Here is a 62,940-nt window from a genome sequence, read left to right as displayed (position 1 = left end):
TTCAGGTGACACCCTGGACAGGGGGAACCCGTCACAACCCCTTAACCTTCTCTTTGTTAGGCTAAAACTATTGAGCGCCTTGAGTTTATGACTATAAGACAGGTTTTCTCATCCTCTAATCATTGTCATGGCTCTTCTCTGAAATCTTCCCAACTTACCAACATCCTCCTTGAACTACGGACACCAGAAGTGGACACAATATTCCAGCAGTGCTCTCCTGAGAGCCAAATACAAAGGTCATATAACTCTCTCCCCCTACTCAAGATCCCCCTGGTTTTGCATCCAAGCTTCACAGTGGCCCTCTTGGCCACAGCATTACATTGGGAGCTCATGTTCAGCTGATTATCCACCATGTCCCTCAAATCTTTTTAAGACTCACCTCTTCCCAAGATAGGATCCCCCACCCTGTAAGTACGACCGACATTCTTTGTTCCTAGATGTCTGCATTCACATGTGACGCAATTAAAACACATGTTATTTGCTTGTGCCCAGGGCTTTGTCAAGCCTGACCTTAAAAGCCTCTAAAGAAGGAGATTCCACCACCTCCCTAGGTAACCCATTCCAGTGCTTCACCACCCTCCTAGTGAAATAGTGTTTCCTAATATCCAATCTAACCCTCCCCCACTGCAACTTGAGACCATTGCTCCTTGTTCTGTCATCTGGTACCACTCCATCCTCTTTGCAACCACCTTTCAGGTAGTTGAAAGCAGCTATGAAATCCCCACCTCAGTCTTCTCTTCTGTAGACTAAATAATCCCAGTTCCCTCAGCCACTCCTCATAAATCATGTGCTCCAGCCCCCAATTCATTTTTGTTGTCCTCCGCTGGACTCTTTCCAATTTTTCCACATCCTTCTTGTAGTGTGGGGCCCAAAACTGGAAACAGTACTCCAGATGAGGCCTCACCAACACTGAATAGAGGGGAATGATCACGTCCCTCAATCTGATGGCAATGCCCCTACTTACAGCCCAAAATGCCGTTAGCCTTCTTGGCCACAATGACACACTGTTGACTCATATCCACCTTCTCATCCACTGTAACCCCTAGGTCCTTTTCTGCAGAACTGCTGCCTAGCCAGTCAGTCCCTAGCCTGTAGCAGTGCATGGGATTCTTCCATCCGATTGAACTGGTACTTAGGCCTGCATGAGTAGGACATAAAGGGGGGGCCTAGATCTTGTGCTGGGTCACTGCCTGTGGGGGCGGGGGGGAATTTCCCCATACTGAGGTACATAGAGAGTGCCTTTTCAAGAGCCATCATTTTAGTAGTGGTGCCATTGAAATACTGCATTCAGAGAAGGAATACTGCATTCCAATTCCAAATACTACATTCCAATTCCCCCACCCCCATTCCCCATTCCCATTCCCCCCCTTTACTTCCTGATTGACTGCAGACTATATAGTATTGAGTTCTGCTTAGCTATACCTTAACCAATCATTTTACTGAAATGTAACTAACCAATCCTAACATATTGTAACATGATTATTTAACCAATTATATCCCACCACCTTAATTGGTTTACATCCAACAAAATTAATTAAACAGCAGACAGAAACAATCACAGAGCCAGACAGGTTTCGGAGTACTTGTGGCACCATAGAGACTAACACATTTATTAGAGCATAAGCTTTTGTGGACTACAGCCCACTTCTTCGGATGCATATCCAAAGCAGACAGAGATTATACCAGGTGTAGACAACCTATGGCACGCGCGCCAAAGGCGGCACACGAGCTGATTTTCAGTGGCACTCACACTGACCGGGTCCTGGCTACCGGTCCGGGGGGCTCTGCATTTTAATTTAATTTTAAATGAAGCTTCTTAAACATTTTAAAAACTTTATTTACTTCATATATAACAATAGTTTAGTTATATATGATAGACTTACAGAAAGAGGCCTTCTAAAAACATTAAAATGTATGACTGGCACGCGAAACCTTAAATCAGAGTGAATAAATGAAGACTCGGCACACCACTTCTGAAAGGCTGCCGAGCCCTGGATTATACAGACAAACAATAGGGATGTGGAGACTACAGTGACAGAACAATACAGAAATGAGGATTTCACATCCCAGCTATTGATAAGTGAGTTCTTGCCAGGCAGGATGCTATCAAACTCAGTTTCCTCTTACATCTTCTAGGCTCTTCCCTTTCTCTGGAACTGATAGATTGATCACCTTCCGAACAGCCCCAGATCGCCTGATTTCAATGTGACTGGTTTGGGATGTGAGGATGTGACCATTCACTTCCCAGCTTACGGCTGCCCCGGGGCTTAGCCCAAGGCCTTAGCCTAAGAACAGGGCCTCAGACTGTCACAGTGAGAAAAGGCCTTACACCGGCAGACAGTGATTTAGATTCTTTCTTTTATACCTCTATAACTAGCTACGTGATAAGAATACACCTAAATTCATAAAGTCTAGGCCTTTGCAGACAGGCCTGAATATCTATATCCTAACAGAGACTATTGCAGGGGCTTGATTTTTCTTGCCTTCAGCTAACTCTCCTGGTAGGGGATCCCGTAGTGCTGCAGCCACTGTCTGCAGAAACTGACCCCTCCCTGTTCTATCATCCTGCTAACCAAGAGATTCTCTAGTGTTCTTCGTTTCAAGTTTTTTCACCTGTATCGTGTCCCAGATTTGTCCCAAAGCAGTTGGAGAGGAAATATGTTACAATGTCACACACGGCGTCACCACCTGTCCTTTGTTGGGGGCCCAGTGTTCCACATTACACATCAAATCAATAAATATTGTCTTGTAAACTCCAGTAATCATGCAAAGGATTGGACACTGTAATACAATCGGTTCTTTGTATATGAGTGTGGGTCACAAATCAAACATCGGGGGGTGCCCTTAAAAATAGACTTTCTCCAATAATTTCCAAGTTGTCCTTTATTTGAAATCTAAAGGGTCTGTATATGGTCGTGAGGGAGATTACCAGAGCCAGGGCCTAGTTGTTCTGGTGCAGGAACATCAGAGCTAGGGAAGTTATGCGTTCCCTTTTGCCAGGCCCTTTTGTGCTGCCCATGGTGTTGGCACCATCTGTCATCGGTTTCTCCCCCACTCTGGACTTTAGAGTACAGAAATGGGGACCTGCATGTGAACCTCTGAACTGAATTACCAACTTAGATCTGGTTTTGCTGCCACCACTCCCAAGTTTTAACTCCTTTCCCTGGGTAGCCTTGAGAGACTTCTTCACCAATTTCCTGGTGAACACCAATCCAAACCCTTGGATCTTAACACAAGGAGAATGTAACCATCCCCCCTCCTTTCCCCCACCAATTCCTGGTGAGCCCAGATCCAACCCCCTTGGATCTTAAAACAAGGAAAAATCAATCAGGTTCTTAAAAAGAAGGCTCTTAACTAAAGAAAAGAAAGGTAAAAGAAAACCCTCTGGGAGAGATTAGCATACCAGCTACTCTCACAGACAACAGATTCCAAACACAGAGGATGTCCCCCTGGGCAAAAACTTAGTTACACAAAACATACCCAATATGATTATTCCCTAATGTCCAAGACAAGTTAGAAAGAAAATAAACATAAACCTATTTATTTCCTTCACTAATACTCACTACTTGATAAGAGGCTGAATTCTGGAGCTTTCCCACTCCGGTCAAAACTTGAAACTGAAACTAAACAAAGGGAACTTCCTTCCTTCCTTTTGAACCACCTTGTCCCCCGCCCCCTTGGTTCCTCTGGTCAGGTGTCAGCTAGGCTAGGTGAACTTCTTAACCTTTTACAGGTAAAAGAGGCATTAACCCTTAACTATCTGTTTATGAGACCATCAGACCCACTTAGTTTTTGCAGACTCTGGGCGGAACCCGCCAATGCGAAGTGCCAGGCTTTGCGCACAGCGATGCCTGGCTGCTGGCAGGCTCCTAATGTGCCCCGCTGACTCGGTGGGTTGCAGTGGCCATGTCAGTGGCAGAGGCCAGACCAACCCCAGTGCATTGCCCCCAGATGCACTGACAGAGACACGCCCCAAAACACACTAGCGGACATGCATCTCCTGCAGGGAGGGACTGGCCTGCACAGCCACCTAGGGGAGCAGCTGCTGTGTGCCACTTGCTGGCAGGGATGTGGGTGTGGGTCTACACAGCATTTAAAGCTGGCTGCCCCCTGTGGCTGACTGGGGCTCGCTGTGGGGCTCTGTCTGGGCTAGCTGAACCCCAAGCTCCGAGACCCCTGGGGGGGAAGGGACTCACAGAGGCCAAACGTCTACAAAGCCCCAGTCGGCTGAGCAACTGCAGGAAGGGGCCTGGGCCTGGCAGAGCTAATCCCCAGACATGACCAGAAGGAGGCGCCCCTAGGGGCAAGCAGAGCACCCTGTGACACGCTCTCAGAGAGGAAGAATGGGCTTGTGATTACGGCTCTGGGGTGGGACTTGGGAGGCCTGGATTCAATTCCTGGTTCTGCCAGAGACTTCCTGTGTGGCCTTGGGTGAGTCACTTAGCGTCCCTGGAGCTCCGTTCCCCACCTACAAACTGGGGGCAATGTGACTTCTTTGCTCCCACCCTTTGTTTAGGTTGAGAGCTCTCTGGGGCAGGAGCTGCTCTCTCCGTATGTGTCCAGCCCAGTGCAGCAGCGCCCTGATCCCCGTTAGGGCTTGTACGTGCTCCCCTGCTCCCCGTGAGAAATAACAGCCAGAGCCTGGGCGTTTGGGCTGGCGATGGGGAAAGCCGTCAGGAATATCGTTCAGACAAACACTGGGAAATCCCCTGTTTAAAGATCGCACCTGCATGAGGCTGATGCGGAAACTGGTGAGACCCGGGGGCTCCCTGGTGGCTCAGAGCCCCGCTGGGATTCCCAGGGAGGCAGTATAAATATCCCTGTGTCTCAGCCCGGGTCAGTGCGGTTCACGCTGCCTGGAGCTCTGCACCCGGATCACAGGCAGAGATTCCTCAGCCCCGGCTGGAGCAGGAGCGTGGTGAGTCGTTTGGGATCGGGGCAGGCCTCCATTACTGTGCATCCCTCTCTTTAGAAAGTCGCCCGTTGCGTATCATCAGTGGGAACATTAGCACGCCAAGGACCCAGGCCAAGGGCACCTTCAGCATCCACTGGTTTCAATGGGAGCTGAGGGCACATAGGATCTTGCAGGATCGAGTGCACAGTCAAAGAAAAGACAGTGAGAATATAGACTCGAATGCAGAGTGTGTTTCATGGCTGCAAGGAGCTGCAGTATTCTCATTGGGTATTGCTGCTGGGGCGCAGCAGGCCCAGGAACGGAAAATAGGCATTCCCAGTTCTTGTCCCATCACCTGGCCTCTCCCTGGCCCGGATCCTGCAAAGACATTCCACAGGAGGGGTCCCCGTAAGATCAACACCTTTGTTCATTTTTCCAGTGTGCAGGAGGAGATAATTCCTGCTGCACGTCTCCCCGTGGGGCTGATGCTGCTAAGATCTGCTAAGCGCTGTTATTACAGATCATTCGTGTCCCATTCAGGGAGGGGAGGGGTGTCTTGATTTCCCTTCCCATCCCAATAGCTCAGACAGGAGCAGGCCAGAATCATTAGCATTTCGTTATACGAAGCTTCCAAATGATTCAGCTATAAAATAATAATGAACTTCAGGGCTTTAGATACTGAGGTGACCGTGCCTTGAAACACCAAAGATGGTGGGTGGAGGGACAGAAAGACAGGGAGATAGAAACGATTTTTTTATTTTCTATTTTCAGGGAATGTGCAATTCTAACAGAGCAGCTGAATTCTCCACTCTGCAAATCACGCGTGCAAGGCTGAAGTGTGCTTTGTCTTCCCCGTGGATCATATGGAAAAACTGTGTGTAACTACTGCAAAGGGATATTACATGGGGCTGCCTTCGTGCAACATCCCAGTTCCCCTGGGTCACAAGCGGACCCTTGACAGTCTCCCAAAGTTGGCTGCAACAACACCAGTTTTTACCTAAGTCTGTAAGCCTCAGATAACAAAGGGCCTGCTCATCAACCGGTGTCACCTGACGTAGCTCCATTGCCTTTGATAGGGCCGTGCGGATTCCACCAGCTGGGGATCTGGCCCCGTGTGACAGCTGGACACATTTCTGAAGCAGCCCTTTGTCATTTAAGCAGTGTGATGGAATAGGGTGAGAGGCAGGGCATCGGCAGCCAGGAGAAAATGCCCCCAAGAGATGCAGCTTCCAGGCTCACAGACAGGGAGAGGCCAGTCGCCCAGGCAGGGTTTATAATGTCATGTCTCTGCCTGGGCCACATGGCCATTTCCTGACCCGGCCGACATTCTAACGGGCCCAGGGAAGGGTGTGGGGTGTCATTGGTACCCGAGTCTCCTGCTCCCCTGTTACCCTGGAGAGTCTTCTGGGCATCTCCGAGCTGGGCTTCAACTGTGACTCCAGAACGCTTTCACTGACAAACAATCTGCTATTATGGGCCGGACTAATTAAAAGCACCAAAGAACAAACTTCAGCTACTACAAAGGTAGGAACAGAGGCATTGCCAGACTGGGTCAGACCAGGGTCTGTATCGTCCAGCGTCCCCCTCCAACAGTGAGCTGCACCAGGTGCTGCAGGGAAGCGGCAAAAAACTTCAGAACTGGCAGATGTGGGGTAACACGACACTTCTTCAGGGATCATCCTGACCGGTAATAGTTGGCAACTGATTTAAATGTGAAGCGTGAGGTTTAATCTCTTTCAATAATCGGTTATTTAGCACTAACTCTTAGAACTAGTGACTGATTGATTAAAGATGAGAATTAGAACTTTCCTGCAGACTCCCTATACCAGGCGATGGCAAATTCGTTCTGTGGAGAGGGTTGAATTTCAATGTTAACTCTGGTCCATTGGCTGGGGTGTAGAGATAGACCAATGGATCTGCCATTGATATCAAAGGGAGCGCTGCATGGAGAACACGGGTAGAGGGATCTGAAAAGGACTTGGGGGTCATGGTGGATAATCAGCTGAACATGAGCTCCCAGTGCGGTGCTGGGGTCAAATGGGGCTAATGTGATTCTTGGACGTATGAACAGGGGACTCTCAAGTATGAGTAGGGAGATTATATGACTTTTGTATTTGGCACTGGGGTGACCCTTGCTGGAATCCTGTGCCCAGTTCTGGTGTCCTCAATTCAAGAAGGATGTTGATAAACTGGAGAGGGGTCAGAGAATAGCCATGGGAATGATTAAATGATTGGAAGAGCTGCCTTGTAGTGATAGACTCAAGGAGCTCAGTCTGCTTAGTTTAACGAAGAGAAGGCGAAGGGGTGACACGATCACAGTTTATGAGTACTGAGATGGGGACCAGAAATGTGAGAACAGGGGGCTCTTCAGTCCACAAATGTCTAACACGATTCAGTGCCTGGAAGTTGAAGGTAAACAAATTCAGACTGGAAATAAGGCACAAATTCTCAGCAGTGAGGGTGATTAGCTCTTGGAACAAGTGACCACAAGTTGCGGTGGATTCTCCATCCCTGACAATCTTGAAATAGAGAGTGGAGGCGTTTAGAAAGATCTGCTCTTCGTCAAACAGGAATTGATTCAGGGCAGTTCATTGGGCTGTGTTATACAGGAGATCAGATGTGATGATCACGGTGGTCCCCTGTGGCTGTAGAATCTATGAATCCATTAGTAATCCCTTCTGCAGTGACTAACCTTTGAGTTGCCGTTGTATTTATTTGTTCAGTAGTTGACTGTTGCATTCAGCATCAATCAATGGGAAAATATAAAGTAGGAACCGAGCTGGGTGAATAATTCCTAACAAAGCTGAACTTCACCTTTTTGGTTTCTGTTTGTGCATCGTCCTAGAGCTGACTGAGATTTTCATTCATGCATAAGTTATCTGAAATTATTCGCCCAATAATGCTTCTGCTGTGGCTTCTTTACAGTGGGTTTGCAGGTGTTCCGTTTCTGTTCTTTACAGGTCTGAATGTAGCTCTCATGCTCAGGTTTGTATTGCATTCAAAGAAAGCACATTTCAAGTTCACGTTATGTGAATCTTGGCACTATTTCCTGAAAAGAACCTCTTTCTGGAGGCCGAGAGGGACCTGGCCCATGTGCAAGCTCTCGGCAGGGGGTGAATTTCGCTCTAGAATGTTAGTGAGAAGTGAGCGTGAAAGAGGCACTATCCCACAAGTACTGACCTTGTCTTTCTTTCCAGCTTTGCCTAGCAGAGCCCACACCTCATCATGTCTGCTGTCAACAGCACAAAATTCAGTCATCTCACGTTCATCCTCCTCGGCATCCCGGGCCTGGAGGACTGGCACACCTGGATCGCCATCCCCTTCTGTTTGATGTACACTGTTGCTCTTTTAGGGAACTGTGTTCTAATATTCCTTATTGCAACAGAGCGCAGCCTCCAGGAGCCCATGTACCTTTTCCTCTCCATGTTGGCAGTCAGCGATTTAATATTATCTACTTCTACAGTGCCGAAAATGCTGGCCATCTTCTGGTTTAGGGCCAGGGAAATTGCTTTGGAGTCCTGCTTCACCCAGATGTTCTTTGTTAACTTTGGGTTTGTTGCCGAGTCGGCAATCCTGCTGGCCATGGCCTTTGATCGGTACGTAGCCATCTGCGACCCCCTGAGATACACAACTATCCTCACCAATGCGAAGATTGGGAAAATTGCCACGGCCATAGTGATGAGAAGCTTTTGTATAATTGTCCCCGTTTACTTTCTGCTCCAACAACTGCCCTTCTGTGGAAGCAACGTCCTACCGCAGTCATACTGCGAGCACATAGGGGTGGCCAGTCTGGCCTGTGCAGACATAACCATCAATATCTTGTATGGCTTTGCACTGATGATTGTAACCGTTATACTAGACGTTGTATTTATTGGGGTGTCTTACGTGCTGATCCTCAAGGCTGTCTTCAGGCTCCCCACCAAAGATGCCCGGCTCAAGGCTTTTAGCACCTGTGGCTCCCATGTCTGTATCATCATCTTGTTTTATACCCCAGCATTTTTCAGTCTCCTAACCCACCGCTTTGGCCATCACGTCCCCCGTAACATTCACATCCTGCTGGCCGATCTCTATGTGCTCATCCTCCCCATGCTAAACCCCATTGTTTACGGGATGAAAACCAAGCAGATTCGGAAACAAGTGGGCTGCATGTTCTCGCAGAAGTGGAAATGGTGCTGAGTGCTCCCGCTGGGCTGCTAGCTGAGCAAGGAAACTTACTAGTTTGTCTTCTTCCGCACTGCAAGGAGAGGGTCCCTTGGCACCCGGAAATGGAAGTTAACATTTTAACTCCCTGTAGCAAAATAGACATCATCAGCTCCCGGGATGTTTCATTGCACACCCAGGTCCATGGCACTATGTGGGCTCGAGATCTATTCATTGGTAGCCTTCTGATCAGTTTTAATGACACCCCCGGAACAGGGAGGGTTTCACTAGTCTGAGGGGAAGCCAAATGGGAGGTTAGTTCTTGTGCTGCCCACTCTATGCCAGACGGAGAGGCACAAGGAAGCTGACAAGTGTGTTACGCTCACCTTGACGGGCACCGAAAATGTCTGCAGCTCCATGGAGTGCTGCTGCCACTTCACATATGATGGAGGTGAAAAACCCTCCAGTTAAGGGATGATTTTGGCCAGTTAGACAAAGAACCACTTTTGCCGTCAGTACAGTAGATATCTATGGACATGGGGACTGCCGGGCTGGACCAGAGCCGAGGTCCATCTCGTCAGTATCCTGTCTCTAGTAGCTGGTCCTGGCTGCTTCAGAGGAAACCCCGCAGGGCTATGCACAGTTATCCTCTGCATGGGAAAGTTTCTTCCTAAACCCCATCACTTAGTGGTTGACTTATGCCTTGAAACTGGAAGGATTTAGTCCATGCTAAATATACATTTAACCCTCATTACTGTAAATTTGCTAGTCTCATCTATATTAATGTCCAAGTCTCTTTTGAACCCTGCTCAGTTCTTGGCCTTAATGGTATCTTGTGGCAGTGAGTTCCAAAGGCTAATTGTGTTTTGTACAAACAACAAACCCTCCCTCCACCATTTTGAATTTGCTGACTATTGGGTTTCATTGAATTTCCTTCCACAACCATGACCCAACAATGTGGTTTTTCTCTCAAGATTCGGCCCTAATTTTCCCCCATGTAAATCTCTGCCTCTATTAGTTTTCTAATTGTTCTAAATGATTAATTTTAATGATTAGTGCTGTGATTATTTTGATGTCCTGTGAAAGTGTCAGTAAAAAAACATAGAATCATAGAAGATTAGGGTTGGAAGAGACCTCAGGAGGTCATCTAGCCTGACCCCCTGCTCAAAGCAGGACTAACTCCAATAAATGATCCCAGCCAGGGCTTTGTCAAGCCGGGCCTTAAAAACATCTAAGGAAGGAGATTCCACCACCTCCCTGGGTAACACATTCCAATCCTTCACCACCCTCCTAGTGAAATAGTGTTTCCTAATATCCAACCTAGACCTCCCCCACTGCAACTTGAGACCATTGCTTCTTGTTCTGTCAAAACATAACTGCATTTTTCCATGCGATGATGATCCATTTTTTATTTTTGCTTTGGCATTCAAATGCAGCTATTTCTGCCACTGCGGGATTCACTCTGAATCACTCTGCATGACTGATTTGCACAGAAACCAAAGAAAGCTCTCACTGGGAGGTGGGCTGGAAGCTCAGGTTGTAAGTTGCCATCATTGTCCACCTACAGTTTATGGTCCAAGGACTGGTAGTTGATTCTTTGCACTATGTTTAACATTTTATCCAGCCTGATGCTAATTTTGCCCTCTTTCCCAGTGTTGATATTGTACATATAAAATATCTCCTCCTGCTTAGTGTGGACAGATCTAGTGGCATAAAGAACCCCACATATAAAGAAAGCATTGGAAATAGAAGACTTGTATGACCTGCTATACCAGATATTTTGCACTTGCAGGGAGCCTTCGCTGAGTTTGCTAATCACAGTGTAACCTGTATTTGCGTCTCTTGAATTAATTACCCACAACCCACTTTCACACACAGCAAAGTCAATGTCCTGCCATGATGCACCAGTGTAGGAGACGCGGTTGTTGTACATGGAATCTGGGATGTATTTTAGACTGAACTAGTTGGTTTGTATTTAAGTTGAGCTTATACATATTGGCAGTGTTGTAGAGTTACAGTACATGAAATTGCTATCCATGGTAATATCCCCACCTTGTCCACACTGAATTCTGTTCTCTTGATCATTTCTCTACACCAGCAAATCATCATATGACTGGTAAAAACGGTAATATGTCAGTGATCTCCCATCTGTGTTCAAAGGTGTCACCCAGTAAAGTTCCTTCTCTGGGTTAGCAGGAGAGTGGGATAGGAATAGGCAAGGCCCCTCCAGTTCAGCTGTGTCAAGACGGGTTTGCTGATGCCCATAAGCCCACCATGGTCACAGCTCCCTGGAATCAAAAGGAAAATACATGGTTATAAAATTGGGATACAAACGAGGTTCAGGACTCAGTAGCGTAGCTAGTGGGGTGCAGGGGAAGCAGCCGCTTCCCCCGCCTTTCCAAAAGCGGCCGGAGGAGCGAGGGAGGGCACAGGCTGGTGACCCGCAGTGCGGCCGGCTGCCATGGGGGGGCAGCGGGCGCGGCCAGAGGAGCGGGGGGGGTGCAAGCTGGCGGCCCGCAGCGTGGCCGGCAGCCATGGCCGGGGGCGGGGGGTCACGGCAGGGCCGGAGGAGCCATAGGTTGGGAGGGGCAGCCGGAGAAGGAGCCAAGGTGGGCTGTGGAGCGGCTGGAGGAGGAGCCAAGGGGGGCATGGCCAGAGGAGGAGCCAACACGCAGACCTTGTGAGAGAGAGAGAACCCCACGGCCCAGCGGTCTGGGTGCTCACGTTGGGCGTGGACACCTAGGGTCAAACCCTGCTCCAAATCTCACACAGCTTGGACTTAAAACTAAGTCTTCCACAGCCATGTGAACACTCTGCCATGGGTAATTCAGGCTTGGGGAGCGCTCGCTCACCAGCCGTTCCATCCTGAGGAAGCTGCCTGGTGAAGGTTTCATGGAAACCAACACGTTCGTGTGAAAAGGTTTGTTTTGGAGACACTGGCATCTCCCACCAACAAATGTGTCCTCAAAAAATGCCCGACCGGCTCAAGTTTAGATTGGAATGGGCTACTCCACCGTCCCGGCTTCATATCCCCTCAGCGCTGGATTGACGTCAGCTGTTCCAACTGCACCTCCATGGCAATGCAAACGACTCCCCAGGCTCCTGCCCCGGCCGGGGAGGAGGAATCTCTGCCTGTGACCAGGGTGGGGAGCGCCAGCTGGTGGGGAATCTGCACTGACCTGGGCTGAGACACAGGGATATTTATACTGCTGCCCTGGGAATCCCAGCAGGGGGCTCAGAGCTACCAGGGAACATAAGAACAGCCCTACTGGGTCAGAGCAATGGTCCATCTACCCTAGTAGTCTGTCTCTGACACTGGCCAATACCAGGTGCTTCAGAGGGAATGAACAGAACAGGGCAATTTATCGAGTCATCCATCCCATCGTCAAGTCCCAGTTTCTGGCAGTCAGAGGTTTAGGGACACCGAGAGCATGGCGTTGTATCCCTGACCATCTTGTCCTCCAAGGCTTATTTAATTCTTTTTTTAACATTGTTATAATTTTCGCCTTCACAATATCCCCTGGCAAAGAGTTCCACAGGTTGACTGTGCACTGTGTGAAGAAATACTTCCTTTTGTTTCTTTTAAACTTGCTGCCAATTCATTTCATTGGGTGATCCCTGTGTGACATTATTGACATAAACTGTGACCCTATAGATCATTATTGCAACCACTGTTGTATATTTGCAGCAAATATTGTACAGAGGTTGTTGTTTGAGGTGTCTATGAAAAGGTTATGATTTGCTGCTTATAATTATACTATCTGTATGTGTGTATCGTTTTGTAGTTGAAGTTATGAATATTGGCTCTGTACTTGTATCTCAATGTGTTTTGATTCTAAGTAGCCTCAGTGAAGCATTTGGTCAGCTCCTTGAGGAAGGACTATTCTGGGTAAGTGCCCAATCAAGGAACACTTAACTGAGAATGAACTTTGGGAGATGCCAATCTACATCTACGCTTTCCTGGGAACGTTCAAACTAACATGTAAATAATGGCATCGGCCTGAAAACTGAGTCATGCATGGACATGTGACTTGTCCATGTGACTCCAAACGCCATCTTGCTGCTGTGGTTTTCCACAGTAAGAACAAAGAGGTCCTTCCACAGGGCAGAGAATATAAAAGGCCCTGGAAACCCCTCCATTTTGTCTTCAATCCTGCTTCTTACTTCTGGAGGAACCTTGCTGCAAACTGAAGCTCTGAACAAAGGACTGAATGACCCATCCCAGCTGTGGACGTGCTCCAGAGATTTGATTTGAACCTGCAGTTTATTTCATCACTGCTACAAGCCTAAACCAAGAACTTTGCCATTACTGTATGGAATTCATTCCATTTAACCAATTCTAGCTCTCATCTATATTACTTTCTTTTTATAAATAAGCCTTTAGATTTTAGATTCTAAAGGATTGGCAACAGCGTGATTTGTGGATAAGATCTGACTTGTATATTGACCTGGATCTGGGGCTTGGTCCTTTGGATTGAGAGAACTTTTTTTCTTTTACTGGGTTATTGGTTTTCATAACCATTTATGCCATAACGTGTGGCACTGTTGGTGATACTGGGAAATTGGAATGTCAAGGAAATTGCCCGTATGACTTATGGTTAGCCGGTGACGTAAGAATGAAGTCCTCTCTGTTTGGCTGGTTTGATGTGCCTTAATAATAAAGGAACCCCAGCCAACCTTGGACTGTAACTGCCCTGCTCTAAGCAATTTGTCCTGAATTGATACTCTCAGTTGGGTCCCACCACAGCCAGCATCGTTACACCCTGTGCTTGTATTATGGGAAGGAGTAAATAACACTTCCTTATTCTTTTTCTCCACACCATTTATGCTTTTATAGCTCTCTATCATATCCCCCCTTACCCATATCTTGCCAGTATTTATTCTCCTTTCTAGTTTTTCTCATTAGGATTTGCTTTCCAATTGTTAAAAGATGCCTTTTTGCTTTGAACCACGTTTTCTGAGCAGAACCACGCTTCAAACCATTTTATAGGAGGGAACGGCCTCGCACTATTTAAGTCACATTTCCAATGGTATTTTGATTTGCATGTGTGTTGCCTATAGTTTTTTTTCTTCCCCATATGAGAATTGTTTAAATAAAAATATAGAATCCAGGCTGGAATAGGTGCCGAGAAGGGCTCCTAGGGTGGTCAGGGCAATGGAGGGCCTGGCTTTGGAGGGGAGGCTAAAGGAGCTTGGCTTCGTTAGCCCTGCGAAAGTCAGGCTGGGCGGGGATCGGACTGCTCTATAAATACATCTCGAGGTAAACACCCGGGAGGGAGAAGAGCTATTGATGCTAAAGGACAGTGTTGGCACAAGAACAAATGGGGATAAACTGGCCAGGAGTTAACTGAGGCTGGGAATGAGAAGATGGCTTCTAGTCATTGGAGGAGGGAGGTTCTGGATGGAGCTTCATAAATGTATCCACGGGATGATATGACAGGACTGCCTGTGATAGCAAGAGATTGGACTCGACTCATGAGATCCATTCCAGTGTTATGACCCTTTGTATTAATTATTAGCAATGTTTATTATTTACATTCTTATTTATTCTTTACAAGGAGACAGTGTTAAAGGCACAACAGTAAACCATTCCAATGCAGAGGAAATATAGAAAGAAAAGCAAGGGGCCAATATGGCTCAATCAGGAGCTCTTCAATGACCTGACAATCAAAAAGCTTTCCTACAAAAAGTGGGAACATGGACAAATTGAGAACGAGGAGTACAAAGGAATGGCACAACTATGTAGAGACAAAATCATAGAATCATAGAATATCAGGGTTGGAAGAGACCTCAGGAAGTCATCTAGTCCAACCCCCTGCCCAAAGCAGAACCAATTCAGAAAGGCTAAGGCACAAAATGAGTTACCTCTGGCAAGGAACAAAAAAGGCAATAAGAAGAGCTTCTTTAAAAACATCAGTAGCAAGAAAGAGACGAAGGGAAGGGTAGGTCCTCTACTTAGCGTGGAAGGAGAGCTGAAAACTAATGACAACAAGAAAGCTTTGGTGCTTAACGCCTATTTTGCTTCAGTCTTTCTTTAAAACGTTTATGATGAGCAGGTACTCAACACAATTAATATTAACAACTAGGAGGAAGTGATGCAAGCAAAATAGGGAAAGAACAGGCTAAAGAATATTTAGATGCTTTAGATGTACTCAAGTCAACAGGGTCTGATGAAATTCATCTTAAGCAACTAGCAGAAGCAATTTGGGGGCCATTAGCAATTATCTTTGACAATTCCTGGAGGACAGGACAGGTCCTAGAAGACTAGAGAAGGGCAAACATAGCACCTATCATTAAGAAGTGGAATAAGGAGGCCCCAGGGAATTATACACCAATCTTCCTGACTTCAGGACCTGGAAAGATACTGGACTGAATTATTAAACAATCGATTTGTAAGCCCCTGAAGGATAACAGGGTTATAAAGGATAGGCAGCATGGACTTATCAAAAACAAAACAAGCCAAAACAACTTAATTTCCTACTTTAATAGGGCTGCTGACCTGGTGAAAAGGGGGGGAATCAAGAGATAGCATATAATTTTGGTAAGGCTTTGACACAGTTCCTCACAACATTCTCTTAAGCAACCTAGGAAAATATGGTCCAGATGAAATTAGGATAAGGTGACTGCACAACTGGTTGAAAGATCTTACTCAAAGAGTAATTATGAATGGCCTAGGGTCCCCTAGGGGTCAGTCCTGATTCCAGTATTTCCATTAATTACTTGGATAATGGAGTGGAGAGTAGGCTTATAAAATTTGCGGATGACACCAAGCTGGGAGGAATTCCAAGCACTTTGGAAGCTAGGTTTAAAATTCAAAATGACCTTGACAAATTGGAGAATTGGTGTGAATTCAACAAAATTAAATTAAATAAAGACAAGTGCAAAGTACTACACTTGAGAAGGAAATATCAAATCCACAACCGCAGACTGGGGAATAACTGTGTAGATGGTCATAGGGCTGAAAAGGATCTGGGGGCTATAGCTGATCACAAACTGAATAGGAATCAACAATGTGAAGCATGTAGTACGTAGGACACAGGAGGTAACTGTCCTGCTTTATTCAGCATTGGTGAGGCCCCAGCTGGAGTACGGCATCCAGTTCTGGGCACCACAATTCAGGAAGGATGTGCACAAATTGGAGAGTGCAGAGGAGAGCAACAAAAATGATCACAGGTTTAGAAAAGCTGATTTCTGAGGAAAGGTTACAAAACTGGGCATGTTTAGTCTTGGGAAAAGAAGACTGAGGGGAGAGACCTGAGAACAGTCTTCAAATATGTTACTGGCTGTGATAAAGAGGATGGGAAGAAATTGTTCTACAGGGCCACTGAAGGTAGGAGAAGAAGTAATGGTCTTAATCTGTAGCAAGGGAGAGTCGGATTACATATTAGGAAAATCTTTCTAACTTTAGGGACAATTAAGCTCTGGCATAGGCTTCCAAGAGAGGTTGTGGAGTCCCCATCATTGGAAGTTTTTAAACACAAGTTGGACAAACCCCTGTCAAGGATGGTCTAGCTGTACTCGGACCTTCCAGAGTGCAAGGGGCAGGATTGATGACTTCTCAAGGTCCCCTCCAGCTCTCTATGTCTCTGATTCTAAGATTCTATGATTAATCATTGTGCCTGGTGCTGCACAAACACCTTATAAATGACAATCTGATTCTCCTTCTGGGGAAGCTTGTTGGTGAGTTTAGTTGCTCAGTTACTGGGCTGGCATTAGCCCTCAGAAGCATTTGCCCGTCTTGCTGAGCTCATGAATCACTCGTTCCCGAATCTGTCTGGTTCTCACCCTGTACACGATGGGATTTAACATGGGAGGAACGATTACAAAGACATTGGCCAGCAGGACGTGAATATAGTGAGGGATGTTAGCTCCACCAAAGCGATATGTGAAGATTGAGAAAAAGGCAGGAATGTAAAACATCAATATGACACAGATGTGGGAGCTGCAGGTGCCTAGAGCCTTGAGCCGGGCATCTTTGGACAGGAGATGGAAGACGGCCTGGAGGATCAGAATGTAGGATACAGCAATAAGCACAATATCTAGCCCCATGGTTACAAGAGCCACTGTTAAACCATACCAGATATTGAGCGTTATATCAGCACAAGCCAGCCATGCTATGCCCATGTGCTCGCAGAACGTGTAATAAATGACATTGGATCCGCAGTACGGTAACCTTTTAAGAAAGTAGGTAAGGGAGCCCACCAGGCAAACACCTCTGATGACAGCTGCCGCCGCGATTTTCCCTATCTTTGAGTGCGTTAGTATGGTGGTGTATCTCAGGAGGCGGCAGATGGCGACGTATCGATCGAACGCCATGGCCAGCAGGATGGCCGACTCCGCAACGAAAATAAAATGGATAATGAACATCTGGGTGAAGCAGGCACTGAAAGCGATTTCCCGGGCGTTGAACCAGGATATGCTGAGCGTTTTGGGCATTGTGGCGGTAGACAGCAGAACATCAGCTACTGCCAGCCTGGCCAGGAACAGGTCCATGGGCTCGTGCAGACTTTGCTCTTCGATGATAATGAAGAGCAGGAGCCATTCCCCAGCAGGGCGGTCGTGTACATGGAGCAGAAGGGGATGGAGATCCAGCTGTGAGAGGCCTCCATGCCTGGGATGCCGAACAAGGCGCAGCTTACCAGAGTGAATCTGGTGTGATTGAGAGTGGCCATGATGGGGCGGGGCGCTGTTCCAGTTCACACATGTTTCCTGTAGACAAAACAAGTGGCAACTTGTTTCAATTGTTAATCACGCTCATTGTTAAAAATGTGAGGCCTTATTACCCATCTAGCCATTGGATAGTGTTATACCTTTATCTCGTAGACTGAAGAGCAATTTTCTTTCCCCATGAAGGTACTTATCACCTTTGATCAAGTTACCCCTGTGGCATTACGTCCCATATTCTTCATAGAGATATTGTTATGATATGAATATGGCATAACTAAGATGTGTCTTATGCAAGATGGGTCATGTGAGGTATCATTGGAAAAGTTATGATTTACTGAATATGATTATCCTATTTGTATACATGTATCATTTCTGTATCTGAAATTAGGAATATTGACTATTTAACAATTACAACTGTGTTTATACCTGGGGAACGCCCTCCAGACAATATGCAATCAGCCTGGATGGGCCATTAGGAAAGACAATGGGTCTTTAAAGATGCTGATCTCCCGTCTTCCTGGAGGTCCTTCCTGTTGACGTCGCAAATAAACCTTGTTTCATCGTTGCTTTGGCACTGCAGGGTCATGTGATCATGTCACCTGGTACTGGATACCATCTTGGACTGCTGGTACTTTTCCACTGAAGGGGGATGGGGATCAAACTGGGAAACAAAGAATTCCCGCAATATGTAAATCCTATTTAAGCCCGGGGAGTGAGTTAATCAAGGTCGCTGGCTGTTCACTGAATCCCCGCCCAGAATGACTTCTGAAAACACCTAAAACTGATCTGGGGAAGAAGGACTGGGACCCAGGCTGAGAAAGGGGTCTGGCCTGTGAAAAGCTGGAACTTTTTCTGGAAGCAAGAGTGGTTTGTCTTCAAGAAACTCTGCAACCTGCTTAAAACAACACTTAGGGTGAGAAATTACTACTTGGAACCCGTTTCTTTAGTTCATTAGGCTTAGTTTGCATGTTTGTTTATTTTGCTCAGTAATCTGCTTTGATCGGTTTGCTATTCCTCATAACCACTTTAAATCTACCCCTTGTACTTAATAAACTTGTTTTGTTTATTCTAAACCCAGTTTGTGTTATTCATAACGGTGGCAGGGGGAGCTGTGCATCTCTTCCTCCACATTGAGGGAGGGAGCGAATTTCATGAATTTACGCTGTACAGGTTTCTGTGCAGCGCAAGACAATACAATTTGGGGGTTGCACTGCAACGGAGGGTGCTCTTGAGTCCTGGGCAATCTCCTACCTGAGCTCTCGACACAGAGCTGATCTCAGAGTCTGTGCTTCTTTCTGCAGCTGGGTGTGTCCCTACCAGTGTGTGTGCGCGAGCCCGGCACAGCAGGATGGTGTCAGGGAGTCCAGTCTGGGGGGAACAGGTTAACTCAGTGGGACCACAGTACGTCAGGTTAAGGGGTTAAGGGGTTGTGAAACCCGTCACAACCCCTTAACCTTCTCTTTGTTAGGCTAAAACGATTGAGCACCTTGAGTCTATCACTATAAGACAGGTTGTCTCATCCTTTAATCATTGTCATGGCTCTTCTCTGAAACCTTCCCAATTTACCAACATCCTCCTTGAACTACGGACACCAGAACTGGACACAATATTCCAGCAGTGCTCGCCTGGGAGCCAAATACAAAGGTCATATAACCTCTCTCCCCCTACTCAAGATCCCCCCGTTTTTGCATCCAAGGCTCACAGTGGCCCTCTTGGCCACAGCATTACATTGGGAGCTCATGTTCAGCTGATTATCCACCATGTCCCTCAAATCTTTTTAAAACTCACCTCTTCCCAAGATAGGATCCCCCACCCTGTAAGTACGGCCGACATTCTTTGTTCCTAGATGTCTGCATTCACATGTGACCCAATTAAAACACATGTTATTTGCTTGTGCCCAGGGCTTTGTCATGCCTGACATTAAAAGCCTCTAAGGATAGAGATTCCACCAACTCCCTAGGTAACCCATTCCAGTGCTTCACCACCCTCCTAGTGAAATAGTGTTTCCTAATATCCAACCTAACCCTCCCCCACTGCAACTTGAGACCATTGCTCCTTGTTCTGTCATCTGGTACCACTAAGAACAGTCCAGATCCATCCTCTTTGGAACCCCCTTTCAGGTAGTTGAAAGCAGCTATGAAATCCCCCCTCATTCTTCTCTTCTGCAGACTAAATAATCCCAGTTCCCTCAGCCACTCCTCATAAATCATGTGCTCCAGCCCCCAAATCATTTTTGTTGTCCTCTGCTGGACTCTTTCCAATTTTTCCACATCCTTCTTGTAGTGTGGGGCCCAAAACTGGAAACAGTACTCCAGATGAGGCCTCATCAACACTAAATAGAGGGGAATGATCACGTCCCTCAATCTGATGGCAATGCCCCTACTTACAGCCCAAAATGCCATTAGCCTTCTTGGCAACAAGAGCACACTGTTGACTCATATCCACCTTCTCGTCCACTGTAACCCCTAGGTCCTTTTCTGCAGAACTGCTGCCTAGCCAGTCAGTCCCTAGCCTGTAGCAGTGCATGGGATTCTTCCATCCGATTGAACTGGTACTTAGCCCTGCATGAGTAGGACATAAAGGGGGACCTAGATCTTGTGCTGGGTCACTGCCTGTGGGGGCAGGGGGGGAATTTCCCCATACTGAGGTACATAGAGAGTGCCTTTTCAAGAGCCGTCATTTTAGTAGTGGTGCCATTGAAATACTGCATTCAGAGAAGGAATACTGCATTCCAATTCCAAATACTGCATTCCAATTCCCCCACCCCCATTCCCCATTCCCATTCCCCCCCTTTACTTCCTGATTGACTGCAGACTATATAGTATTGAGTTCTGCTTAGCTATACCTTAACCAATCATTTTACTGAAATGTAACTAACCAATCCTAACATATTGTAACATGATTATTTAACCAATTATATCCCACCACCTTAATTGGTTTACACCCAACAAAATTAATTAAACAGCAGACAGAAACAATCACAGAGCCAGACAGGTTTCAGAGTAGCAGCTGTGTTAGTCTGTATCCACAAAAAGAACAGGAGTACTTGTGGCACCTTAGAGACTAACACATTTATTAGAGCATAAGCTTTCGTGGACTACAGCCCACTTCTTCAGATGCATATCCGAAGCAGACAGAGATTATACCAGGGGTAGACAACCTATGGCACGCGCGCCAAAGGCGGCACACGAGCTGATTTTCAGTGGCACTCACACTGACCGGGTCCTGGCTACCGGTTCGGGGGCTCTGCATTTTAATTTAATTTTAAATGAAGCTTCTTAAACATTTTAAAAACTTTATATACTTTATATATAACAATAGTTTAGTTATATATTATAGACTTACAGAAAGAGGCCTTCTAAAAACATTAAAATGTATGACTGGCACGCGAAACCTTAAATCAGAGTGAATAAATGAAGACTCGGCACACCACTTCTGAAAGGCTGCCGACCCCTGGATTATACAGACAAACAATAGGGAAGTGGAGACTACAGTGACAGAACAATACAGAAATGAGGATTTCACATCCCAGCTATTGATAAGTGAGTTCTTGCCAGACAGGATGCTATCAAACTCAGTTTCCTTTTACATCTTCTAGGCTCTTCCCTTTCTCTGGAGCTGATAGATCGATCACCTTCCGAACAGCCCCAAATCGCCTTATTTCAATGTGACGGGTTTGGGATGTGAGGATGTGACCGTTCACTTCCCAGCTTACGGCTGCTCCGGGGCTTAGCCCAAGGCCTTAGCCTAAGAACAGGGCCTCAGACTGTCACAGTGAGAAAAGGCCCTTACACCGGCAGACCGTGATTTCGATTCTTACCTCTAGAACTAGCTACGTGATAAGAATACACCTAAATTCTTAAAGTCTAGGCCTTCGCAGACAGGCCTGAATAGCTATATCCTAACAGAGACTATTGCAGGGGCTTGATTTTTCTTGCCTTCAGCTAACTCTCCTGGTAGGGGATCCCGTAGCGCTGCAGCCACTGTCTGCAGAAACTGACCCCTCCCTATTCTAGCATCCTGCTAACCAAGAGATTCTCTAGTGTTCTTCGTTTCAAGTTTTTTCACCTGTATCGTGTCCCAGATTTGTCCCAAAGCAGGTGGAGAGGAAATATGTTACAATGTCACACACGGCGTGACCACCTGTCCTTCGTTCGGGGCCCAGTGTTCCACATTACACATCAAATCAATAAATATTGTCTTGTAAACTGCAGTAATCATGCAAAGGATTGGACACCGTAATACAATCGGTTCTTTGTATATGAGTGTGGGTCACAAATCAAACATCGGGGGGTGCCCTTAAAAATAGACTTTCTCCAATAATTTCCAAGTTGTCCTTTATTTGAAATCTAAAGGGTCTGTATATGGGCCTGAGGGAGATTACAAAAGCCAGGGACTAGCTGTTCTGGTGCAGGAACATCAGAGCTAGGGAAGTTATGCGTTCCCTGTTGCCAGGCCCTTTTATGCTGCCCATGGTGTTGGCACCATCTGTCATCGGTTTCACCCCCACTCTGGACTTTAGAGTACAGAAATGGGGACCTGCATGTGAACCTCTGAACTGAATTACCAACTTAGATCTGGTTTTGCTGCCACCACTCCCAAGTTTTAACTCCTTTCCCTGGGTAGCCTATAGAGACTTCTTCACCAATTTCCCGGTGAACACCGATCCAAACCCTTGGATCTTTACACAAGGAGAATGTAACCATCCCCCCTCCTTTCCCCCACCAATTCCTGGTGAGCCCAGATCCAACCCCCTTGGATCTTAAAACAAGGAAAAAGCAATCAGGTTCTTAAAAAGAAGGCTTTTAATTAAAGAAAAGAAAGATAAAAGAAAACCCTCTGGGAGAGATTAGCATACCAGCTACTCTCACAGACAACAGATTCCAAACACATAGGATGTCCCCCTGGGCAAAAACTTAGTTACACAAAACATACCCAATATGATTATTCCCTAATGCCCAAGACAGTTACAAAGAAAATAAACATAAACCTATTTATTTCCTTCACTAATACTCACTACTTGATAAGAAGCTGAATTCTGGAGCTTTCCCACTCCGGTCAAAACTTAAACTGAAACTAAACAAAGGGAACTTCCCTCCTTCCTTTTGAACCACCTTGTTCCCCCGCTTGGTTCCTCTGGTCAGGTGTCAGCTAGGCTAGGTGAACTTCTTAACCCTTTACAGGTAAAAGAGGCATTAACCCTTAACTATCTGTTTATGACACCATCAGACCCACTTACTTTTTGCAGACTCCGGGCGGCACCCGCGAATGCGAAGTGCCAGGCTTTGCGCACAGCGATGCCTGGCTGCTGGCAGGCTCCTAATGTGCCCAGCTGACTGGGTGGGTTGCAGTGGCCATGCCAGTGGCAGAGGCCGGACCAGCCCCAGTGCATTGCCCCCTGATGCACTGACAGAGACATGCCCCAAAACACACTAGCTGACATGCATCTCCTGCAGGGAGGGACTGGCCTGCAAAGCCACCTAGGGGAGCAGCTGCTGTGTCCCACTTGCTGGCAGGGGTGTGGGTGTGGGTCTACACAGCATTTAAAGCTGGCTGCCCCCTGTGTCTGACTGGGGCTCGCTGTGGGGCTCTGTCTGGGCTAGCTGAACCCCAAGCTCCGAGACCACTGGGGGGGAAGCGACTCACAGAGGCCAAACGTCTACAAAGCCCCAGTCCACTGAGCAGCTGCAGGAAGGGGCGTGGGCTTGGCAGAGCTAATCCCCAGACATGGCCAGAAGGAGGCGCCCCTAGGGGCAAGCAGAGCACCCTGTGACACGCTCTCAGAGAGGAAGAATGGGCTTGTGATTACGGCTCTGGGGTGGGACTTGGGAGACCTGGATTCAATTCCTGGTTCTGCCACGGACTTCCCGTGTGGCCTTGGGTGAGTCACTTAGCGTCCCTGGAGCTCCGTTCCCCACCTACAAACTAGGGGCAATGTGACTTCTTTGCTCCCACCCTTTGTTTAGGTTGAGAGCTCTCTGGGGCAGGAGCTGCTCTTGCCGTATGTGTCCAGCCCAGTGCAGCAGCGCCCTGATCCCCGTTAGGGCTTGTACGTGCTCCCCTGCTCCCCATGGGAAATAACAGCCAGAGCCTGGGCGTTTGGGCTGGCGATGGGGAAAGCCGTCAGGAATATCGTTCAGACAAACACTGGGAAATCCCCTGTTTAAAGATCACACCTGCATGAGGCTGATTTGGAAACTGGTGAGTCCCTGGGGCTCCCTGGTGGCTCAGAGCCCCGCTGGGATTCGCAGGGAGGCAGTATAAATATCCCTGTGTCTCAGCCCGGGTCAGTGCGGTTCACACTGCCTGGAGCTCTGCACCCGGATCACAGGCAGAGATTCCTCAGCCCCGGCTGGAGCAGGAGCGTGGTGAGTCGTTTGGGATCGGGGCAGGTCTCCATTACTGCGCATCCCTCTCTTTAGAAACTCGCCCGTTGCGTATCATCAGTGGGAACACTAGCACGCCAAGGACCCAGGCCAAGGGCACCTTCAGCATCCACTGGTTTCAATGGGAGCTGAGGGCACATAGGATCTTGCAGGATCGAGTGCACAGTCAAAGAAAAGACAGTGAGAATATAGACTCGAATGCAGAGTGTGTTTCATGGCTGCAAGGAGCTGCAGTATTCTCATTGGGTATTGCTGCTGGCGCGCAGCAGGCCCAGGAACGGAAAATAGGCATTCCCAGTTCTTGTCCCATCACCTGGCCTCTCCCTGGCCCGGATCCTGCAAAGACATTCCACAGGAGGGGTCCCTGTAAGATCAACACCTATGTTCATTTTTCCAGTGTGCAGGAGGAGATAATTAAAAGCACCAAAGAACAAACTTCAGCTACTACAAAGGTAGGAACAGAGGCATTGCCAGACTGGGTCAGACCAGGGTCTGTCTCGTCCAGCGTCCCCCTCCAACAGTGAACAGCACCAGGTGCTGCAGGGAACGGGCAAGAAACTCCAGAACTGGCAGATGTGGGGTAACATGACACTTCTTCAGGGATCATCCTGACCGGTAATAGTTGGCAATTGATTTAAATGTGAAGCGTGAGGTTTAATCTCTTTCAATAATCGGTTATTTAGCACTAACTCTTAGAACTATTGACTGATTGATTAAAGATGAGGATTAGAACTTTCCTGCAGACTCCCTATACCAGGCGATGGCAAATTCGTTCTGTGAAGAGGGCTGAATTTCAGTGTTAACTCTGGTCCATTGGCTGGGGTGTAGAGTTAGTCCAATGGATCTCCCATTGATATCAAAGGGAGCGCTGCATGGAGATCACGGATAGAGGGATCTGAAAAGGACTTGGGGGTCATGGTGGATAATCAGCTGAACATGAGCTCCCAGTGCGGTGCTGGGGTCAAATGGGGCTAATGTGATTCTTGGACGTACGAACAGGGGACTCTCAAGTACGAGTAGGGAGATTATATGACCTTTGTATTTGGCACTGGGGTGACCCCTGCTGGAATCCTGTGCCCAGTTCTGGTGTCCTCAATTCAAGAAGGATGTTAAACTGGAGAGGGGTCAGAGAAGAGCCACAGGAATGATTGAATGATTGGAAGAGCTGCCCTGTAGTGATAGACTCAAGGAGCTCAGTCTGCTTAGTTTAACGAAGAGAAGGCGAAGGGGTGACACGATCACAGTTTATGAGTACTGAGATGGCGACCAGAAATGTGAGAACAGGGGGCTCTTCAGTCCACAAACGTCTAACACGATTCAATGGCTGTAAGTTGAAGCTAAACAAATTCAGACTAGAAATGAGGCACAAATTCTCAGCAGTGAGGGTGATTAGCTCTTGGAACAAGTGACCACAAGTTGCGGTGGATTCTCCATCCCTGACAATCTTGAAATCGAGAGTGGAGGCGTTTAGAAAGATCTGCTCTTCGTCAAACATGAATTGATTCAGGGCAGTTCATTGGGCTGTGTTATACAGGAGATCAGATGTGATGATCACGGTGGTCCCCTGTGGCTGTAGAATCTATGAATCCATTAGTAATCCCTTCTGCACTGACTAACCTTTGAGTTGCGATTGTATTTAGTTGTTCAGTAGTTGACTGTTGCATTCAGGATCAATCAATGGGAAAATATAAAGTAGGAACCGAGCTGGGTGAATAATTCCTAACAAAGCTGAACTTCACCTTTTTGGTTTCTGTTTGTGCATCGTCCCAGAGCTGACTGAGATTTGCATTCATGCATAAGTTATCTGAAATTATCCGCCTAATAATGCTTGTACTGTGGCTTCTTTACAGTGGGTTTGCAGGTGTTCCGTTTCTGTTTTTACAGGTCTGAATGTAGCTCTCATGCTCAGGTTTGTATTGCATTCAAAGAAAGCTCATTTCAAGTTCACGTTATGTGAATCTTGGCACTATTTCCTGAAAAGAACACTGTTTCTGGTGGCCGAGAGGGACCTGGACCTTGTGCAAGCTCTCGGCAGTGGGTGAATTTCGCACTAGAATGTTAGTGAGAAGTGAGCGTGAAAGGGGCACTACCCCGCAAGTACTGACCTTGTCTTTCTTTCCAGCTTTGACTAGTATCCAAGCAAAGCCCACACCTCATCATGTCTGCTGTCAACAGCACAAAATTCAGTCATCTCACGTTCATCCTCCTCGGCATCCCGGGCCTGGAGGACTGGCACACCTGGATCGCCATCCCCTTCTGTTTGATGTACACTGTTGCTCTTTTAGGGAACTGTGTTCTAATATTCCTTATTGCAACAGAGCGCAGCCTCCAGGAGCCCATGTACCTTTTCCTCTCCATGTTGGCAGTCAGCGATTTAATATTATCTACTTCTACAGTGCCGAAAATGCTGGCCATCTTCTGGTTTAGGACCAGGGAAATTGCTTTCGAGTCCTGTCTCATCCAGATGTTCTTTGTTCACTTTGGGTTTGTTGCTGAGTCGGCAATCCTGCTGGCCATGGCGTTTGATAGGTACGTAGCCATCTGTGACCCCCTGAGATACACCACCGTGCTAACCAATGCAAAGATTGGGAAAATCGCCACGGCCATAGTCATCAGAAGCTTTTGTATAATTGTCCCCGATGTCTTTCTGCTCAAATGGCTGCCCTTCTGTGGAAGCAACGTCCTACCGCACTCATACTGCGAGCACATAGGTGTGGCCAGACTGGCCTGTGCAGACATAACCGTTAATATCTGGTATGGCTTTGCAGTGCCGATTGTAACCGTTATACTAGACGTTGTATTTATTGGGGTGTCTTATGTGCTGATCCTCAGGGCTGTCTTCAGGCTCCCCACCAAAGATGCCCGGCTCAAGGCTTTTAGCACCTGTGGCTCCCATGTCTGTATCATCATCTTGTTTTATACCCCTGCATTTTTCACTCTCCTAACCCACCGCTTTGGCCATCACGTCCCCCGTCACATTCACATCCTGCTGGCCGATCTCTATGTGCTCATCCCCCCCGTGCTAAACCCCATTGTTTACGGGATGAAAACCAAGCAGATTCGGAAACAAGTGGGCTGCATGTTCTCGCAGAAGTGGAAATGGTGCTGAGTGCCCCCTCTGGGCTGCTAGCTGAGCAAGGAAACTTACTAGTTTGGCTTCTTCCGCACTGCATGGAGAGGGTCCCTTGGCACCGAAAAATCGAAGTTAACACTTTAACTCTCTGTACCAAAATAGACATCATCAGCTCCCGGGATATTTCATTGAACACCCAGGTCTATGGCACTATGTCTGAAGAGAAGACTGAGGGGTGGTCTGATAAAAGTCTTTAAATCTGTGAAGGGCTGTTATAAAGAGGACGGTGTTCAATTGTTCTCCATGTCCACTGAAGGCAGGACAAGAAGCAAGGGGCTTAATCTGAGTTTTAGGTTTCATATTACGAAAAACTTTCTAACTCTCTGGGTAGTTAAGCTCTGGAACAGTTATTAGGGAGGTTGTGGAATCCCCATCACTGGAGGTTTTTAAGACCAGGCTGGACAAACACCTGTCAGGGATGGTCTACGTTTAGTTATTCCTGCCTCGTGAGGTCCCTTCCAGACCTACATCTCTATGAAGTGACGAGCACTGGTTTCTTGAGAGGGCAGTGCCTTTTTATATGGCTGGTCTCTCAGCACTCAAAACAAACCCATGTCCTTGCCTTGTCAGTAGGCCATACTTCGGCCTTCACCCGCCTAGCCCCTTCTCCTGAGCTCCCCTTCCCCTCACAGTTCAAAGAGCGAGCTCGTGTGTTTGATTTGCTTATTCTTGGCCAGTGAACCCAGGGGAAGGAGACTGGGTGAGGTGGTGTAGGCTTGGAAGCTGGGGAGATGCCTTGCCAGCATAGTCTGGTACTTTGAAAATGGAGGCATTCCTGTTCTGGTTGAGGAGGCCTGTACGGTTGGAATTATGGGTTCAGAATTATACAGCGCAGGGTCGTCCCTGACCCCAGCACTCACACAGCCCCTCAGCTAAATCCCCTAAAATAACCTAGGCTAACAGAGGGCAATGGGTGGCAGGGGATGAGTTCCTCAGCAGTGAGGGGGTTCACTGATGGCTCGCTCTTTGCTAACATTTGAGTCTGGATGAGACAGAGGCAGAGCAGGTCCCTGGGGATCCCTGCTGGCTCTGAGCTCCCACTCTGGTATTCCCAGGGCAGCAGTATAAATATCCCCATGTCTCAGCCCCAGTCACTGTGAACAGGGCCAGTCCTAGATCGAATGGCACTCCAGGCAAGGAGCATCTTTGGCACCCCCTCTTCATTTGTTAAACCTTTGAATACCTTATTTTTTAATGCATTTGTAGCTCATTTCACGACTTTGATGCACTATTTGCATGCATGATTAAGACTATAAATTTGCACGCTAAGATCTGTAAATCTGTATTTATTCATGCCATATGTAAGCAAATCCATTTTTTTTAATAGTGTTACAGTCAGTGACAGCTGTAGAATGTTAACCCTCGTCCTTTAGTTCAAAAGGTCGTTTTTCTCGCCTTTGCCCTTGGGAACTGAAGCACAGCGTCAGACAGATCCAACGACTGGACAATGGCATTTTCAAGTGAAAAAAGAATGAGCAATCTCATTAAATATGTTCTTTATTAGGCACCGCTTACACGCTTCAAGTCTTAGAACACAGGTACACTTTCACAATTACACAATAAAATGAGGTTCACAATATCATAGATGGACTTTGTTTTTCTATCTCACTGACTGACTGACTGGTCCAGCCCCGCCCGTTATCTACCCACCAGGGCATGGCAGACCACTTTCTCGGAGGTTCCAGGAAAATGTAGTTTTCAGAAAGTCTGGAAGGTTCCAAGAGATTCTAGAAAGGTCCAGAACATTCTAGAAGGTTAGTGAAAAATGAATCCACATGGGGAATACCTGAAACATTTTCCTTCACACATTCTATTTTCCCTTTTGTCACTAACAACAAAAACAGCACCCCGAGCTAGGTGCCCCTCAAGCCTGGCACCCCAGGCAGTCGCCTGCCCCTAAATCCGGCCCTGAATGTGATCCTCACCCGGATCACAGGCAAAGATTCCTCATCCCCGGCTGGGCAGGAGCCTGGGGAAGGAGGAATTTCTGGACTATGTCTGACTCTCTCAGACTTCCCAAGTGATCTCAGGCCAATAGCTTCAAGTCTCTAATAGGCACTGCCTTGATTTTTTGGATGCTCAACTGTAGGCACCCAAATTTGAAAATTTGGGCCTAAACGTAGGCCCCTAACGCCACACACCAGAGCAGCATGCCTCCCAATATTCCAAGTGGCTAAAGCGGGACGGGCATTGCAACCTGGCACACAAGGGTCACAGCACCGCTTAGGTTTGGCCCATCTGCCCCTCTGCAGATGGAGACAGGGGGCAGCTGGCCAAACCTAAGGGGGGGAGCGGGGCGCTGTGACCCCCATGCCCCTGACTGCAACACCACTTCCCCCACACACACACTCTGGGCAGCCCTGAATGCAGGAAATGTTCTATCTCAGCCAGGAGAGGTGGTTTTGGGGGTCAAATCAAGCCAGCCCTGTGACACCCTGGGACTATTGGGAAGTATGGAACAGGCAGTGAAGAGCTGGAGGTTTCTGGAGACAGGCATCCAAAATCAGAGTCCCCTTTTGAAAAGGTGAGCCTTAACCGCTGAGCCTGTTTATCCTTCTGCGCTTTGGCGTTCAAACACCAGGCCCTGCTCAGAACTTTCCCAGCTTTGGATTCCGTGTTTGCAGGTTGAACCTCTCAATAATGAGCCAAATCCAAATTCATCCACATCTAGGTTCAAAATTTAGGCTTAGATCTGAAGTTTCATCTGTAGCCCCAACAACTAGTAAGCCACATTCCAGTCTCAGAAAAGAGCTGCAAGAATTATTCAAGGTCTGAAAAACCTGCCATATAGCGACAGACTTAAGAAGCTCAATCTACAGAGTTGATCCAAGAGAAGTTTATGAGGTGACTTGATCATGGTCTACAGGGAAGAGATTTCTGCCAGCAGAAGGCTCTTTAATCTAGCAGACACAGGCATAACTAGCCCAAATTTTAACAATGGGGGTAATTAACCATGGGAACAATTTACCAAGGGAGGCATTGGATTTTCCCTCACCTGAAGTCTTTAAATCAAGACTGGATCCCTTTCTGAGAGATGTGCTCGGACTCAGAAGTTACAGACTAGATGCAGAAATTATTGGGTGAACATCTCTGTCCTACGCTACGCCAGAGGCCATGGCAGATCATCATAATGGTCTCTGGCCCTCAATACCTTAGTACCTGAGCTTCTTACACTCATGAACAGATTTTATCCTCTGGACCACTGGGAGCCAGGGAAGTATATCACTAGAGAGGCTGCAGGGCAGGCAAGGGAAAGGCCAGAATAAAGACTCCAAGTGAGGCTGTTGCTTAGGTTACAGATTTGACATATGATCAAGTGTATCACTGCCCCCTAGGGAATGGGATAGGTCAGACCCAACCCCACATCTATGATCGAGACAATCTCTGTTTGCAGTGTTGGTGTCGCCCTGTCCATCCCAGCATATTAGAGACAAGGTGGGGGAGGTGATATTTTTTTATTGGACCAACTTATGCTGATGGAAGACACAAGCTTTCAAGCTACTCAGACCAGAATAAGAGCTCATTACAAAAGCAGCCTTTGACAAGGTCCCTCACCAAAGGCTCTTATGTAAATTAAGCTGCCATGGGCTAAAAGGGAAGGTCCTTTCATGGATTGAGAACTGGTTAAAAGACAGGGAATGGAGAAGGGTAACTAGTGGTGTTCCACAAGGGTCAGTCCTCGGACCAATCCTATTCAACTTATTCATAAATCATCTGGAGAAAGGGGTAAACAGTGAGGTGGCAAAGTTTGCAGATGATACTAAACTGCTAAAGATAATTAAGTCCAAAGCAGACTGTGAAGAACTTCAAAAAGATCTCACAAAACTAAGTGATTGGGCAACAAAATGGCAAATTAAATTTAATGTGGATAAATGTAAAGTAATGCACATTGGAAAAAATAACCCCAACTATACATACAATATGATGGGGGCTAATTTAGCTACAACAAGTCAGGAAAAAGATCTTGGAGTCATCATGGATAGTTCTCTGAAAACGTCCACGCAGTGTGCAGAGGCAGTCAAAAAAGCAAACAGGATGTTAGGAATCATTAAAAAGGGGATAGAGAATAAGATGGAGAATATATTATTGCCCTTATATAAATCGATGATATGCCCTCATCTCGAATACTGCGTACAGATGTGGTCTCCTCATCTCAAAAAAGATATACTGGCACTAGAAAAGGTTCAGAAAAGGGCAACTAAAATGATTAAGGGTTTGGAACGGGTCCCATATGAGGAGAGATTAAAGAGGCTAAGACTCTTCAGCTTGGAAAAGAGGAGACTAAGGGGGATATGATAGAGGTATATAAAATCATGAGTGATGTGGAGAAAGTGGATAAGGAAAAGTTATTTACTTATTCCCATAATACAAGAACTAGGGGTCATCAAATGAAATTAATAGGCAGCAGGTTTAAAACAAATAAAAGGAAGTTCTTCTTCAGCGCACAATCAACTTGTGGAACTCCTTACCTGAGGAGGTTGTGAAGGCTAGGACTATAACAGAGTTTAAAAGAGAACTGGATAAATTCATGGTGGGTAAGTCCATTAATGGCTATTAGCCAGGACGAGTAAGGAATGGTGTCCCTAGCCTCTGTCTGTCAGAGGGTGGAGATGGATGGCCGTGGGGAGGGCGCCGGGGGGGAGGGCGGCCGGAGACCTGGGAGGAGGGCGGAGTGCCCGGTTGGGGCTCTGCTCTCCCCGGCAGCCAGAGCGCCAGGGGGAGGGCGGCGAGCCCGGCCGTGGCCCCGCTCTCCCCGGCGGCCAGAGCCGGAGCACTGCACCGCGCCGCCTCCCTCCAGGTGCTGCCCCAAGCACAATCTTGGTGGGCTGGTGCCTGGAGCCGGCCCTGCCCACAAAGCAGAGGGGCTGGGTCCGTACTCAATACCTCAAAGGAACTAGACACCTAATGGAACAGAGTGAACAACTCCAGATTCTGAGCATGGTACTGAGCGCTAGGAACTAACTCCCGATGTGCTTGGGCAGGTCATTGCGCATAGTGAGGCTGTTTATAAAATGCCCCTCACTGTCGCATCCAGGCAGATAAGTGGGGAGGGGCAGAGTTACGTAAACCACCTTGGAAATAATGCTTTGCCCTTCTCCATCCAAGGCTGTCAGTCTAGAATACAAACACGGGTGAATTAAGACTCACAAACCCATTGCAATGTGGGCCTGAGCCCCATTTTACAGATGAGGAGACTGAGGCACAAAGCAGTTAGTTATCTTCTGCAAAAGTCTCTGGGTCCTGGAGATCCTCTGAAAATTAAGTCATGAAGTCATACAAGTCTCCAAATGGGGGGCCCCCCAAATCTCAGGCAGCCAAAATTAACAGGAAATGCTGGGAAAGTTTATAGATTCATAGATTCTAGGACTGGAAAGGACCTCGAGAGGTCATCGAGTCCAGTCCCCTGCCCGCATGGAAGGACCAAATACTGTCTAGACCATCCCTGATAGACATTTATCTAACCTACTCTTAAATATCTCCAGAGATGGAGATTCCACAACCTCCCTAGGCAATTTATTCCAGTGTTTAACCACCCTGACAGTTAGGAACTTTTTCCTAATGTCCAACCTAGACCTCCCTTGCTGCAGTTAAAACCCATTGCTTCTGGTTCTATCCTTAGAGGCTAAGGTGAACAAGTTTTCTCCCTCCTCCTTATGACACCCTTTTAGATACCTGAAAACTGCTATCATGTCCCTTCTCAGTTGGTGTAAGGGATGTGGTCATACAGCAAGGCTCTGGCAAAGATCAGAATAGAACCCAGGAGTCCAGGTTCCCAGCCTCCCCTGCCTCTCACTGTAACCCCTAGACACCCTCCTCCCCTCCCGGAGCTGGGGGCAGAACCCAGGAATCCGGGCTGTAACAGCCCTTCCCCCCCCCACTAACCCCCCCCCTCCCGGAGCCCGCGGCAGAACCCAGGAGTCCGGGCTGTAACAGCCCCCCGTCCCCGGACCCGGGGGCAGAACCCAGGAGTCCGGGCTGTAACAGCCCCCCCTCCCCGGACCCGGGGGCAGAACCCAGGAGTCCGGGCTGTAACAGCCCCCCCTCCCGGAGCCGGGGGTAGAACCCAGGAGTCCGGGCTGTAACAGCCCCCCCCTCCCCGGACCCGGGGGCAGAACCCAGGAGTCCGGGCTGTAACAGCCCCCCTCCCCGAGCCGGGGGGCAGAACCCAGGAGTCCGGGCTGTAACAGCCCCCCCTCCCCGGACCCGGGGGCAGAACCCAGGAGTCCGGGCTGTAACAGCCCCCCCTCCCCGGACCCGGGGGCAGAACCCAGGAGTCCGGGCTGTAACAGCCCCCCCTCCCCGAGCCGGGGGGCAGAACCCAGGAGTCCGGGCTGTAACAGCCCCCTCTCCCCGAGCTGGGGGTCAGAACCCAGGAGTGCAGCTCCCAGCCCCCCAATCCCTAAACCCCTCCCTTTCCTTCTCCTCCTCCCGCCCCCAACCGGGGACGGAACCCAGGAGTCCGGCCCCCGGCGCCCCCGTCACACCAGGGTCCCCCCCGCCAGCGCAGCGCCGGGCTCCCGGGGCCGGGCCGGGGGGCGGGCGGAGGCAGCGGGCCGCTCTCCAATACGGGCCCTGCCTGGGCCGAGCCCGGCCCGCCCCTGCGCCCTGCCCAGCTACTTCCTGCCGGGGCGGCGCCCGCCGGCCGGGAACCGCCGCGAGCCTGGGGCCCGCCGAGCCCGGCTGCAGGTAACGCGCCCGCCCCGGTGCCCTGCAGCGCCGCGCCCTGCCAGGCCCTGCCCAGCCGCGGGGCGGGAGCTCGGGGGAACCACCCGGCTCCGGTCTGCAGCGAGACAGGCCAGGGGGATCCCCCTCCTGCAATGCGCTGCGCCTCCTGTCCCGGGGGCATCGCAGCAGTGCCTGGAGGAGAGGGGAGCTGTGCACGGTCAGGGAGCAGATCAGTGGCAGAGCCAGGACTAGAGCTAATTCTTAGCACTTGTCTACATGGGGAAGTTTATTGGCCCCTGGCCGGCCCGGCTGGTGTCGGTACTCATAGGTGAAGGAGCTAGGGGTGCTCCTGCACCCCCTGGCTTAAAGCGGTTTCCATCATATACAGGGTTTACAGTAAGTGGCCGTCAGCATCCCTGCTATACAAATTGTTCCAGCACCCCGTGGGTCCCCCCCCGGGCACCGCCGCCCCGGCGTGGGTCCCCCCCCGGGCACCGCCGCCCCGGCGTGGGTCCCCCCCCGGGCACCGCCGCCCCGGCGTGGGTCCCCCCCCGGGCACCGCCGCCCCGGCGTGGGTCCCCCCCCGGGCACCGCCGCCCCGGCGTGGGTCCCCCCCCGGGCACCGCCGCCCCGGCGTGGGTACGCTGTGCTGTACGTAGCTAGGTTGGTGTAACTCGCCCTGCGGACATCTGCCCCCTGTAAGAATGGCTTTTTCTGACTGACTACAGTGTGGTTGTAGCCCTGTGGGTCTCAGGATATTAGAGAGCCCAGGTGGGCGAGGAGACATCTGCTAGACATTAAAGGTCATGGCCTGAACATAGACACTGGATTTATGGCTTATTACAACAATCCGAACCCCCCTCTTTTTGTCCTATGACTGCAGGGGTTTTAATGGGCCACTTCATCTTGAATGGGCCCTTACAACATGTGCTAACTACTCAATCCTTCCCGCCTTGCATTAGGCCGGGATGCTGGCAGCCCTGCAGAAGAGCTCTGTGACTCCAAAGTGTGTCTCTCTCCCCAACAGAAGTTGGTCCAATAAACGATATTCCCTCCCCCGCCTTGTTTGTCCGATTTAGCTTCTGTCGCCTGCGAAGTGCCCTAAGCTAACCGGGGGAAGCACTCTTATTTTGGGGGTAAGAATGTCCATGCGGGGACTTACCCCTGAAGAACTATGCCAGCCAACTTCCCTACGTAGACTAGTTCTTAGCCCATTGGGCTACTCGCTGGGCAGGAAAGCTTAGAGCAGCTTTATCCCTAGGACACATTTAAGAGGAGAATGCACCCCCCCCACACACACACACAGGGACTAGCGCTGTGAAAACAGTGCCGTCTGGTCCAGCACTTCATTCCCTTCGGTGAAAGGCGTGAGGGTGCATGATTGCAGGTGGGGGGGGGGGGTGTTGGGGTGAACAAGGGGGTGTGTGGGCTTGTGTGAGACACCCTGGCCGTGTTCATAGGGACAACAGGGCTCAAAACTGAGGGCATCCCAAACAGGGAAACAAAAGCTCTCATTCGGCCTTTGACAGGGTCCAAATAAAAGCCCTCTCATTTTCTGGGCCCCGAGGAGGGGGCAAGGCCTGGTCTCCCCACACACCAGGCCAGCGCACTGTCTCTGCAGCCTGGTAACCCTTCCCACCCCCCTGACCTAGCGGGAACCATGGGCCTTGAGCTACAAGGGGCTAAGACCAACTCAGCTGCCAAGAGACTTCTGTGGGACCCAGCTGATCCGTTCGTCTGACCCCCTGTACAGTACAGGCCAGCGAACTGCCCCAAAGTAATTCCCAGAGCTGATTTTTTTTTAGAAAAACGGTTATCGGGTGCAGGGGTCGGTTGCTAGCGGGAGGCATGATCGCACATGTGATTGTGTGTGTGTGTGTGTGTGTGTGTCACTTGGATCCAGGCCTCTGTTGCCCATGCAGAGATGGTTTGGAGTGCACGGTGCTGAGCTCATCACATGTTTTGTTTTTCAGATGTACGCCTTGCTCCCTGGTGTCCCCTCAGCTTGTCCCGCCGGGGAGGTGCTGGGAGAAGGGCTGGCAGTGCGGTCTGGGGTCGTGCCTAAAGGAGAGTTCAGGGAGGCTGATTTCTGCCGGGTGAGGGTCCCGTCTGGCTCTTTCAGTGGGCTCCGGATAGTCTGTGTAATGCCCAGCCTGGCTTCCGCATTCGGTGGTCCCCAAACGGTCCAGACTCCTAGTGGATTCATGGCTTTACAAAGAGAATGACAAGACCACTCACCTTCCACATGGCACGCGGGCTGGCTGTGGAGTCACAGCGGTTGGCTGCGGGGCCGCCGGCCGGGTAGTGACTGGTCAGCGGGGTATATGGAAGGAACTGGCAGGTCCCAGCCCAGGTCCTAGTGGCCCAGCATCTACATGACAACCTCCCAGAGAGTAGCCCCTGCAGTTAGATCTAACTACCCACCTCACGGCAGCCTGAGAGGAGAAATGGACTGGCCCTTGCACCAGGGACCCCCACTTGCCCCATTTCCTCTGCTCCCGCTGCCCTAAGGCTGGGCACGTCTGACTGCCACTGCCCTTGCTGAGCCGTCGTGCGAGCAGATGGCGCAGCAGTTGGAAATGTGCATGGTGACTCCGAGACGGGCGAAACGTTGCGTTAGAACGCGGCGCATCCCTCTGCCACGCTCGGGGTTTGTGCCGCTTCTAATCCCTGCCTCTTTCTCCAGTGCGAAAGGGGAAGGGCTGAGCAGGAGTCATGGATTCTCAGGACGCGGAAGGGGAGGAAACTCCGGCCAGCACCTGCTCGGGTGAGCAATGGGAATTCGGACTGCTGGGGAAGGAATGGAAATTAAGTTGGCTTGGCTTGATTTGTTCTTGACAAATCCATGCCGACTATTCTCAGTCTTATTAATCTCTCCTCATATGGAAGCTGTTCTGTACCCCTAATAATTTTTGTTCCCCTTTTCTGAACCTTTTGCATTTCCAATATATCTTTTTTGAGATGGGACGACCACATCTGCACGCAGTATTCAAGGTGGGGGCGTACCATGGATTTATATAGAGGCAATATGATATTTTCTATTTTATTATCTATCCCTTCCCTAATGATTCCCCACATTCTGTTCATTTTTTTGACTGTCGCTGCACATTGAGTGGATGTTTTCAGAGAACTATCGACAATGACTCCAAGATCTTTCTTGAGTGGTAACAGCTAATTTAGACCACATCGTTGTGTATGTATAGTTAGGATTATGTTTTCCAATGATCCTCCAAGTGCTTACAAATTGATTGTTTAATCATTTGCTTCAGTATCTTTCCAGGTATTCAAATTAGACTAACTGGTCTATAATTCCCACGACCTCTTGTTCCCCTTTTTAAAGATAGGTACTGTTGGCCCCTCTCCAGTCTTCTGGGACCTCTTCTGTCCTCCATGGCTTCTCAAAGATCATGGCTAATGGCTCCAAGATTGCTTCAGCTAGTGCCCCAAGTGCTCTAGGATGAATTTCAGCAGGCCCTGCTGACCTGAATACATCTAACTTATTTAAATAAACTTTAACCTGCATTTTGAGAATATGGAACTAGCAGCTTTTGAGAATTCAGGGAAAAGATGGATGTGATGGCAAAACTTTTTCTGCTCTCCTTTGCTCAGGATATCCTGCTCCCCAACTGGACATCTCGATAAAGGTTGAAAAGGAGGATGAGCCCCAGTTCACAGAATCCCCGGACTTCACTGAGGGAGTGGTCCCCGAGGGTGAGTGATCCCATTGTAAAGGGATTGGCAGGTTGCTGGAAAACATCCCTCGCGTTACGCATTTCACTGTTCATTAATAATCACCTGCAAACACTTACTGCTGCTTGGCAGAGGCAGAAACATTTGTGAAAATTTTCCTGGATGTTTTTGCATTGGAATATTCCGACTGCTCTGTAAAACTGGTCAAAACACAATTTGCTGGCCGAGGGGGGAATCCTCCAATATTTGCAAAACATTTTTCATCTAAACATTTCAACCAGCTCTTCATACAGTTCGGAACAAACAGAGGACAAACTTGGACCAGTTTTCCCTCTGAATGGCTGGAGCTGTTCTGACTGTGAAAATGCTCGGAGAAATGGGTGAAAGTGAATTGCTTTGTAGGAATTTCGTGGCGCACCAACCCGGTTTCCTTCTCGCTTCTGAACTCCTCTCTTCCAAAGAGGATGGTTGGGGGCGGGAGGTGGTTGCTTTTTAGGTTGCACCCCACGAAGTGGAGGAGTCTCAAAAAACATCCTCTTCCCCAGCCCTTCACGCTCCTGGGCATAATTTTAGGAGGAAGAGGTGGTCATAGAATATCAGGGTTGGAAGAGACCTCATGAGGTCATCTAGTCCAACCCCCTGCTCAAAGCAGATCCAACTCTGCTCCCTCCCTCAACCCCAGACTTTTAGCCCCCAGCTCTCTCCCTTCCCCATTACAATAGAACCCCCATTTTGTGAATATTGATCATGTGAATGGCTGGTTATACGAGACATTTTTCTGCTGCCAAATGTGACTTCAGTCCTTCGGCCAATGTTTTGTTTCCAGAGCTGTCCAGCTGTTGGAACAAGGTTTGGTGGCAAAGGAGAAGTGCACGTCTCTCAGACCAAGCAAAACCAGAGGCACTGTACACAGTTACCATTTGTTATGTACGCTGGCATTGAATGATTAATCAAGTCAGTTGTGCACCAGACCCCCTGTAACGGAGATGTTCAGGGATTAACTCCTCAGTCGCCGATTCGTTCATAAACACACGGCTCCGCTGGATTTGGCTGGGCAGGCAGGAGTAAGCTGCATTGGCAACATCCAGCTGCTTGGGGTTGCTCTGTCCTCCTGCTGGACAAGCACCCGGCTGTGGCTTGAAGCTGCTGCTGCCTCCCAGGGGCTACAGCTCCAAAATCCCAGCCCCTGTCGCTGACTTGCCCAGGGAGCATCCTGAAGACGGCTCTCTGCTGCTCTTCAGTCAGAGATCCCCGGTACCTGCTCGTGGTCCCCACCTCAGGCCTGTTATGGAGTGAGGCGTGATTCCGGGGCAGGTCAGTGGTGACTCATGGGGCAGGGCACCAGGCCCCATGTGCTCAGCCAGGTACCCGAGGCTTCAGACAGGGCGTGTGTAACGGGCACCCTCTAACTCCTTGTATTTTCATGGAGCTGCCGCTCCAAGCTCCTTCCAGCCTGGAATCTGGAGCTGGGCTCTCAGCTCGAGCTGCCCGCCATCCACCCTCCAGAGCGGCCGGTGCAGTCTGGGCTCGTGGCTGGGTGCTGGGGGCTGTTAACCCACGAGCTGCTGGGTCAGCCCAACCCTGCTGGCTGATGGTCGGTATGGATATCCTGGCTTCAGCCTGGCTATCCCACCTGTTGGTGAGCCCATGGGAGATGGGGACATTTGCATCGTGATGTCAAGTATCAGGGGGTAGCCGTGTTAGTCTGTATCTACAAAAACAACAAGGAGTCTGGTGGCACCTTAAAGACTAACAGATTTATTTGGGCATAAGCTTTCGTGGGTAAAAACCTCGCTTCTTCAGATGCATCATGTTTTCATCATGATGATGATTTCTCTTTTGTCTGTAGGGTATCCTGGCGCCAAACGTGACTTAGTAAAGACGGAAAGAAACAAACACATGGATGTCCTGGACTCTGCAAAGAGACGAACTACCCGCAAGAACTCCACAGGTGAGGGAATAGTGTCCCATTTCCTGGGTGACGCTCATATTGCGTCACAAATCCCGCATACATAGATCGCTTGGCCATTTCCTGAAATGCAACCGCTTCTGGGGTAGAATGCTGTCACCACTGTGTAACAGTGATCCTACACAGCTCTGCCTAGGAGGGCAGGAACATAGGACTGGATGAGACCTCCTGGCTCATGGAATCCAGCCCCTGCCATTGCAGGCAGCCCCACCATATCATCCTGTTCACACAGCTCCACTTGAAAGCTCGTTAGGCTGTTTGCCTAGGTGGCCCGTTCTGTCCCCGTGGTTCTGACTGCACAAGTCAGGAAGCAAGATCATGTTGGGGCTCACACAAACCGTAGTCATCTCTTATGTCCTGGTTTTAAACGGGGAGCTAAGTGGTGCATAGATGCTATGGGCCCCTCACACGGAGCTATTCTCATCCATCAGGAATACATAATCTCCCTTTTTATTTATCCACATCTGTCATGTCTTAGTGACAGGTGTCAATCATGAATTTTCCCTCACTCCCAATAGCCTTCCACTGGGTGTCCCTCCCTTCGACGCTCCTGTCCCCTCCGGGATAGAACTCTTCAGAAGTCTGGGTCAGTTTCTACCCTGATTTACTCCTTTGCCATCCAGCTGAAGTTAATGGGATGTAAGTCAGACGTCCTGGCCCGAATCAATCACTGGTGTAAGCCCATTGACTTCAGTGAGGTTACTGCAGAGGCCAGCCTGGTCAGGCCTGGGAGATGTATTGGGTATCTTTTGGGGAGTTGCCCAAATTGGTGAGACAAAAAAATCTGATGACGTTAGGGTTTGCTACGAGGAAGGCGGCATAGTCCAGCTGGGTGCTGGTCTGGGGGGCAGGAGCCCTGGTTTATTGTGAGAACACGGTATTGTGTGATCATCCTGTGACTTCTGGTTTCTCTGCTTGATTTTGAAAAAAAAGTCACTCCATGGGAATTCAGTCAATTCAAACTCTGGCTTTCTCTGATCTGCACCAAATTCCAGGGGAGGGCTCGATTGTATTTTTCATTTGTTGTGTGTGATTTTAAAAATAAAAAGAACACTGAGGCACAATTCTAGTCTATGAAAATGACTGGATTTTTTTCCTGTCTTTGCCTCAGTCCTTTTGTGTCTCAATCTCACTTTGCATTTTCTCCTCCAGAGATGTGAAGAGCAAAACAGGATTTTTTTTTTTTTTTGCTGGCTCACGCATCGTTGTAAATTCCTTTGCCTAAGTACTAACATGATGCCAATCACCTTGGTATCTGAGCATCTCACAATCTTTAATGCAGCTATCCTCACACACACCTGTGGGGCCGGGCAGGTGGGAGCCAAGGCACAGAGATTTGGAAAGACACAAATGACAGTTATATGCTGTGGTAGGGAATTGAGCCTGCCCTTTCTGAGACCCAGGGGAGCGGCCTAACTACTGGACCATCCTTCCCTCCAGCATGAAACAGGCAAACAAGAGGCCCATTCAGTTACATCACATGGAGGCAGACAACTAAATCCCCATGGATCTGTACTGGGGCCAGAACCATTCAACCGTCATAAATGATCTGGAGAAAGGGAAAACAGTGAGGTTGCAAAATTTGCAGATGATACAAAATTATTAAGGATAGTTAAATCCAAAGCAGACTGAGAAGAGTTACAAAAGGATCTCAAAAAACTGGGTGACTGGGCAACACAATGGCAGATGAAATTCAAGGTAAATTAATGCAAAGTAATGCACATGGGAAAATATAATCCTAACTATACATACAAACTGATTAGCTGTTATCACTCCAGAGAAGAGCAACAAAAATGATTAAAGGTCTAGAAAACGTGACCTATGAGGGAAGATTGAAAAAATTGGGTTTGGTTGGTCTGGAGAAGCAAAGACTGAGAGGGAACATGAAAACAGTTTTCAAGTACATAAAAGGTTGTTACAAGGAGGATGGAGAACAATTGTTCTTAATCTCTGTGGATAGGACAAGAAGCAATGGGCTTAAATTGCAGAAAGGGAGGTTTAAGTTGGACATTAGGAAAACTCATGGTGGTTAAGTCCATTAATGGCTATTAGCCAGGACGGGTAAGGAATGGTGTCCCTAGCCTCTGTCTGTCAGAGGGTGGAGACGGATGGGAGGAGAGAGATTACTTGATCATTGCCTGTTAGGTTCACTCCCTCTGGGGCACCTGGCATTGACCACTGTCGGTAGACAGGATACTGGGCTAGATGGACCTTTGGTCTGACCCAGTACGGCCTTTCTTATGTTCCTAACTGTCAGGGTAGTTAAGCACTGGAATAAATTGCCTAGGGAGGTTGTGAAAACTCTGTCATTGGGGATTTTTAAGAGCAGGTTGGCCAAACACCTGTCAGGGATGGTCTAGATACTTAGTCCTGCCATGAGTGCAGGGGACTGGACTAGACAACCTGTCAAGTACCTTCAAGTCCTATGATTCTATGAAAAAAGAGATCTTGGAGTCATTGTGGATAGTTCTCTGAAAACAATTTGCAGCCGCAATCAAGAAAGCTAACCAATGTTAGGAACCGTTAGGAAAAGAATAGATAAGACAGAAGATATCATAATGTCACTATATAAATCCATAGCACTCCCACACCTTGAATACTGTGTACAGTTCTGGTCGCCCCATCTCAAAAAAGATATATTGGAATTGGAAAAAGTACCGAGAAGGGCGACAGAAATGATGAGGGACATGGAACAACTTCCGTATGAGGAAAAATTAAGAAGACTGGGATAGTTCAGCTTAGAAAAGTGATGACTAAGCAGGAATATGATAGAAGTCTATAACATCACGGGTGCTGTGGAGAAGGTGAATCCAGAAGTGTTATTTACCCCTTCACATAACACAAGAACAGGGATCACCCAATGAAATTAATAGGCAGCAGGTTTAAAACAAACATGAAGTATTTCTTCACACCACACACAGTCAGCCTGTGGAACTCATTGCCAGGGGATGTTGTGAAGGCCAAAAGTATAACTGGGTTCAAAAAAGGATTACATAAGTTCATGGAGAACACGTCCATCAATGGCTATTAGCCAAGATGGTCAGGACACAACCCCATGCTCTGGGTGCCCCTAAGCTTCTGACTGCCAGAAGCTGAGACTGGATGATGGGAGGGACCATTCAATAATTTCCCAGTTCTGGTCATTCCCTTTGGAGCACCTGGCACTAGCCCCTGTCAGAAGGAAGGACACTGGGCTAGATGGTCCACTGTTCTGACCCAGTGTGGCCCGTCTCATGTTCTCAATGGGCAGCAGGTTTAAAATAAATAAAAGGAAGTTCTTCACACAGCGCACAGTCAACTTGTGGAACTCCTTGCCTGAGGAGGTTGTGAAGGTTAGGACTATAACAGAGTTTAAAAGAGAACTGGAAAAATTCATGGTGGTTAAGTCCATTAATGGCTATTAGCCAGGATGGGTAAGGAATGGTGTCCTTAGCCTGTTTGTCAGAGTGTGGGGATGGACAGCAGGAGAGAGATCACTTGATCATTACCTGTTAGGTTCACTCCGTCTGGAGCACCTGGCATTGGCCACTGTCCATAGACAGGATACTGGGCTGGATGGACCTTTGGTCTGACCCAGTATGGCCGTTCTTATGTTAGAAGGATTCTGCAGGCTTGTTCGCATCTGGGGGACCTCACTGCTTTCAGTGGAGCTGCACAGATGCAACTCGGGGTAGCAGCTGGCCCCACAAATGGCACTTCGCTGGCATCTCTGTTGAAGATGCCCAAACCAGAAGAGAATCCCTCTCTTCCCTCCAGCAGAGGCAGCAGGCCTGATTCTGACACCACTGTAGCTCTGTTAGCTTCCCTGGAGTTACTCCTGGTGCCAAGTGAGAATTAGGCCTGAACTGCCACGGCCTTGCACTTTGCATGGTCACGCACACCTGTGCAAACTCCCTCTGAATGGCAGCCTCTTCCATGCCCTCTGCAGAGATGCCCTGGCTAGACACGGGGCACAACAGGGAGAACCAGATAACCCCCTAGCAGAGCTTTGTGAGGAGATGGCTGTTTACACAGACCCTCTGGTAACTGCACTCCAGCGGGAAGTGACTTGGCCTGGTGCTGTTCCCTACCTTAGCAGCCACTAACAGTGTCTCTGGCTTCTCTTTCCCCTGCCCTGCACAGGTGACTGGGCTGCGAAAGCCGTTAAGGAAGAAGGGCCAGGAGAGGACCATACCAAGGAGCTGGAGGCTCCCTGGGTGCTGGCAGGGAAGCTCTACAAGAACCCTCTGACCCCCGGGAGCCAGGCAGGGAGCGGGCACGACACTCCCGCTGAGTGTACCAGGGCCCTTGGGAAGCACAGCGCCAGGGCCTCCCAGCCGAGGAGCCCCGCGGGGGAGCTGGTGTTGGCTTGCGGCGACTGCGGGTGGCGGTTTGGAGATGTGGCGTCCCTGGGCGAGCACGAGCAAAGCCACGCGGCGGAGCGCACCTTCATCTGCACCGACTGCGGCAAGAGCTTCGGGCGGCACGCCACCCTGGTGGAGCACCAGCGCGGCCACACGGCGGAGAGCGTCTTCGTCTGCACCGACTGCGGCAAGAGCTTCACCCACAAGGCAGCGCTCACCGTGCACCAGCGCACCCACGTCCGCCAGCGCCCCTACCGCTGCGCCCAGTGTGACGGCGCCTATGGCTCCCACGCCGAGCTGGCCGCCCACCAGCAGGCCCACGCCAGGCCGGCCGTGGCCTCGGAGGAAGGTGCTGAGCTGGCCGCGCCCCTGCGGGCCCCCGAGGCTGAGAAGCCCTTCCCCTGCATCGACTGCGGCGACAGCTTCCGCTCGCACCCCGCCCTGCTGAGCCACCAGCGCATCCACGCCGAGGAGCGGCCCTACAAGTGCACCAAGTGCGGCAAGAGCTTCTGCTTCCACGCCGAGCTGGTGTCGCACCAGCTGTGCCACCCCAAGGAGCGCTGGTTCCCGTGCAGCACCTGCGAGCGGCGCTTCAGCTCCAAGACTGACCTGATCCTGCACGAGCGCACCCACCCCGAGTCCAAATGGTGCCTGTGTGCAGACTGCGGCAAGATCTTCGCCTGCCAGGCCGACCTCAGCCGGCACCGGGCCAGCCACGCCGCCAAAGTGCACGCCTGCCCCGAGTGCGGCAAGGCCTTCAGCTACCTGACCGACCTCATCATGCACCAGCGCTCGCACGCCGAGAGGCTTATCTCCTGCAACAAGTGTGGCAAGGGCTTCGGCTCCCGCACCGACCTCCTGATTCACCAGCGCATGCACGGCGACAGCCAGTCCTTCACCTGCACTCAGTGCGGCAAAGCCTTCGGCTCCCGCACCGACCTCATCACGCACCAGCGCTCGCACGCCGAGAGGCTCGTCTACTGCAACAAGTGCGGCAAGAGCTTCGGCTCCCGCACCGACCTCCTGATTCACCAGCGCGTGCACGGTGAGAGCCGGTCCTTCACCTGCACCCAGTGCAGCAAGGCCTTCGGCTCCCGCACCGACCTCATCATGCACCAGCGCAGCCACCGCGACCGCCAGTCCTACTCGTGCGCCGAGTGCGGCCGCGTCTACAGCAACCAGTCCTACCTGGTGGCCCACCAGCGCATCCACACCGGGGAGAAGCCGTACAAGTGTGCCGAATGCGGGCGCAGCTTCAGCCACAAGTACCACTTGGGCAGGCACCAGCGGACACATGCAGGGGGCACCCCGCCCATGTACTGAGCCCCAGGGCCTGTGCCACCTCCACCAGGGAGTGCACGGGGAGCGGACGGGGAGGAGGGAAGGGGAGTTGCACAGCATTGCAAGGGAGGCTGCACGTTGCCCCCGTGGCAGGTGAAACACCTATGACACAGGGCTGAGTGCGGGGCCGATGCAAGTCAACACTAAGGGGGAGAGACTTCTCAGACATGAAACTGGTGAGCACCCCCACGCCTCTCCCCCTGCAAGAAGGTCAGTGTCATCTGAAATTTCCTTGCAGGGAGGGAAATCTCACCCCGGAGTGACAACCTGTCAGGAAGCAGCTATCACGAGCAAGACAGAACCGGACGAAGAGCTAGAGAGACCTGGGCATGCTACGGAGCCATAGGAAGTTGGGCAAACGCTGTTAAACTAAGCGTGGGGGGGGGGTCAAGGGGCAAAAACCGGACTCAAGCTGGTTCTTGTTCCCCTTCAGCAGCGAGATTTCTCGTCTGTGTCCCCTTTTCGCCCCCCCCTCCTTCTCCTGCCCAGGAGGAATGAAACAAACGTAAGGAAAGCCACTGCCATCACTAGACTCACCAAATTCATGCACATGCTACGTGAAGGGTGTAACTAAGTCCGTACCCAGAACTGTGAGACCATGCTGGGTGAGGTCCTTTAGCTTGCTGGTTCAGTTCCAAAAACTGCTGCAAAGTCATCCCCTGCCCTAATGTTTAGGGGACCGAAACAAGTAAAAATGGCATTGAGCCAGCTGGTTTGAGGCCCTTCCCACCCTGAAGGAACGAGGGGCTGAGTTAGCTACGGACAATGGGCTGTATCCTCAACTGGTGTCAATGGTACAGCTCCGCTGAAGCCAAGAGAGCTGGGCCAGCACCCAGTAGCCAAGTGTCTGGCCCAAAGTTAAGGGGGATGTGATGTATTCCAGTGTCTAAGGGAAAGCCTGCACAACAACATGTGGGTGCTGTCATAGAATCACAGACTATCAGGGTTGGAAGGGACCTCAGGAGGTCATCTAGTCCAACCCCCTGCTCAAAGCAGGACCAATCCCCAACTAAATCATCCCAGCCAGGGCTTCATCAAGCCGGGGCTTAAAAACCTCCAAGGAAGGAGATTCCACCACCTGCCTAAGTAACCCATTCCAGTGCTTCACCACCCTCCTAGTGAAATAGTGTTTCCTAATATCCCACCTAGACCTCCCCCACTGCAACTTGAGACCATTGCTCCTTGTTCTGTCATCTGGTACCACTGAGAACAGCCGAGCTCCATCCTCTTTGGAACCCCCCTTCAGGTAGTTGAAGGCTGCTATCAAATCCCCCCCTCACTCTTCTCTTCTGCAGACTAAATAACCCCAGTTCCTTCAGCCTCTCCTCATAAATCATGTGCCCCAGCCCCCTAGTAATTTTCATTGTCCTCCGCTGGACTCTCTCCGATTTGTCCACATCCATTCTGTAGTGGGGGGGGACCCAAAACTGGACACAATTCTCCAGGTGTGGCCTCTCCAGTGCCGAATAGAGGGGAATAGTCACTTCCCTCGATCTGCTGGCAATGATCCCACAAATGCAGCCCCATATGCCATTAGCCGCCTTCTTTAAGGCCTCCCCCCTGTCGTCTCAGCTAAGGCCTGTTTCGAATCCTTTTCTATGTCCTGGTTTCTGCACCACTGAGCCTGCCTGGAGAGGAGAGGACATTTGAAGGGGCAGAACATGGTGCCCCCCCCTTCCGCAGGGCTGGGGGCAGCAGACAGGCTCTGGGCCGAGGGCATGCCCTGTACAATAAACGCCTCGCGGTGAGGGCGGCCTCTAGGAACCAGCCAATGAAAGCAAAGCGAGAGCATCCCAGGAAGCCGGCCACCAGCCCATGACGTGGAGGTGATGCAGCCCCCCTCATCTCTGACACACGTTTGGTCCCTGGAGACAAGCAAGCCCAGCAGGCCCTTCTCCAGCTTGATGTGAGTACGAAGGGCTAAACAAAGTGTTGCATGCTGGGACCTCTCTCCGTGGGCTGAACCCCTCCATAGGCACGATGAGGCTGGCTGTGGGCTGCATTGTAGAACTCTCTACCTGGCTACTTGGCTGTGTTTTGGCCACCCCGTCCACTGAAACCCAGTGGGCTGAACTGGGTGGAAATATGCCTTAATTTAGCACGTTGGGAAGGAACCATAATGCGGCTCGATATGAGGGGAGAGTGCTGCAGAGTTTGGGTCTGATTACAGAGTTGCCGCTTCCATGTAGGAGAGGGCCTGTCTGCAATGGGGCAGGGGTGGGGAGGAGACACTCTTTCCATGTGTCCTATGATACAGGCCTGGCTGTTCGTTTAATTCTGAGCATTAGAACATCAGAGGCGACCCGTTCAATGAAGTCAGAGTTCCCATCCGCTCCATGCACTCGGATTTCCTTTGTTCACCTCAGTCTGCCAAGAGCCGGCACTTTCACTGAGCTGTTGTGCACACCCGGCCTAAACCACATGTTTCGGAGGGAAATTGCTTTGTAAATATGTGATCCTAGCAGAGAATTGCAGCTCTCCTCGGGCACTTCTGTGTCTGAAGCACTTTGGATACTCCGTGGCGCCCAACAGACATGGCCTTTGCTCTTGTTTCATTTCTAAATTGATTTCCTGTCCCAGGGGTTGTCCTGCCTTAGCTCAGAGACCAGTTGAGCGCACTAGCTGTTCCTTTGTGGTGTAGAGCTTTCTTTGGAGGGTTGGCCCTGGTAGACAGAGGACGAAGACGGTTGAGAGGTGATGCATATTTTATTCACGAGCATTTTAAAGGAACAAAATCAAAACTGTCGTAGTTCAATAGTACACACAAGTTCCGTGTCCAATACGTCCTGTAAGAATGATCTGTGTGCGTATGCTTCAATGTGTCACCTGGGGAGAGTTCGGCCAAAATCCACCGCTTTGCGACTGTAGAGGAAATTCCCTGGAAAGCAAAACTTGGTGCCCAGTGACCCAGTTGAAAGCATCCCCTTGGTGTTCAAACTTCCATGTTCGGTTTCAACCCCGTAGATCAGCCGCGGGGAAGGAAGCACTACAGGCTTTGACTCCTACCTGTGTGTTTCTCTCCCTTAAGACTTTTAATAAAGTTAGGTCGTTTAAGCCCACGTTGCAAGCACAGTTTGTTCTTGTTGGTGTGCTCTGAGGCTCCAGCAGGCTGGCTGAGCTGCAGGGCCCAAGTCCTCCTTCATGGGCCATGTGTATTTGTACTGCAGGGGCTAGCGCTCCGGGGCTTGTAGCGTTAGGTGTTGTACAGAGCGCTGCCCTCGCTGGGGAACTCACAGCTCCCACATGTTTTGAAGGTCACTTCATGCTGGTGAATAATGCTGAGCTGGGAGCCAGTTGAGGATTTCTCTGCAGAACCGGGGCAGTGGCACTGCAAGATTTCTCCGTGCATGGCCCCTCATTCCCTAAGCTGCAGGGGCCCCCAGAGTTCAGAGGCTGATGGGCTCAGGGCAGCGCCCATGCGTCTGCTGCTGCTCTCCCACCAGGGGCCTTCACACTGGGGAAGGAGAATAGAGCCCTGGGAGTTGCCCCTCATTTACCTGCCCCCTTTAGCTCCATTCACAGGGACTGGGCCCCACTTCGTAGAGCTGAATGTCCTGCTTCTCCGTGTGTGGGAGATTCGTCCAGTCATCACGGCTGATGCCGGCATGGGGAGTTGCCTCCTCCAGACCCTGGCTGCCCTGGCCTCACCTCACACAACCCTCCTGCAGAGGGGTGGGGCAGGATTTTTAGCCTTGGCCAGTTGTAGAGGGTGTGGGGGGGGGGTTGTTTGGCTGAGCTGGGGGGAATGGATAGGGCTTCCTGTGTGTCCCCAGAGTAGATGACAGGGGTGTTTGGCTGAGCCAGGGCTCTCTGTGCCTGCCCTGCAAGTAGATGTGGGGGTATGTAGGGTTACCATACGTCCGGATTTTCCCGGACATGTCCGGCTTTTGGGGGCTCAAATCCCCGTCCGGGGGGAAATCCCCAAAAGCCGGGCATGTCCGGGAAAATCGGGAGGGAGGGCTGGGCCGGGCGCGCGGGGCCGGGCGCGCGGTGCCGGGCCGGAGTCCAGGGGCGCAGTGCCGGGCCGGGGCCGCGGGGTCGGGCCGCCGAGGGGGTGCGCTGGGCCGCGGGGCCGGGAGCCGGGGGGTCGGGCCGGGAGCCGGGCCGCCGGGGGGGTGCGCTGGGCCGCGGGGTCGGGCCGCCGGGGGGGTGCGCTGGGCCGCCGGGGCCGGGATCCGGGGGGTACGTTGGGCCGCCGGGGCCGGGATCCGGGCGGGGATGCGCTGGGCCGCGGGGTCGGGCCGCCGGGGGGGTGCGCTGGGCCGCCGGGGCCGGGATCCGGGGGGTGCGCTGGGCCGCCGGGGGCCGGCCGGCAGTGCTGGGCGGGCCGGGGGTGGTCGGCCGGGGGCCAGGGCCGGCACCCCAGGGCCCGAGCCGACCCAGGCTGGAGCCGCCGGGAGGGCCAGCCTGGGCCGCACCTCCTCCCCCCACACCCCCCCTTACCTGCCCAGGCTTCCCGCGAATTAAATGTTCGCGGGAAGCAGGGGAGGGGGCGGAGACTTTGGGGAGGGGGCGGAGTTGGGGCGGGGCTGGGGGCGGGGCCAGGGCCCCGTGGAGTGTCCTCCTTTTGGAGGCACACAATATGGTAACCCTAGGGGTATGGGTCCAGCTGAGTCCGGCGGGGCTCCCCATGCCTGAACCCCAAGGTAGGTGCAGGGGGGTGCACCCTGGTTGGCCCCCCAGTGTAGGCAGGGAGGAGGCCAGAGGAGGTGGCTAGGAGTGGGGAGGAGGCCAGAGGAGGTGGCTAGGCCTATGTCTGCCCTCCAGAGTAGTGGGGTGCCCTGTGTCTGCCTCCCAGGGTAGGTGAGGGTGCCCTGGGCTGCTCCTTAGGGTTAGTGTGGGAGGCACCCCATCTTAGATTGGCTCTGAGACCAACACACTCCTGGCCTTCCTGTCTGCCCCACAGAGGCCTGGCGGCCGGGGCTAGAGCAACCTCTGGAGGCACCAGTTTGCTGGGGGGAAGCTGGAGTCTGCTGCATGGGAATCACAGAGCTCTGCACAGGGGCAGGCTGGGACACCCTCTGTGCACCCGCTCCCTCCGGGGGAGCGCCCAGCAGAGCACGACAGCTGCAGGCCTGAGCCCAGGGGGCGTCGTGGAGCCAATGCCCAGCCCTTGCACTAGGGCAGGCTTCTGGAAGCACTCCAGCCTGCTGGGCCTGCCAGCCCCGTGTGCAGGGATGGGCCCTGTACTGCACCGAGGGGTCTGGAGCGTAACACATAACGACGGCGCAGCACCGGGAGAGAGCTCGCCCCCTCGTGCGAGATCACAAGTGATGCATCGAGGCAGTGGAGTCGTCCTGGCACAACGCTAGCACGAGAGGTGAATTCGGCCCGAAGGCCCTGGCCCAAGATGCTACAAATCAAGTTCCACCTAGTTCTCAAAATATTTCCCCCCACCCAGAGGCAGAGCGTGCCCAAAATGTTCGGGAAAAGGCACGATCCCAGGACCTTTCCACCCAGCATCTGCAGGCCCAGGGCTTCTGGGTGAGGTTCAGATAAGAGTCTGGTTTGGAGTTTCTTCTCCGACCCGAACAAAACTGGCCCCCTGCTAGTCACAAGGACTAGAGCAGCGATTCTCAGGCCCCAGTGCTTCAGGAGCCAAATTCGCAATCAGCGTTACCCAAAAAAGCCACAGTCGTGTGAATTCATTGTTTCATTTACTACACTGCTATGCAGTCACATCTCAACAGTACGACAGGAGAAATATTTAATTCTGTGTGTCGGTATTATATATATTATTTTCACAGCAAAATGACTGACCAATATTATTATTTTATCAACTACAGTTGGTTAATAACAAGCCTCAGTCTGAGTATCACTGGCCTAGAGTCTTCTCTGGCTGCAAACAGAGAAACCATCAGCGCAATAGAGAAATGTACACGGTGATCGGAGACGCACCCTCTGACCTGCTCCAGCCCGTCAAGCGAGAACCTCCCTCTTTTGCACTGGCTGGCTCAGGCAGTCACGAGTCTCTTTGGTTTTGACCCCGTACACGATGGGGTTTAGCAAGGGAGGGAGCAGGAGGTAGACGTTGGCTAGAAGGGGGGCAACGCTGTGACCAACATGGTGCGTTAGGACAGAAACCAGAGCTGGAGCGTAGGAGGGCAGCAACGGTGCTGAAAGCTTTATGGTGGGAGGGCCAAGCCAGCCAGGGCCACCATGCAGTACGACAGGGTGATGAGCAGCAGATCAGCTCCCACCACCTACCCACACATGACACTGATGATGATAGCGGCGGAGGCAGCTTCATCACCACCAGGTGTGACCAATAGGTGTGAACAATGACCTTGCTTCTGCAGGAGGGCAGCCTCGCCGCCCAGAAAGCTATTGGTGTGATAAAGACTGTCTCTGATCATCACCTCTGCCCTGATCCTGGCTAGCACAGGGTGGGTTCATATCTCAAGAGATGGCATATGGCAGTGGTCCCCAAACTTTTCAGTCACGCTCCCCCTTACCCCTGTCCACCCCCCACCCCCAGAAGCCAGGCCAGGAGTGGGACCGTGGCTTGTGGGGGGCCACGGACAGGGGTAAGGGAGCTGATTCTGGGAACGGGAACAGAGTCGCGGGCAGGGGTAGAGGCTAGGACCAGGAACAGAGCTGCAGCTGGGGTCCGAGGCTGGGGGCGGGGCCGGAGCAGAGCTGGGGGTGGAGTGGGGCACTCCCTCCCCACCCCTGTGGGGGCTGGCCTGGGACCTGCCACCCCTACCCCCGAAGCATTTCTCTGCCCTCCCCTGGGGGGGGGGGGGTGCTACACAATTTGGGGACCACTGGCATATGGCAATGTAATGATCAGAGGCCGTGGCTAGCAGCATTGTCGACTCCATGATGGAGGAGGAGTGAATGAAAACCATCTGGACCAAGCACGCATGGAAATTAATTTCCCCCAACCCCGAACCACAGTACACACAGCCTTTTGGGCAAGTTCTAGATCAATCACAGCCAGCATGCACAGGAAAATATCCAGCTTATGGAGGCTTGGCTCTGTCTGGATAGCGATAAGGAGATGTGCAGTGCCCCAAAATGTACATTGAGGGCAGAGGGATGGAGAGCCAGGAACATGCAGCTTCCAGGCCTGACCCACCCAGCAGGACGAATGAGAGGGGTTGACGTGACTGCTGTTAAATGCTGACATCGTTCATGGTCTGCAGCAGATGGGACTGCAGGAACTACAGTCAGCAGCCTGGTTAGGACAGAAAAACAAAGCCGATGCATGTAAGCTGCATAGAAACCAAACTGGGATTGCTACAGAGCCTGGGTGCAGAAGGACCCAATATGCTTACCCTTGCTCAGCACTGTCAAACCCAGGTTACCAAAAATTACGGTCAGCCACGCCCCAAACCATGAGATTTTAAAAAGAAATCCATGTGAAGCGCTGTCTGTCTCCTGGCTTTGCACCTTTAAGGGTCACGTTGGAAGCTCATCTCTGCAATTATAAGGAACTTTTTAAATATTTTTTTTAAAAGAAAGCTGAGACTCTGGTGTAGTCAGTTGGCTCCAGGAGCTGGGGCTTTAAGATAAACACTTAAAATCATACGATTTCACTCACCACTGGAATGCGGCTAACTCTGGTGCAGAACAGCTAGATGATGGGGCCAGGAGGTAAGGCAATGTGATGAGAGATAAGTGGGGACTCTGAAGGCAAGGGAGGAGATGTTTACATGTGGCAGTGTGGAGGAAGGGGAGCCGGTGAAGAGACTCAAAGGCAAAGGATGGGGTCAGTTTGACAGGACAGAAAGATAATTTGTGGCCACATTTTGGATGGATTTTGCGTGGGTGTTAAGAGAGGCACTGTCTTTACCAATGCTGCAATATTAATGGCCACACGATAGTTCAGCATCCTGGTGGGAGGGCTCATTCCAAAAGTAGTTCTACGGCATTAAACTTTATACAGGGGGGATTAAAAAAAAAAACAAATAACGCTGGCCAAATCAGTTTTGTACTCGAGGTGAAACGAATGGAATTACATCAGTTTACGTGAGTGATAACTGGCTCAGCATTTACTCTGTGCTTTATAATCGGTTGTGCTGAACGAAGAGGCAAAGAGTGCTATTAATACGCCACTAAACCCCTGAAACTGCTCGGTCCCCTGCAGCTGACATTGAATCCTTGCATAAATACACACCAGTTGCACTAGGCTCTGTTGGGTTGAATGCTAACTCTGCATGTAAAATCAGGAAATGACGAATAGCCACTGAGGTATGTACTGTTCATTTATTTTTCAATTTATCAAAGCAATTTAGTAGGGCCAGCAGAGGGGTTGTAACCCGCCACATAAGCTGCCCCAAAGCGGACAGCGGACCATCTCCTCCCCTGCCTGGAATCCTCCAACTCTCTGGGCCCCGCTGTATATGCTGAGGTGACTTGGAGACACTGCTTTTGTTTTTCATGCAATGCACTGTCAACCTCTGGAACTCCTTGCCAGAGGGGGTTGTGAAGACCAATAACGTAATGGGGTTCAAAAGGGAGCTAGATTGATTCATGGAAGATAGGTCCAGCAATGGCTATTAGACAGGATGCACCCCTTGCCTTTCAGAAATTTTGGCTGGTGAGTCTTGCCCACATGCTCAGGGTTTAGCTGATCACCATATTTGGGGGTGGAAAGGAATTTTCCTCCAGGGCAGATTGGCAGAGGCCCTGGGGGGTTTTCACCTTCCTTTGCAGCGTTGGGCACGGGTCACTTGCTGGAGGATTCTCTGCACCTTGAGGTCTTTAAACCACCTTTTGAGGACTTCAGTAACTCAGACACAGGTCAGGGGGTTGTTACAGGAGTGGGTGGGTGAGATTCTGTGGCCTGCGTTGTGCAGGAGGTCACACTACATGATCATAATGGTCCCTTCTGACCTTAAAGTCTATGAGGATGGGCAGGGATGGTGTCCCTAGCCTCTGTTTGCCAGAAGTTAGGAATGGATCACTTGATGATTCCCTGTTCTGTTCATTCCCTTTGGGGCACCTGGCACTGGCCACTGTCAGAGGACAGGCTACTGGGCTGGATGGACCTTGGGTCTGACCCCGTAGGGCCGTTCTTATGTTTATGGCTTACAGATAAAAACAATGCTCAGCAAACCAGCTTCTGATGGAAACACCAGGGGGAAGTGTCCTCCTGGCTGCCCCAATTCACTCGTTTCAATCCAAGCATGCTGCGGTGTCGGCAAACCAGGTGCCAGCTCACGCCAAGGTCCCTCGCCTCACTGAGCACTGACGAACACATAGCTGGAAACCCGTCTGGCTCACCTGTGTGTTGGTATTGTTAAAATAGGCATTCGATTTCTAAAAATATGTTGAGTGTTCACACTTTATGAAATGCTTGCAAGTTGCTGCCTGCATTAATGGCAACCTCTGTACCCCATGTTAAAGGTAATATTTAAGTGCTCTGGAACTATAAAAGTGTTTGCTATGAAACTGGAAACCCCCATAGTTAGGGGAGAAGCTTTACCAAGTGTGAGATACTAGTTTTCCCCAAGAGGTATAATCTCCTGCCCAACAAGAGAAGGCCCAGAGAAGCCACTGTGGAAAAATCACAGGACAAAAGACGTACAGGTGGACTCGTCCCATCAGCTTGATCTGGGGGGGGGAGGGATGAGTGGGGGGAGAGAAGGAATCCCCAGTTGCTTAGCTTGGGTTAGCTTTAATGGACACACCGAACTTGCATATTACAGCAGCTTCTATTCTCCTTTTGGAACCTAGGACTACCACTCGCTGGTGCGTGTATGTTTACCTGCTCTACACTTGTAAATAACTCACTTCTTTTTTCTTGGTTAATAAATCTTTGATTGTAGCGGTGTCTTTGGTGTGAGATCTAAGGTGCATTTGGGGTAAGTGACTGGTCCTTTGGGACTGGGAGTAACCTCAATATTGTGATTTTTGGTGTAAGGTACCATCTATCACAAAGGCAGGCTTACCTGGTGTGACAATGCGGTTCTGGCGGAACCCAACTGAGAGTGCCAACTCAGGACAAATTGCTTAAACAGGGCAGTTGCAGCCCAAGGCTGGGGTATTTTCCACCTCTAAGGCAAACCAAACCAGCCAGACTAAAGGAACTTCGGTCTCACCCCACTGGCTAACCGCAAGTCTCTCAAGCAATCTCCTTAGACACTCCAGTTTCCCAGTATAACCACCAGTGCCACTCGTACGGGGACAAATGGTTATGAAAACCAGTACCCAAGTAAAAGAAAAAGGTTCTCCTGATCCCAAAGGACCAAGCCCCAGACCCAGGTCAATATACAAATCAGATCTTTCCCACAAATCACGCTGTTGCCAATCCTTTAAAATCTAAAATCTAAAGGTTTATTTATAAAAGGAAAAAGATAGAGATGAGAGTTAGAATTGGTTAAATGGAATCAATTACATACAGTAATGGCACAGTTCTTGGTTCAGGCTTGCAGCAGCGATGAAATAAACTGCAGGTTCAAATTAAGTCTCTGGAATACATCCCCCGCTGGGATGGGTCCTCAGTCCTTTGTTCAGAGCTTCAGCTTGTAGCAAAGTTCCTCCAGAGGTATGAAGCAGGATTGAAGACAAGATGGAGATGAGGCATCCGCCTTATATAGTCTTTTCCAGGTGTCAGAATACCTCTTTGTTCTTACCATGGAAAATTACAGCAAAATGGAGTCTGGAGTCACATGGGCCAGTCCCTGCATACTTTGCTGAGTTACAAGGTGTATCTGCCTTCTCTCAATGGGTCCATTGTATAGCTGATGGTCCTTAATGGGCCATCAAGCAGGCTAGGCAGAGCTAATCTCAGCTTGTCTGGGATGTCACCCAGAAGCATAGCATAAGTTTGCCATACAGACAGTATAGAGCCAATATTCATAACTTCGACCACAAAACTGATACACACATATAGACAGCATAATCATAACCAGTAAACCATAACCTTGTCTTAGACACCCCATTTGACCCCCTTTATACCAGATTTGGGTGCCATTACAGGACCTTGGTTGCAACAATGATCTATACGGTCCCAGTTTATGTCAATAACGTCACACCTGGGTGGCAAGACAGATCAGTGTACCCAGGCGACTGTCTGCGACTCTGTGGTAAGGCTGTTGTAGTGCTTGAGGGATTCACACTGATAGGTGGTTGGTGAAATCCAAGTATAGAAGTCACAACCGCTTTGGGACGTGTACCCTGCTCCTTAGCCGTCTGCCCAGAGGTTGGTACTTGCGCTCCTTGGCCACTCCAGCCCGCGACACATGCTGTTTGTGCTTCAGTACAAATTATTGCCACAGTTCATAAGCACACAGCCTCCCCCGGCCCCAGCAATCACCCTGCACTACAGTCAGCGATTTGATCTCAAGTCTCACCATATTTGATGTTTTCCTCTGTATCCCGGTTCCTGGGATTGAGAATCTCGGCTGTAAAGAACATAGTGATTCTTGGCCTTCTGGTTACAGGGGAAAGCTTGAAAACATGCCCCAGGTGCCCCCTCATGGCCTAGAACCCAGAAGACAGAATGAGCCCCAGAGTACCTATTTTTTGAGACTTTTAAGCAAATCTCATGGTTATTTGAGGTCTGACTCCTACATTTTGAATAAAGCAACAAAGGGTCCTGTGGCACCTTTAAGACTAACAGAAGTATTGGGAGCATAAGCTTTCATGGGTAAGAACCTCACTTCTTCAGATGCAAGTAAGGGAAATTTCCAGAGAAGTGAGGTTCTTACCCACGAAAGCTTATGCTCCCAATACTTCTGTTAGTCTTAAAGGTGCCACAGGACCCTCTGTTGCTTTTTACAGATTCAGACTAACACGGCTCCCCCTCTGATACTTGACATTTTGAATAGTTAGGGTTGACCCAGGGTTAACCTAACCTAACCTATTCCCACCCACAGCTCTGCCATTCCAGGGCCAGGCCCTTCCCACAGATCTGCCAGCGCACTGCAAATTGTCCTGCCCTGTGACACCCCTGCTGCCCCCGTCCTGGGGCTCTGCTCCCAGACCTTAACCCTGCCCTGCAGCATCTTCTGCTAGTCCAGACGGTGGTTGACAAGTAACCCAACATACCACAACCTGCGGCTGTTCAAAGGACACCGCAACTGGCCTTCACAAGGGGCCCCATGTATCTCCTGCAAACGTGCCCCGGGCAGGGGCAGCCCCCCCCTTTACATTCTGGCCACCGAGCTCACACATGCAGCTGCTGGAACCTGCCCCCCAGCCCAGGTGCCTCTCGTTTGGGCCACCTGCCCCACCACAGGGCCTCAGAGCCCGGCTGGGAGCGGGGAGGGGCCAGGCCCCAGCTCTGCGGAGGGAGAGAGGCCCGGAGGGAAACACTGACTAATGGGCTCATAACGGGCCTGTGCTAGCTGCCCTGCCACCCTGACAGGGAGTGACACTGCCCCCCACCTGGAGAGTGAGGCTCCAGCACCCCCAAATATCCCCTCCCCGTACACACACCCTCCATGCCCCCAAACACCCCCTCCACTACCCCCCAAACATCCCCTTCCTGTACACACACACCCCTCCAGCATCCCCCAAATACCCCCTCCCCATACATACACACACCCTCCAGCACCCCCCCAAACACCCCCTACCCGTACACACAGACCCTCCAGTACCCCCCAAACATCCCCTTCCCATACACACACACACCCTCCAGCGCCCCCCAAATACCCCCTCCCCATACACACACACACCCTCCAGCGCCCCCCAAATACCCCCTCCCCGTACACACACACACCCTCCAGCGCCCCCCAAATACCCCCTCCCCGTACACACACACACTCAGCACCCCCGAAATACCCCCTCCCCATACACACCCCCTCCAGCACCCCCCAAATACCCCTTCCCCATACACACACACACTCTCAAGCACCCCCGAAATACCCCCTTCCCGTACACACCCCCTCCAGTGCCCCCCAAATACCCCCTCCCCGTACACACACCCTCCAGTGCCCCCCAAACACCCCCTCCCCGTACACACACCCTCCATGCCCCCAAACACCCCCTCCAGTACCCCCCAAACATCCCCTTCCCGTACACACACACCCCTCCAGCATCCCCCAAATACCCCCTCCCCGTACACACAGACCCTCCAGTACCCCCCAAACATCCCCTTCCCACACACACACACACCCTCCAGTGCCCCCCAAACACCCCCTCCCCGTACACACACCCTCCATGCCCCCAAACACCCCCTCCAGTACCCCCCAAACATCCCCTTCCCATACACACACACACCCCTCCAGCATCCCCCAAACACCCCCTCCCCGTACACACACCCTCCAGCGCCCCCCAAATTCCCCCTCCCCGTACACACACCCCCCTCCAGCGCCCCCCAAATTCCCCCTCCCCGTACACACACACACCCCCCTCCAGCGCTCCCCAAATACCCCCTCCCCGTACACACACACACACCCCTCCAGCGCCCCCCAAATACTCCCTCCCCGTACACACACCCCCCCCCCTCCAGCCCCCCTGAAATACCACCTCCCCGTACACACCCCCTCCAGCCCCCCCAAACACCCCCTCCCCATACACACACACACACACACACACCCTCCAGCCCCCCCAATATCCTCTCCCCATACACACCCTCCAGCCCCCCCCAAATACTCCCTCCCCATACACACACACACCCTCCAGCCCCCCCAAATACCCCCTGCCCGTACACACACCCCCCACCTCCCCCAAATACCCACTCCCCGTACACACCCACCCATTCCCCTCCAGCACCCCCCAAATACCCCTTCCCATACATCTCCCCTCTGGACCCCTCAAACACCCCCTCCCAGTACACATCCCCTCCAGCATCCCCAAACACCCTCTCAGTACACACCCCCCTCCACTGCCCCCTATTTGGGAAAGGGAAATACAGTAACCCTGCCCCAAACCAATGTCCCAACAACTGATCCAGGGCAGCCAGGCTCTGTGGGGACCTGTTCCCAGGACTCTGATCCCAGAAGGGGTTTGCTCTAGGGTGGGGTGGGGTGGGGGTAAAAGTGATTGCTCAGGGCTGGTAACTGCCCTGTCATAGGCTGCACCTGGGAGTGGGAGGGCAGCTGGGCAGGGGCAGGACTATAAAGGGGAGTCCTGGGGCGGGCTTTGGAAAGCAGGAAAGGGGCATTGAGACCGGATCACTGGGGCAGGGCTGGGGAAGTCTGTGTGACTAGAGAGCTTTTGGGGGAGCTTCTGTTCCTAGGCAGGGCCAGCAGACAGAGCTGGGGGTCTGCAGAGAGCCCCGCTGCACGAGCTCCGGGACACGTGCAACACAAGGACAGTTGCAGCAGCTGTGTCAGTAGCTGTCTGCAGCCTGGGGAGAGATGGTTGCAGGGGGAGAGAGTTTGGCGGGAGCACCAGGAAGACACTCTGCCTGCGAGCATGTGGCTAGGACTGCTGGGCTGCAGGGGGAGCAGCTCCAGGCAGTTGCACTAGACTGGCTCCTGATTAGACTAATAGGAATGGAGCCTTTGCACTAGCAACCAGTGCAGGGCTCAGCAAACAGTGGCAAGGGGTTGTTGGGGGAAATTCTCCTCTTAAGAAAGAGCTGACCTGAGAGCTTGGACAAGGAAAGCCCTGCAAACTTAGAGCTCTTCATGCTGCCCTCAAGCAGCTCTGCAAATGCCAAAAAGGGGGGGTGGGTGTCTTAGTGTGATTGGGGGAGTAGCAGCCTTGGCTGTAAATCACTTTATTCTGTGTTATGCAGGTGCAGCAATGCTGCTGGTTTTTAATGGAGCACCTAAGAACAGTAGAAAAGGTCACAAATATCCTGCATACATGTGTTGCTTAGTGTTTAGAGCAGCTGCAGCCATTGTAATGCTTTTAAAAGCTCATAGACTGTTCTCTAGATTCAGTCTAAATCTCTATCCTGCTTCCATCTGAACAACATCCAGTTCTACATGTTGCTGTAGTGTTGGATTTGAGCAGTAATTACTACTCAGGAAACTAAATTTGTCGGACTGTTTCTCTTTGCAACCCTGTGATTGTTTCAGCAAAACCCTACAAACAAACTTTGTAAAAATGAGTCATTATTTCTGGGATAGCTGTTTACATTTTTCTGGCATCTCTACCAATCCTCTTAATGACTGACTAAGAAGGGTTGCAGTGGCTGCAAATTCAGACTGTTGGCTGTGCAAGTCTCGCACAAAACTTAAAGCAAACCAGTTTTTGCATGCTAGAGACACCCTGACCATGGTGTAGGGTCCTACACTCCACAAAGAGGGGTGGAATAGAGAGCATGGATATGTTTTTAGCTGGGATTTAGGAGGAAAAGCACTCCATAAAAGCTGCATTTACACTGGAAAAAAAAAAAAAAAAAGTGGTGTGTGTCACAGTTCAGAGCCACTACTCCTGTATTTCTGTTCAGGGATCCAGCAAGGGCACCCACTATCAGCTCCCCTGCTGTTGTCTCTTGGATGTAGACCTGTGTCTCTCTCCTGACTGGGGTTTCTCCAGGCTGAACAGTTATACTTTTACTGTTGTTTCCCTGCACAGACAGTCTGCCTAAAGAGGCCTGTGTGCTTTCTTGTCAGAGACTGATAAGAGGCATTGCTACCAATACGGTACCACAGAGGTTTTTTTAAGCAAATCTGCTTTATTTTTAACATAAAAGCATTGAGAACATTTAATGAGAACCTATATACATGTTAATAAGCTTACCGGAGTTCATCCCAACTCTAACATGGGTTCTGGTAGGATAAATCTTTCAACCTAGGGAAGCCCTTGTGATTACAAATTAATCACAGCTTCCACTCAGAACAAGTGCACGCATGACAGGGCCAGTCCACTTTTTTTTATACAGATCAAGGGTCTTTGATTTGGAATCTTTAGAAGCAGGCAACTAGTACACAATGGGTCTCTCTCCCCAGGGCATCTCGTCCAAAGATTGGCTTCAGAGGGGAAGAACTTGCATTCCCCTCACCTCAACCTAAGGAAATCTATTTCCCAGGTATAGTTCCAAAAATACTTTGGAACTTCCTCATACCTGCTGAAGATTGCATTAATCTTCTTTTCTTGCCAAAGAAGTGCCATACACTCACATCAGTACATAAACGTTTGCATTTCTAATACAATATACCCCCAGAAGTTTAATTCCGTAAGGTTTATCTGAATTCAATAGTTCATTGAAGATGATATCCCTCTGTCATACTCAGGATCATTTAATTACTACATGAGCACTCTGTCATAGAAAGCTGAGCATGGCAAGAGCTATTAGAGAAACAAGTCATGGACTGAAGTTGTTAAAGCCGTCAATAGTAGCTGGAGTGTCTTGGGAATAAAATATTCTTATATCTAAGGCTCTTAAAGGGACAAAGTCTGTTTATACTCTTCCTGAGAGAGAACCCTCTGCTGCATTCACAGGTGTCTAATCAGGTTCAGTTGATTAGTACCTCTGCAGATGCAGAGATGACTCACCAGCTGTGGGACAGGGAGCCCTCACCACAGACTTTAAAAAACAAACAAACAAAAAAACCTGTTCATCTGCCTTTCCTCTTCATCTGTCTTGACTGGCTGCTACCTCTCTCTGCCTAGTGTAGCAGGGGCAATTATCTGGCCTTGATTTCCCAAAGCTCAAGATCCTCCATATGTGGAGGTGCAGCAGAAGATGTGATTTTTCATGGGACACCCTCTATCTGGGTACCGACATGGCCACTATTGTTGAAGAATCTAACATATGGGAAAACAGCTCTCAATGGCTTGTCTGACATGGGGTATGACCTCGCTAGGCTCTGAGGTTATCCCAACCCAGCCTTCTTTCAAAAAGTTGTAAAATGGAGGGCAGAGCATGTGTGATGGTGGGAAGCTGAAATGAACAGCTAGCCGTTTTAGGGATAAATCCAAAGGGAGCAGCAGGGTCAGTGCAGAGTGATTAGACCCAGCTCACACATGTAAATAGCTTATTTCCCCAATTTATAATTTCTGTAACAATGAAGTTGGCTGCTTAGTAGAGGCAACAGAAGATGCCTCTTTTCTGTTGTATCTGGTTTTCGATATTTCAGTGTTTCAGTTTAGTTCCATATGCAGGGAACTTGTGCATGTGACTAAAGTGAAATAAAATTCCAATAAAATCAGAGAGATGTAGGACTGAAAGGTCATCTAGTCCAGTTCCCTGCACTGGAGCAGGACTAAGTATTATAGACCATCCCTGTTTGTCTAACAACCTCCTGAGGCAATTTGCTCCAGTGTGTAACTACCCTCCCAGTAACAAGTTTTTCCTAAGGTCCAACCAAAACCTTCCTTATTGCAATTTAAGTCAATTACTTCTTGTCCTGTCCTCAGTGGACAAGAACAATTTATCACTCTCCTTTATAACAACCCTTTACATACTTGAAGACCTATGTCCCCTCTGTCTTCTCCTCTTCAGACTAAAAACCCAGTTTTTCCATTTTCTTCAATCTTTCCTCATAGGTCATGTTGTTTTCTAACCCTTTAATCAGTTTTGTTGCTGGGCTTTTTCCAATTTGTCCACAACTTTCCTGAATACTCCTGTTGAGCCTTATTAGTGCTGAGTAGAGTGGAAGAATTACTTCCTATGTCTTGCTTACAACACTCCTGCTAATACATCCCAGAATGACGTTTGCTTTTTTTCCCCCCAATAGTATTATATTATTGACTCATCTTTAGTTAGTAATCAGCTGTAACCCCCAGGTCCTTTTCTGTAGTACTCTTTCTTCCTAAGCACACTAAATATATAAACTTTTGTAGAAGAGAGGACATCAAATAGTATTGATTGCTGCTTCATTTGGTGTAATCGTAGACAGACTAAACACCTCTTGTAT

The 62,940-nt window shown here is 50.2% G+C and overlaps 3 protein-coding genes, 1 long non-coding RNA gene and 2 pseudogenes across 5 annotated transcripts; 3 read left to right on the top strand and 3 right to left on the bottom strand.

The window, feature by feature from the left end:
• Positions 1–8,119: 8,119 nt before the first annotated feature.
• On the top strand, positions 8,120–9,070 carry LOC101933682 (olfactory receptor 52B2-like). Its single transcript, XM_065549789.1, has one exon. The coding sequence runs from the start codon at positions 8,120–8,122 to the stop codon at positions 9,068–9,070; it is 951 nt and encodes a 316-aa protein (XP_065405861.1).
• A 1,525-nt stretch (positions 9,071–10,595) lies between these two features.
• Positions 10,596–13,898, bottom strand: LOC112061244 (olfactomedin-4-like; annotated as a pseudogene).
• Positions 13,899–16,753: 2,855 nt separating this feature from the next.
• LOC101933960 (olfactory receptor 52B2-like) lies at positions 16,754–17,706 on the bottom strand (annotated as a pseudogene).
• Positions 17,707–26,245: 8,539 nt separating this feature from the next.
• LOC112061265 (olfactory receptor 52B2-like) lies at positions 26,246–27,196 on the top strand. The gene has a single exon (XM_065581909.1). It carries the CDS (start codon positions 26,246–26,248, stop codon positions 27,194–27,196), a length of 951 nt encoding a protein of 316 aa, XP_065437981.1.
• Positions 27,197–33,695: 6,499 nt separating this feature from the next.
• On the top strand, positions 33,696–48,283 carry LOC101931288 (zinc finger protein 883-like). 2 transcript variants are annotated; one of them, XM_065581908.1, is made up of 6 exons: positions 33,696–33,907; positions 35,860–35,982; positions 36,573–36,653; positions 37,496–37,597; positions 39,426–39,527; positions 43,668–48,283. In XM_065581908.1, exons 3-6 carry the CDS (start codon positions 36,602–36,604, stop codon positions 45,209–45,211), a joined length of 1,800 nt encoding a protein of 599 aa, XP_065437980.1. In that variant the 5' UTR covers positions 33,696–33,907; positions 35,860–35,982; positions 36,573–36,601; the 3' UTR covers positions 45,212–48,283. The 2 variants fall into 2 exon arrangements, with proteins under 2 accessions (XP_065437980.1, XP_008175934.3); XM_008177712.4 differs by lacking the exon at positions 33,696–33,907 and adding an exon at positions 34,560–35,273.
• LOC135980978 (uncharacterized) lies at positions 46,871–56,781 on the bottom strand. Its single transcript, XR_010597945.1, has 3 exons — positions 56,215–56,781; positions 52,510–52,652; positions 46,871–52,409 (listed from the first exon to the last, which is right to left on the bottom strand). It is a non-coding gene; the product is annotated as an uncharacterized LOC135980978 (long non-coding RNA).
• Between the last annotated feature and the right edge of the window lie 6,159 nt (positions 56,782–62,940).

This window comes from Chrysemys picta, chromosome 1 (assembly GCF_011386835.1).
Source record: "Chrysemys picta bellii isolate R12L10 chromosome 1, ASM1138683v2, whole genome shotgun sequence".
Lineage (NCBI taxonomy): Eukaryota > Metazoa > Chordata > Testudines > Emydidae > Chrysemys > Chrysemys picta.
This window is presented reverse-complemented; position numbering and strand designations above follow the sequence as displayed.

What these genes read in the sequence shown, in the direction of transcription:
- LOC101933682 (XM_065549789.1), top strand. Translation starts at nt 8,120, where the DNA reads ATGTCTGCTGTCAACAGCACAAAATTCAGTCATCTCACGTTCATCCTC.
- LOC101931288 (XM_065581908.1), top strand. Translation starts at nt 36,602, where the DNA reads ATGGATTCTCAGGACGCGGAAGGGGAGGAAACTCCGGCCAGCACCTGC. An exon ending in TGAGGGAGTGGTCCCCGAGG is followed by an intron (nt 37,598 to 39,425) that starts GTGAGTGATCCC and finishes TTTTGTCTGTAG; the next exon opens with GGTATCCTGGCGCCAAACGT. An exon ending in TACCCGCAAGAACTCCACAG is followed by an intron (nt 39,528 to 43,667) that starts GTGAGGGAATAG and finishes TGCCCTGCACAG; the next exon opens with GTGACTGGGCTGCGAAAGCC.
- LOC112061265 (XM_065581909.1), top strand. Translation starts at nt 26,246, where the DNA reads ATGTCTGCTGTCAACAGCACAAAATTCAGTCATCTCACGTTCATCCTC.